The sequence below is a fragment of the Helianthus annuus genome, chromosome 14 (assembly GCF_002127325.2).
Source record: "Helianthus annuus cultivar XRQ/B chromosome 14, HanXRQr2.0-SUNRISE, whole genome shotgun sequence".
Lineage (NCBI taxonomy): Eukaryota > Viridiplantae > Streptophyta > Magnoliopsida > Asterales > Asteraceae > Helianthus > Helianthus annuus.
The window spans coordinates 77,157,466-77,229,554 of NC_035446.2; the positions used below are offsets into that span (position 1 = coordinate 77,157,466).

General features: G+C 39.3%; 2 protein-coding genes, 2 long non-coding RNA genes and 1 other non-coding gene across 14 annotated transcripts; all 5 read left to right on the forward strand.

Moving 5' to 3' along the window:
- The first annotated feature begins 3,510 nt into the window (after positions 1–3,510).
- Positions 3,511–9,455, forward strand: LOC110906769. Its single transcript, XM_022151846.1, has 3 exons — positions 3,511–3,944; positions 9,214–9,345; positions 9,443–9,455. The coding sequence occupies exons 1-3, from the start codon at positions 3,511–3,513 to the stop codon at positions 9,453–9,455; spliced, it is 579 nt and encodes a 192-aa protein (XP_022007538.1).
- Positions 9,456–18,325: 8,870 nt separating this feature from the next.
- LOC118486340 lies at positions 18,326–23,341 on the forward strand. Of its 10 annotated transcripts, none has more exons than XR_004878577.1 (9): positions 18,327–18,493; positions 19,546–19,627; positions 19,972–20,007; positions 20,117–20,226; positions 20,972–22,289; positions 22,354–22,429; positions 22,502–22,584; positions 22,951–23,025; positions 23,121–23,341. It is a non-coding gene; the product is annotated as an uncharacterized LOC118486340 (long non-coding RNA). The 10 variants fall into 10 exon arrangements; XR_004878580.1 differs by having other exon boundaries at positions 18,329–18,493; positions 20,972–21,148; XR_004878582.1 differs by lacking the exon at positions 19,546–19,627 and adding an exon at positions 18,850–18,979 and having other exon boundaries at positions 18,326–18,493; positions 20,972–22,429.
- A 608-nt stretch (positions 23,342–23,949) lies between these two features.
- Positions 23,950–24,872, forward strand: LOC110905481. Its single transcript, XR_002573161.2, has 2 exons — positions 23,950–24,142; positions 24,532–24,872. It is a non-coding gene; the product is annotated as an uncharacterized LOC110905481 (long non-coding RNA).
- Positions 24,873–33,453: 8,581 nt separating this feature from the next.
- LOC118486904 lies at positions 33,454–33,560 on the forward strand. The gene has a single exon (XR_004880070.1). It is a non-coding gene; the product is annotated as a small nucleolar RNA R71 (small nucleolar RNA).
- A 23,787-nt stretch (positions 33,561–57,347) lies between these two features.
- On the forward strand, positions 57,348–59,915 carry LOC110906771. Its single transcript, XM_022151847.1, has 3 exons — positions 57,348–57,516; positions 57,609–58,961; positions 59,077–59,915. Exons 1-3 carry the CDS (start codon positions 57,348–57,350, stop codon positions 59,913–59,915), a joined length of 2,361 nt encoding a protein of 786 aa, XP_022007539.1.
- Positions 59,916–72,089: the final 12,174 nt, after the last annotated feature.

Here is a 72,089-nt window from a genome sequence, read left to right on the forward strand (position 1 = left end):
TGGAAGGTTTCCTCGGTATCCACCCTGCCTGTGGCTACCTGACGACTGCTGGTTAGGGCTTTGATAGTTGCCAGTCTTTCGCTGCTGATTCTGGGACTGAACCGAAATTGATGCTTTGCCTGAATCCCCCTCCCATTTCCTCTTGTTGTCACTGAGGGTAACGGGAGTAGCTGAAGGAGTGACTGTAGCAGTAGCGCTGACGCGCTTAGGCAGTTTATTCTGATCCACTGCCTGATCAGTGATGCGATGAGCGAGACGCTGGATTTCCTGGATGTTGTTGAGGTTAGCCGAGGTAACGTGGCTCTGTATTTCTGGTGCCAAACCTTTGAGATACAACTCAATACGCTTGTATGGAGGGTCCACCATAGTTGGACATAACACAGCCAACTCATTTGATCTCTTGGTGTAAGCTTCGATTTCCGACCCAACCATTTTCAAGTTATACAACTCGTCCTCCAACTTGTGAATGTCTTCTCTAGTGCAGTATTCCCTCTTGATCAGTTCTTTGAAATCATTCCAGGGTGTGGCGTTAGCAGCTGCCAACCCTAAGATCTGCACTTGTGCGTTCCACCAAGTGAGCGCAATCCCTTCAAGTGTGCCAGTGGCGAACTTCACCCTGCGAGCCTCAGGGCATTCACACATCTCGAAAACTGACTCGAGCTTTTCAAACCAGTGGAGGAGTCCAACTGCTCCCTCCGTGCCACTGAACGAGCTAGGACGACAATCCATGAAATTCTTGAAGGTGCACCCAGGTTGTTGCTGAGCGGGTTGACCTATTGTGTACGAATAGGGCAAAGTTAAGTACGAGAATTAATGTAGGATCTAAAGATCCTAGTGTCTATACTGCAGGGTATACTACCTGCTTGGGCGGCTGCAACTGCCGCAGCAACGAGAGCCTCTAGCTGGGCTTGAGTCATGTTAATTCGTGCGGCCATTGATCTTCACATCAAAGGCAACATAAGTGAGAAAGGTTCGCGAATAGTGCGATGATAGAAGAGTGTAAGCACATAAGTATTCTCATGCAATGACAAGTTGTGAGCAAGGTAATGTAAGCATACTACGAGCAAAGTTCTATGCAAATTCTAGCATGTAGGCAATAAACATAAACCTTAGTACCTAGGAAGTTGAGTCTTGCACGTGGAGCGAAGCGTCGTTGTGGATCGTTGAGAGCACTGTTCTGGTTATAGTCTGGTTTTAATAAAAACGTTTTTCCATATTAAAACCAAGTTCTCTATAACCAATGGCTCTGATACCAATCTGTCACACCCCCAAAATCCACACGCGGAGTATCACCGCTTGGGAGCGTGACTGACCAGGATCAAGCCACCAATCATATTGAACATGTAATTAATATTAAGTAAAATAAATGTAAACCATCCATTCAATACGATAGGTGTTCAAAACATAACCATAGTTTCAAAGTGTAGCGGAAGCATAGTAAATAAACCAACAATAGTTAATAGTTTTAAATGTCATAATAGTTCAACGTAGAAACCACGATCCTTGCCCACAACGACCCGCTTCTCCAGTGCAAGCTCCAAGTACCTAACGATCTGCAAGGCATGTAACAGAATGATCAACAAACTAGTTGAGCGAGTTCACAGTAAGTAAATGCGTAACAGTAAGTAACGGGTGGCTCTACAGGGCCAATAGTAAGTTATACAGGTGGGGGCTTCCCATGTTATGTGACCACTAGACTATTCGTATTATCCCTGTTCTTCGTCCGAGAACAGTAGCGCGTATGGGGTGTGCGTAGGTTTTACGCACGTATCCTTCATAACCGAGGATAGAAGTAAGTAATGCGTACACGTAGGTTTTACGTGCGTGCCTGACATCCGAGGCAGTAATTGGCATGTGACCACGTAGGTGTTATCCCAACCTACGGAACCGTCCTGACATCCGAGGACCATGATAGGTGATAGTCTAGGAAAAGCATATACACGTTCTTAGTCAATGATAACCTTTAACCCATTCCCACGACCCGGGAATCCCATGCCTTAGTAGGAGTGTGAACTCACCTTGGTTTGCTCGGTATGCTAGGTTATGCACTCACAAGTAATTAATCACGTCCTATTGTATGCACGTATAACAAATCAGTTCATGTTCGCAATGATACGCATGCAATCTAATGTCACATAGTGCTTGATAGCCAATACCATGCATCAATCATGTATCACATAACAGTCAGTTTGCATATCGGCACAACACGTTTCATTTCACATTTAATCATCAGCTAGTGTACACGAATACAAATGTTAACATTCATCACCAAGCATGGCATGCCAAATAAATCAAGCATACATTCCAACATTCAAAGTATGTTTATAACCCCCCATTATCTTTCGACCCAACTGTTATCTTTCGACATATTAGTTATCACAGTTATCTTTCGGACCAATTGTTATGCTTCGAACCAAATGTCATCTTTCGACCACGCTGTTATCTTTCGGTCAACACTACTATGGTTCGGTCAATGCTATCCTTCGGTCAACACTACTATGGTTCGAAGGACAAGTATCTTTCGGTCACAACAACTATGTTTCGACTAACAAGTATCTTTCGATAAATATCAGTTACGTTTACTCAAAGTTTCCAAGTTTATCCGTGATTATCAATTAACACAAATTCAAGTATTCGGTTACCTCAGAATCGATCAAACAGGGAGTTTCATATTAAACCTCATGAACCCTAATTTAACCACATGAACAATAATAACACTTAATCATATTATGTTCCGGTTCCATGAACAATAAAAATTCCGAATTGCATAATATCACAGCCGATCCACAAAACATTATCATTAAACATCATCACAACAGATCCGATTAACATACACATCCGATTAACATCCATATCCGATTAACATACATATCCGATTAACATCCATATCCGATTAACATACATATCCGGTTAACATACAAACAACATATTGCAAGACGATTGATAAATCATGAAATCATATACACTCAAAGCATCATCTATTAACATAAACAACATCACACACTAACCGGAAAATCTGGATTACGGAACGAGATCTTCGAACAGAGAATGGGTCTGCTATGCCGTCACACACACACAATGGAACTAGGGTTTTTGAAATAACTGTCGACTTACATGCATTCACGTATATAAAACGTATCACAGGAATGGGCCAAGCCCATTAGAAAGACTGGGCCGAAAGATGTCGAAGGATCCTATCTTTGCTCGAAGGATATGTTTCGTGATCCTTCGAACCTAAGGTTATCTTTCGTGATCTTTTGTGATCCTTCGATCTGTATGTCATGTTTCGTGATCTAGACTAAGCGTTTTAATAATAATTCTAATATTATTTTCTACCACAGCAAGTAATCACATATAGGCAAAACGACAATACGTTTCATTAAAACACAACGCGTACAATTTCAAGTCCACAATCCAAACAACTAAACAGTCAAAGTCAACGCGCATCTAATGCGAAAGTGAGAGTCAGAAACTCGAGTTGTCACACTCCTACTTTATTCTAAAACAATAATGGGTTCCCCATCGGAAAATTCGTTCACCGATATTTACCGAAAAACTTTTTCACCCGAAGAAATCGCGGAGGAGGAAGAAGCGGTTACGAGTGCATGTATTCTCGTGATACAAGCAATGGAACCCGTTCGGCGTTCTCCTCCACGCTCCATTTTGAGGCGCACATTTATCTTACGAGATCGTGAAGCCACGAACGAGCGATTGATAAAAGACTATTTTGATCCCACACTGGTTCACAGACCCAATATTTTTAGACGGCGGTTTTGGATGAGCCAAATGTTATTTTTGCGCATTAATAATGATTTGGAAGTTAAGTATGGCTTCTTTAAGCAAAGAATGGACGCTAGAGGATATTTAGGGTTCACCTCAATTCAAAAGGTAACTTCCGCTTTACGCATACTAGCCTACGAAAACATGTACGACATCAACGACGAGTACTTGAAAATGGGGGAGAAAATAACTCGAGATAGCATGGAACAATTTTGCTATGGTATTTTTTTACTCACTTTTATATATTTATTTTTGTTTTTAAGTACATCACTAATAAAACTTTTATATATTTAATTATATTTTAGGTATATGCCAGTTATATGTAAAACGTTATTTGAGAAATCACACTTGGAACGACCTAAAACAAATATACGAGTTGCACCTAGAAAAGCATGGAATACCCGGCATGATTGGTAGCTTGGATTGTCGTCAATGGCGTTGGTATAATTGTCCAAACGCATGGCAAGGTCAACATACACGGGGTGACCAGAAATGACCAACTTTGGTTTTACAAGCGGTTGCGTCATACGACCTTTGGGTTTGGTCGGCTTACTTTGGTGTAGCCGGGTATATGAATGACATTAATACCTTCGAGTGTTCACCATTGTTACAAGCGATTCGCCCAATTTGACACGATGGTGACGTCGAAGAAGATTCATAGGAAGAAGAAGTTGAGGAATTTGAAGCCGGGAACTTTGAAAACATTGGTTTGGATGCTGGAGAAATGAAGAGGAAGAAGGAGAGAACGACGATGAAGACGAAGAATAAATGTATTGTTTTTTTTAGTGTAATGTTTTTTAATTTTATTGTAATGTTTTTTTTATTCAATGAAATGGTTTTTAATTTATAAAGTTAGAAATTAATTAAAAAATTGAAAATTAATTAACTAAGATGGGGTAGGGGCTTTATGACTACAGGCTCCAGTGATATAACGTCCCATAAAGCCTACGAAAACGTGTACGACATCAACGACGAGTACTTGAAAATGGGGGAGAAAACAACTCGAGATAGTGTGGAACAGTTTTGCTATGGTATTATTTTACTCACTTTTATATATTTATTTTTGTTTTTAAGTACATCACTAGTAAAACTTTTATATATTTAATTATATTTTAGGTATATGCCAGTTATATGGAAAACGTTATTTGAGAAATCACACTTGGAACAACCTTCAACAAATATACGAGTTGCACCTAGAAAAGAATGGAATACCCGGCATGATTGGTAGCTTGAATTTTCGTCAATGGCGTTGGTATAATTGTCCAAACGCATGGCGAGGTCAACATACACGGGGTGACCAGAAATGACCAACTTTGGTTTTACAAGCGGTTGCATCATACGACCTTTGGGTTTGGTCGGCTTTCTTTGGTGTAGCCGGGTATATGAAGGACATTAATACCTTCGAGTGTTCACCATTGTTACAAGCGATACGCCCAATTTGACACGATGGTGACGTCGAAGAAGATTCCTAGGAAGAAGAAGTTGAGGAATTCGAAGCCGGGAACTTTGAAAACATAGGTTTGGATGCTGGAGAAAACGAAGAGGAAGAAGGAGAGAATGACGATGAAGACGAAGAATAAATGTATCGTTTTTTTAGTGTAAAGTTTTTTTAATTTTATTGTAATGTTTTTTTATTTAATGAAATGGTTTTTAATTTTATAAAGTTAGAAATTAATTAAAAAAAATTGAAAATTAATTAATTAAGATGAGGTAGAGGCTTTATGACTACGGGCTCCGATGATATAACGTCCCATAAAGCCCCTCTATGAAGTGGCGCGTCACGTGTTGCATAACGCCCCCAAAGGAGCTTTATGACTACACATGGCCTAAGTAATAATAGGATGCCACATGGCCCCTTTCTAAGGTATCAACATCATATTTTCTACTTATCACCACCATATTCATTTTCTGTAAACATTATATATATATATATATATTGATTTCGAGAGACGATAAATAATAACTTTATTTTTATAATACTATATACTTTTTTATTATTTTAGTATTTAATAAATTATAATAGTTTATTATTATATTTACTTTTAATAACATATTTTTTTAAACATCTATTTCCTTTACCTTTTTTTAATAATTGTTTTTTTCTTTTTTTAACATATATTAATTTATCTATTAATTTGATACTTCTTTAATAAGTTACGTTTATAACTTTTTTTAAAAAAACTTATGTACGTAGTTGTACTTGATTTCTTTCTCTGACATTCCGTTATAAGTTTTGTTAAAACGAGGTTATACTCAAAATAAAGTCTTTATTTGGTATCAATAAACGGTACGAACGGTTCGATGATAAACTAAATCGTTCTAATGGTTTGACTTTCTAAATAACATGTTTTATTTTCTAATCACATTTGTTTTACATTATCATTTGTTTGGTTTCATCGCAACGCGCGATATAAAAGAAACTAATTATTAATTAAAGTTCAGTTATGTCAAACTTTCTATTTTTATAAAAAAACTAGTTGATTTTCCACCCGCGCGTTGCGGCGGGGACCCAATGGTTGTAAAACGCGTGTCAGCAACGGCAAGCAGATACCGAACATCAAAACATAAATAAAAATGACGTGGTAAGGATAGTCACTCCATCCTAAAAAGGTGATTTTAAATAACCTAATATATAATAATAGGACCCACACGTCCTACACGTTGGAAATTCGGTTGTTTTCAGTTCAGTTATTACGCTGCTAACACGTTAAAATATGGATGAGCTCGGTACCGGTAACGACACCGAAAGTACCAATCTGGGAAATCATCGAAATTAGGTACCGGCACCGAAAATGCTTGGTACAATATGGTATGGTATTTGAAGGTAAAAATTAATGAATACAGGTATGGTGCTAGACCGGTGTCGAGCCGAAAGTAACGATTCCGAAAACGCCAAAAGGTGGGTACCCAATTGGTACCGAAAATGATTTGGTATAGTAAATTTGGTACCGATACGATACCGGTTTGATTACAGGATTTGATACGATTTGCTCATCAATAATCTAAATATCCAAGTTAATTTTGTATGCTACAATTCATTCATTACAGAAAAAGATAAAAAATAAAGCAAAATAAGTTGTTGTGTATATAAAACCTCATTCAAACGAAATGCAGTTTACTTACTGTGTGTATGAAAAGTAATATAAACGGTGCAATTACTTGCATTGCTACGTTGCTATAGGATTTAATGATCACGGTACCAACCGGTACTGAAAATACCGTTACCGAAATCCCCAAAAGTGGGTACTGGTACCGAATTACCTGGTACGGTATGATTCGGTACCGGTCGGTACTGTTACGGCACTGATATTTAAGGGTAAAAACCGGAAATACCAGTGTCGAACCGGTATGAAAAATACACTCGATTTGATAAATTTGATTCCAGTACCAATACCCGATACCATTTACTAATCCCTTAGTGATCTTAGTATTCATTCAATTCTCTTTTTAATATATAGGTAATAATTTCAAAATTCAAATATTGCAAATCTCATATTCAAACGTGCATTCAATTCTAACTAATAAATACAATTTAATTATCATGATACACAATTGGAAACATTAAAGTATAAATTGAAAACATGTCAAATTAACAGAATTTAGAAATACTTTGGAGATTCAAAATCTAAAAACAAACAATTTCGCCAATGACTTTATAGCCTAGTAGCATTTTAAAGGTGGGATAAGGCTTTGAGACCAATAGATTTTGGGTTTGATTCCCACAAGGGGATTTTCCCATATTTATTGGGTTTCCTCCGGAATTGGTGTATAGACATTGTGCCTAGTGGAGATGGATATGATCGGGTGGTTCCTATAGTGACATGATGATACTCCAGTGGTCCGTTAGTGATCTAAATTTGGCGTTCAAAACAAGCAAACAAACAATTTTGGAATTATAACTACCAAATTTTAACTTACATAACTTATAAAACGTTAAAATTCCTTTTTAACGACATATTTTGATGATTGTATGTGTTAATAAATTACATTTATATTTTATTTAGCTTGTATAATACATGGATTGATTCAACACGTACAATACACAAGTTTTTAAAGACATAACATTGTTAATACTAAGTATATAACATTATATTTATTGAACTTTAGTAATACAAAACATTGTAACCTAGTCTAACTTCTAATAAATGATTTCAAATAATGTCACTTGGCAATCTCTTCTTCAGCCTCACAGTTTTTATTTGTATTTTATCTTAGTATATTTTTTAATAATTAATATATCGATATCACTTATTATAATTTTTGAAATAATTCTTTCTTGAATACCGAAATTTTAGTAAGTCAAATATTCAATGTCGTATATTATAATAATTGATATAATTTCAAATTTGAATTGATACCTAAATTATCTCCAAACTATTTTTGTTATTATCTTTAATTTTAATTTTTTGTTCTAAATCATCTTATATAATTCTTTTTTAACAAAAAGTTTACTATCAAATTTAATAACGTGTTTAGATTTAAAAAAAGAGTAAACTGCCATTTGGTTCCTAAGGTTTAGGCAGTTTTGCCATTTTAGTCCAAATCTCAAACTTTTTTATATCTGGGTCCCTATGGTTTCAATTTTATTGCCATTTTGGTCCAAAAACAAAGTCATCTCAGATTTCACAAAAAAACAGGTTTTTTTGTCCTTTTATGGAGGGCATTTTGGTCATTTTAAGCATTAATATATGTATATAAATAAAATTAAAAAAAGAGAGTAAATTACAAGTTTTGTCCTTTATCTTTACATCATATTTCAGGCGCTGTCCTTTAGGCAAAAAGTTGACAGGCGGTGTCCTTTACGTTTCAAAATCTTGCAAGTTTTGTCCTTTAGGCCAAACCAGTTAAAAATCTCAGTTAAAATACCTCATGTGCAAGGCATATGGGGATGGGGGTAAAATGGTCATTTTCCTCTCACCACTTTCAATTCCCTCTTTATATCCCACATCAACCCCTGAATTCAGATTCTAAACACACTCGCTGTCCCTCATCTTTCATAGTTAGGGTTTTTACCACAAATCAAAGGCGATCAGTTTCTTTCCGTTGTTTCAATCGTTCGTTTTTGGATCTTTTAATCTCAGTTTCTTTCTATTATTTTATCGATCTCGTAGTTTCGCTATTTCAATTATTCGTTTTAGATCCTTGATCTCAGTTTCTGTTGTTTCCATCTCTTCGTTTTTAGATTTTTAATCTAAGTTTTGTTAAACAGTCGTTCGTTTTTTGTTGAATCGTTCGTTTTTAGATCGTTTTTTTTGTTGGATCGTTCATTGTTAGATCATTTTATTGCTGAATTGTTCGTTTTCAGATCGATTTTTGTTGAGTCATTCGTTTTATATCTTTCATCACAAGACAATTATTATTATTAGATCTGGATTTTGTCATTTCAATTGTTGGTTTTTGATCGTTTTTATTACTTCAATTGTTGGCGTTTAGATCGTTGATTGTGATGGGGAAGGTGACGGTTGCAGTGGCGGTGATTGGAGGTGCAGCGGTGTGTGCTGCAACGGCGTTGGTTGTGCGACACCGGATGCAGATATCAAAACAATGTGTGAAATCCGCTGATTGGTAATTGATTAGTTTTTGTGGAGATTTGTTTGAAATTTGGTTATTTCTGGTGATTTAAAGCCTTTTGATTATGAATTATGGTTTTGTTTGTGATTAGTGGTGAAATCTGATTGATTTTGCTACAATGTGTGAATTATGTTTCTTTGTTTTGCTGGATCTGGGGCTCCGAGCAAGTTGGTGTGGGATATAAAGAGGGAATTGAAAGGGGTGAAAGGAAAATGACCATTTTACCCTCATGTGCCTTGCACATGAGGTATTTTAACTGAGATTTCTAACCTGGTTTGGCCTAAAGGACAAAACTTGCAAGATTTTGAATCGTAAAGGACACCGCCTGTCAACTTTTTGCCTAAAGGACAGCGCCTGAAATTTGATGTAAAGATAAAGGACAAAACTTGTAATTTACTAAAAAAAAAAGATTATAACAAAATCCCAAACACCCGTAAACTCCGCACTTTCTCTCTCTCTCTAAACACCCCTTTTCTCTTTCTTCTCTATCTCTAAACACCCCCTTTCTCTCGCTACTCTCTCTCCTCTCTCTCAAACACCACCGCCACCATGAACACCACCACCACCTCCTCCCCTTCTCACCACCGGCACCACTACCTTCTTCGCCGTCAATACAACCTTCTCCGTCGGAACCTGACACCGTCTCCTAGAGCTCAACTTCACATCCCGATTCAAATCCCATATCGCAATCCCCGATTCTTCATCATCGTCTTCAAAATCTAACTCTAACCCAAACCCACCGTCATAAGCGATCCCAAACACCCCCTTAAATGATATTTCAGTCCCCAAATTAACAGTGTAAACACTAAATTGTAACAACGTAACAAGAAAAATCCCACACAATCTCATTCCGTTGTTATGATTATTCAACGCAAAGAATGCCATAAAACTATAATCACAAACCTAACTTCTTGGAAATATGTAACTACAAGATAATTACCTCTTTGTATCTAGACAGATAAGCCTTGAGAGGTTCAATATAATCTTCAAAACCTAGCGTAGCCATTGCCCAGAGTAAATCGTCACCATTAATCGTCTTTATTTTCTCTTTCTGACACTTATCACTGGCCCTACTCCAAAATACATGTCACACCCCCAAAATCCACAAGCGGAGTATCACCGCAGGGAGCGTGACTGATCAGGATCAAGCCACCAATCATATTGAACAATATAAATAAATAAATAAAATCCAAACCAAACAATATAATTGGTGTCAAAACAATTTAACAAAGTCTATGTTATCAGCGGAAGCATTAAGTTCAAAACCGAAAATTATAAATTTAAAGTTCATAAGTTTATTATGAATATACAACGGTCCATGTTCAACAACGAATCCTTCCCTATGCAAGCTCCAGCTAAGTACCTAATGACCTGCAAACCATGTAGTAACGAATCAACAAAAATGTTGAGCGAGTTCACAGTTGGTTGTTTGTTTTAAAGTTGTTCCAAAAACCATAAGATGTTTTCAAAACCATAAGTTACCCAGTTCCTTGTTTCCCAAACCATATACCATAGGGGCTACCCCATGTTGTAAACCACTAGACCCGTTACCATATCGACTACTGACTGGAGTCATGTTTATGTGCCCTGCGTCAATGTCTATCATCATTGACTAAGTGCCCAAGTACATTAGTCCACTCCCGTCCTCTACGCCACGGTGTGAGGCTTGTCAGACCTAATAGCGCTATTTAACTAATGACGCGTTTGCCAATGGCCTGGCGATTAAGTCGATATAAAAATGAGGCACCTTCATGATAGAGTTTTGTTTTGTAAATGATATGTTGTCATCCTTCCCAAGGAGGATGGAGGTATGAATTCTACCCAAGGAGAATACGCAGGTTTCAATGTTGTCATCCTTCCCAAGGAGGATGGAGGTACGTATCCTACCCAAGGAGGACACGAAGGTTTCCATATTATTCCTTAACCCATTCCCAAACCACCGGGAATCCCATGCTTTGTAGAAAGTGTGAACTCACCTTAGATTAGCTCGGCAGATTAAGTTATGGAAAGAAATATGTGAGGTGGAACTGGTCAATCACGTCCTAACATGATTACCGTTTAAGGGTTAGTGGGTGTGCTCACGCGGAAACACGAATCCTACACGTATCTAGCACGTAGCACATTATATCATACAATACTAAATATCATGCATGCATTTATCACGACATAGCTTACCAACAACACAAGTGTCACGAAAGACTTAAAATACTCTTCAACAAAAATTTCAGCAATATAGTGCATTTTCGGCAGTTTTCGGATTGTTATCCGGAATAGTTCGTGTACAAAAAAATTCCCAAAAAATTACAGAATTTTTTAAATGCTCCAAATATTATTGTGTCAAAATCTTGGGATCCAATTCATCACCAATTATTTTATAAAGTTCATTTACCGGGCTGCAATCAGATTCGTCACATTCTAACTGCAGTCCACGAAAAAATTCATTTAAAATTCATCGTAAGTCCGATTAATGAAATTCCAGTTGGAGAATTACAACGACATCAGTGGCCATCTATAGTACAAATTTCCTGGCCTGAACCTATACAGATTTCAAGCTATGACAAAAAACATAACATACATTTTCTGCAGAAAAACGCAGCTTTTGGTGCTGTACAAAATGGACCTTTAAAAATAGCAAACGACCTCAAAAAATATGGATTTCAGTGCCATTTGAAGTGTATTTCGAAATAGTACGTTATAGACTCAAGAAAATCCAGTTTTCAACATGTTACGACCTAGTTACAGCCGATTAAAGTCGGCTGTAACTGTTGATCAGATTCTGATTTCACCACCCGACCTCCCCAACCGAATAATTAATGCGCCCAACAACCCATAACGTTTAATAACAGCAGATTATAGTCGCCCTACATCATGTAGGCCATTATATCAGTAAGGTTTAATCCGAAAACTAAACCCTAGTCATTAAACAAATGCCTATACGATTACATCACCAAAGAAACACGATTTCTACCATCCCTAGTTTACAAGTAACCATCAATAAATATCAAGAGCTCATGATAAGCAGGAAACGCAGTCGTGTATGAGCACTACAAACCGAAAAACAAAGAAGGAAAACATACTAACCAAGAGGAGATGCGAGAGAGAGTTCGAGTTAGAAAGAGTTAGCAATGAGAGAGAAGTAAATCGCAAGGGGAGGGGGTGCCTCTTTGCTGCCGTCGACCACCAAGAGGGAAGTAGGGTTTTGTTTCTTTAGAAGTTATGAAATTATGCAACAATGCCTAAATAAAGAAGATGATAAATTAGAATTACGGATTACAAGTGGGCTGAAACTAAAAAGTTTGGGCTGAGTTTGCTTGGGGTGACAGTTTGGAAATTGAATTGCAAGAATTCATATATTTGTTCTCCGTGATTATCCAAGTCAAAAGAAATAAATTAGTGACAAAAGGATTGTTTCCATGCTAAATTGATAATTCATATAATTTGATTTTTTTAATAGCAAACCGGACTTTATTCTAAAACCAAAACCAAATCGATGATTCCCAGCGAGGAACTGAGAACAAACCGATAGAGAGTACAAAACAGAATAAAAGGAAACAAATGAAACAGTTACAACATTATTGTTAAACAATCAAATTAAAATCCCACCATTGTTGCCTCGAGATTTCTCTAAATCTTGATCTTTGCATCACGTATTGGTATGATTCTTCCTTTATATCTTTCGTTATTTTATGGATTACACACCGTTTGCCTTTAAAAACCTTCTCGTTTCTGACCTTTCATATGCTCCAAAATGTTTGTATGACAATTGCATGAATGAGCTTTCTCCTGTTCCGATTCATATGTATATCATTTACCTCCTGTAATAGTTGTTTTATGGATCCTTCAGTACTAAGTTTCTGGCATCTAACCCAATCGAGTATAACTTTCCACACCTGCGATGCAAATCTGCAGTGCATCAGAACATGAACCGCTGATTCTTCCTCGTTTTCACGTACTTTGCAGATGTAGTTCGGTAGTATAAGGCCCTTTTCTCTCAAGGCTGTTGCAGACGGTATTTTGTTCTCCACAACATGCCACACAAACATATTGCTCTTTCTAGACGCCCATTTATTCCAAGCAAAGTCACCAATTTGTGAGTTCAAATCTATCTGTTTTGCCAATGATTGTCTGACTGATTTCACCGTAAAGCTTAGATTGTCATCTTCTTTCCAATACCATACATCGCTATCCTCCGAAATTGGATGTTGTAACAGTTGGGTTTTTAGTTCCGTCATCTCTAGTTTTTCTGTTACCGCTTCTGGTGTTCTCGACCACTCCCAATCCCATATTCGGCCCCCATTATTTTCCTTATAGCATTCCTATACACGTGCACCTTTTTTCACAGCTAACTGATACAATTCTTTATATCGATTCTTCAATGGTTCGTTACCCAACCAAGTATCTTCCCAAAATAGAGTTTTATCCCCAATACCGACTTTACTTATCAAGCACAACGATGTGTTGATGTTGTTTTTTGTAAACATAGAATCAATTTCTTCTATATTTTTCCATACACCTGTAAATTTTTTATTCACCGGCACTGATCTAGTCTTTCTTTTCATACCATGGATAGCTTTAACAACTCTTGCCCAAATTTGATCCGGTTCCATTTTCAGGCGCCACCACCACTTTAGTAGCAAAGCTAAGTTTAGATCCTTTATATTCCCAATTCCCAACCCTCCAAAATCTTTTGATGCAACTATTCTTTCCCATCTAACCCATCTTATTCTATTATTCGTATTATTCCCACCCCATAGGTACTTCCTTCTAATCCCTTCCAAAACCTTAACCACGGCTTTTGGGCATTTGTATAGTGACATGTAGTAATTTGGTAGGCTCCCTAATACTGTCTTGAGAAGTATTACCCTACCGGCAAAGGATAAGTTTTTTGCTTTCCAATTAGATAGCCTTTTGTTAAATGTATCAATCACGTCTTTCCAATTAGCTATCCTATTCATGTGTGCACCAACTCTTAGACCGAGATAAATGAACGGAAATTTACTTGCCTTACACTAAAGATTAAAGCCAAATTCTCCACTTCTGACTCTGATCGGCACACTCCAAATAGTTGACTCTTTCGTGGGTTAACTTTCAAGCCCGACACCATATTGAAAATTCTAAGAATTCTTTTTAGGTTCTTTATGTTTTCTTCTTCCCATTCACCTACAAAGATCGAATCGTCTGTGAATAGCATGTGGGTTATGTACGGTCCGTCACCCGGTAGTTTTACTCTTGAAAATAAATTTGCACTTTTTGCCCTTTCCATCATTACATGCAAACCTTCCATAGCTATTATGAATAGGAAAGGTGATAGCGGGTCACCTTGTCGTAAACCCCTTTTGTATTGGAACTCCCCGGTTGGGGATCCATTGACGAGTATCGAGCCCCTCCCTGCAAAGAGAATCCCCATGATCCAATTCCTCCACATCGATGGAAAGCCCATGTGTGTTAGAATAGAAATCAAAAACTTCCAATTTAGTGTATCATACGCCTTTTTGATGTCAGAGCTTTGAACACGAAAATACTTTTCTTGGTTCTTTTTGCCCATGCCACTATTTCATTAATAACCAAAGGTCCATCTACAATGTTTCTTTTCGAAACGAAAGCAGATTGTACGTTTGAAACCACACTTTTAATAACCCCTTTAATTATATTTGCAAGTATCTTAGAAATAATCTTATTCACCACACCTATTAGTGATATAGGTCTAAATTCGAATAAAGTCATCGGGTCTCTTACCTTGGGGATTAATGCAATGAATGACGCACGACAAGTATGGTGTACCGATCCATGTGTGTGGAATTGCTTCAACATATCCATTATCATTTCTTTGAATTCCTCCCAATATGACTTAATAAGTTTGAAGGTTATACCATCCGGGCCAGGGGCTTTGGAACTGCCACAATCCCAAACTGTTGTGCGAACTTCTTCATATGAAAACGGTAATACTAAACCTGCCGCTTGAGCTTGACTCAATTTATGAAAACCCTCAGGCCCGATACGAGGTCTCGATCTTACTGGTTCGTTGAACTTATCCTTGAAAGCCTTGTGAAAATGACCTTTAATTACAGCTGGATCCGAAACCCATTGTCCTTCAACCCAAAGCCCGCAAATCTTATTCTTTGCTATGTGATTATTTACTATTGCATGGAAGTAGCTTGTATTCTCATCTCCCAACCCTGCCCATTTCACCCTTGCCATTGTCCTTCAACCCAAAGCCCACAAATCTTATTCTTTGCTATGTGATTATTTACTATTGCATGCTATCGTGAAACAAATATGCCTCATGCAATTCATATAGTTTGCTAATGTGTTTTGGGAAAAGGGCCGTAAATAAAAGAGAAGGATTATGGGGTGCGGTTTGGGTAGGTACAACACGATATGGACTTGGTTTCAAATATTCGTTGACACATTATAATTTAGACAAATATATAATTAATTTGTAAAAGCAAAACGAACGGTTTATACCTCTAAGTTACGGGTTATCACAATACAACACAAAAAATTACAGAAAAAACTCAACTTCCATTAACTCATAGTCTATCCAACTCATAAATTTCATCAAAAACACTCATGATTCAGTTATATGTGCCAATCTAGTTATTGAAGGATATCACAACTAGATGTATAGTGACGCAGCGAATTCAACCAAAACAATCGAAAACAGAAGAGTTAAGTGTCGGTGGTGGGAATGGTTGTGGTGTTTTGTGGTTATGGTGGGTGGGCGGCGTTGGTTGGTGGGCTCTGATGGCGTTTTGATGGGTTTTTGGTTTTGTGTTTTAGAGAGAGAGAAAGACTCCTTGCTTGCTGCTCATTGTTTTGTTGGAGACAAAGGAAGAAGGAGGGGAGAGTTTTATTATTTATAATTAATAATCAGTCATAATAAATTGAAAATGACAAAATTACCCCTGTGGAAAAGGACAAAACTTGAGGGTTTAATTTGGAGAATCTGGCCTGATTTCACTTTTGGACTAAAATGACAACAAAAATGAAACCACAGGGACCCAAATACAAAAAGTTTGAGATTTGGACTAAAGTGGCAAAACTGTCCAAACGTCAGGGACCAAAATGGCAGTTTACTCTTAAAAAATGTACAACTTAAGAAAAATCAATTTAAAAAATTCAATAAATACGTACTCTTTTTCATTTCACATTGTATCATTTATTTAGCCCAATGTAACTCACGAGATCAAAGAAGATAGTTTTCTCTCATTGTATATCCGTGATAAAAATAAAAAAGTAAATCTCAAGAACAGTTGTTATCCAGAGAGTTGGTTTGTTTTAAAAATAACCGATATTTTCACATGGTATGTAAATGGTTTTTCCCAGAGAGTCAAGAATAGAAATAGAAAGAGATTTAAACTGTTATTAGTTAATAAAGATGGTAATCTTTCGAGTAGGACATCCAATGTTGCTACAAGAAGTTTTAGGGACTGTTTGGTAGCCTCTTAATGACCATTCAGATGGTACCTCTTAATGGTTTAAAACCTCTGAATGAATAACCGGTAACCTCAAGTCTGAATGGTTAAGACGTAACCTCTGAATGGTAAATCATCACATGTCACATTCTTCTACCTTCTCATTGGAAAAATTCTTAATGGTTCCATTAAGAGGTAGCCTCTTAATGACCATTCAGAGGCTACCAAACAGCCCCTTAGAGTTTTATAATTTGTGTTTTTTTCAATACATTTATAAATTTTAAATGTAACATTAATTTGTAAACTTTTATTATTACATATAATTATTCATTATAATTTTATAATTGCATCATTTTTGATACTCTACTAACGTAGCATATGGGTCTATAACCCAGTCTAATCATATACACAAACCTATTCTACTAATGTAGTATATGGGTCTATAACCTAGGGTGATGATATACACAAACCTATAATGATAAAGGAAATGCTTTCACAACATGGAAGGAAACTTGTAAGACGGCTGGATGTGGGATCGCGAAAGACGTCAGGGAGGTGACAGGGGGACCCCAATCCCCCCCCCCCATCGCGTCTTGTTTACGGTGCCATCTGGGAATTCTCTCTGTTCATCCCGAACTGCTTCTCTCTCTCTCTTAATATTGTTGGAAGAGATAGATGGGAAGACCATTTTTTCTTAACGGGGGAAGAGGAAGGAGAAGAAGAAGGTTCAAACGATAAATTGAAGTAAATTTGTGCTTGTTATCTGGCCTTCAAAAGGTTATTACAGAAAACTAGTTACCATTGTCCAACCCTTAAAGGTTAGATTTATTCCTTTCACCCTTTCATTAGTGATTCACTCATTCACATTTTTTCCACAATTCAACGTTTAGACATCCAGCTTACTTAGACCATGTGTAGTGGAAGACACAAATAATGCTCCTCTTGGGCGTTTTGCGTTATGTGGCAGTTCAGTCAGCAATGGGGCATTATGGGGCGTTTTCTAAAATGCGTGTAGTGGAGAGTGGGCGTTGTGGGGCATTATGTTAAAATGGGTGTAATAGAATTAAATAAAAAAAAACCATACAAAAAAGATATTGGCCAAACAAAAAGAAGAATACCTGTCATTGGCCAAACAATTGAACAACAGTCGTGGAAAAAAAGAACGTTCTAGACAATTTAAAAAAAAACGCACAGGGGGCGGGTGTGGGGCGTAGGGGGCGTTATTTTGGAAAAACCTCACTACGGGTGATCTTATGTTATAGCATTTAATAGGTGTATAGCACGGAAAAAAATAACATCTATAATATAAATATAAATAAACAAATAAAACGAAAAATCAATCCCAACTCAAAGAAGTGGTCGAAAAACACTTATCTATTATCTATTATATATAATAAACAAGAAGATTTGGGCTGATGTGGCACATTCTTAGGGCTTCTCAGGATTCATTTTGGCGGGAAAATGGATGAATGTTGGAAAAGCTCGCGGATCCTTTTTTTCATGGATCCAACTTGCTCCATACCCGTATGTTTGACCCGGTTATATAAATCTCCTAAAAACCTAAATCCCTCAATTGCCTCATGTTTTCCTTCACGAACCCTAATCTCGGTCACCGCTGATCAAGAAAACCCTAGCTGTGCTTACGCATCTTCTTCATCAAACATCAAATCCCCAGATCAAGCCGCTACAATTGTTTCTTCAATGATCCAGCCACTATAATCAATCTGGTATGTATTTTCCTTTTGTTGATTCATATTCTGATTGTTAATTTGATATATCTTAGATCGTTCTTTCTGATTTCAAACCACAAATCGCTTCATCACCTCTACACTCTCCAATGTTGATTCTTCGTTTTGGATTCTCATGTCGTCGGTTTGATTTCAAATTACTGATCTTTTTCTATCTTTTTAGGTATGATTTTCATCAATTATGTTTAGGCAGTGTTGCAAACCATAACTTTGCATCTTTTCTTCTGCGCTTCTTGATATCTCCTCTTAACCTTCTTCTCCTGTTATACCATCTACATTGACAAACGATTTTAGAAACTCCTGTGTCGTTAGAGATTTTGTTTGATTATACTTAGATGATCGATTGACTGGACTACAAGTTTTCAAACGGATTGGGAACGACACACATGATTTGGGGTTTTAGGTTTCAATCCAGTCCTTATAATTTCTTCTCAGAATCTCTTTAATCCTTGCATCATTTTTAAGGTAAAGTTCGTTAGTTACATCGCTTCAAAATGTTAATTTTGGGTTAGATTAATGCTTAGATCAAGGTTTCGCATTCGATGTGAATTTTTTTTGGCTGATCATTGTTTGTTCCTTCAAATTCACAAATTTTGGTACTGAGTCAAGTTATGTTTGTTCAATTTGTTGTCTGTGTATCGTTTTGCTGTGTGTGTGGAGAATTTGTTTGGAAAAAAAGATGTTTAAAATCATCAGCATTGAGGTTTCATGTGAGTTGCACACCAAGTGTTTGTGTAAATGCCTAAAAGAATTCTGATATTTCTTTGTGGCTGATGAAATCAGATTGGAATGTAGATAGGAAATGTATTAGTAACATCATGTCACTCAAAAGACGGATTCTTTTAATCGATGTCATATCTATACTGCTGGTCTTGGTCACCAGATTTGATCTATTACGAGTTTAACAAACAACCACCATCCATATACAAGGATCTTAAATCACCCAACCCTGTTCAAAAAGTAGTTCCACAGTTTGTGACCATAGAAAAAGATGAAAATAGGGCCATAACTTTTACTTAAAAATGTTGCAGGTCAATAACAATTGAGCTCCATTAATGGATCAATAATTACAATCAATCCACCCATACCGCAGTTTGATACCATTGCTGCCAGGTAAACTTCTAAAGTTTGACCCGTTTGGTATCAAACATAATGTTAACTGGTCCGGAAGTCTTACCTCTACTATCGTGATTTGTCAAGTTTATATTTCCTAATTCATGTTTTTATGTGACCTCATATTCTGATATGTGTTCTTCTGCAAATAAAAAATTACAGCCTACACGAGTAGTTGTAAATCAGTGTACCCTAGCTTATAATGCTCATGCGATTGAAGAAGAATGTCTATTTGTAGTTTTGATTATTCCCCTTTTTTGTCTGGGGTTGTTTGTTTTCGATGATGCAATCAAGTTTTAGCTTGGCCTTATCTTCAAATTGAATCCAATATTTGTTTTGTGTAGTATTCATATGCTTGCCTGTTACTTGCGAGGAGAAAGGTTTGAGCTTTTATATTTCTTGATTATATTGTAAATTCAATAAATAGTTCCTTATAGAAACACAAAAGATAAAACAAATGTGTTACTTTTTCTTTTGTTTTAAGTGCAGGTTGATGTAGATATTGTGCAAATTAAGTCCGGCATATAAGAACAAGAATCGGGCCAAGCATACATATGTCCTCGCTTTCGAGCGAGTCCGGAATCTTATCAGCACACAATGTATGATCTATTTGCCTTTTCTACCTTATATACTTTAAAAAATATTCATATACAAGTCGATGTATATTGCAAAATTTGTTGTGTTCTACTTTAAATGACTGATTGGTTAGGGAACACATGTAAATCATTTCCATAGCTCGCTTCAATATCGCTTAAACGAGCCAAAGCTGGCTCGAGTTCGGCTCACTAATGTTATCATCATCATTATTACATTTTAGCTAAAAGAATCCGGAACCAATAGTGTTTTTGAAGTTGTCTATTATAATATTTAGCTTGGGGCGACAAATGGCCAGGAAGGATAATGGGTCAAAAATGCAATTTTTTGTATGGATAGAAATAGGCTTTTTATTCTACTTTGTGATCTTTATCAATAAATAATATGTTTAAATGATTGCAAAAACTATGTAATTACAATAACGATCATAGCTTCTTTTAGTAAAGTAATTTCAGGAAATTTATGCTTCTAAATACATTTTCCATGGCTTTTTATCCATCCGACCATTTGACATGTCACCTTTTTAGTTGATTTTTAGGCTGTAGATGTCTCGTTATCTTTATGCATGAATGTTTCCTAGAATTACTAAGTTTCACTAGCTCAGTCATATGCCAAATTTGACTTCACTTCTTTTAAAAAAAGTTATGTTATTATACACTTCTTGTATATGGCATGAGTGTTGATATACATGAATGTGCTTTTGTAGACATGGTACCAAAGTCAAATCCATGATCAAGCTTATTGAAATAGATGCAGGTTCCTTTGCAAAAAGAGTTTAAATGTACTATAAGAAATTCCCCGGAGCTCATGAAACTGGTTGAGGAGTTCTATCGCGCATACCGTGCATTAGCTGAAAGGTATGATTTTGCCACCAATGAGCTCTACCATGCTTAGAAAACTTTACAAGCAGCTTTCCCGGATCATGAGGTATTTGAGTTTTTCGAGTCTTCAAACCAAGCACTGTATTTTCGGATTTTTCGTCATGAATTATGTAAGTATCTATGTTTGCAAACAAGTAGTTTAGCTGTAATTAGAAATCGGTGTAACTTTCCAAATAAATGTGTCAGACAACGGGTCAAAACAGAATCTTTTTGTGCGGGTTGTTCTTAACTTTTTTTTTAATAAATAATGGGTGTGTAAAATAGGATTACCAAATATTTGGTTTTAAAATAATAGTTTTGAGTCTATATTAGTATTATTTTAAAGTATGTTTTCATCGAGTTAAGATTACCAATCGCTATGACTATGACTAAATACCAGATCAAATCTCATGCAAAACATTCAATATTAGTACAGGGAATAACTCTAAGGCCAAGTCTTATTAGAGTTTTCTCTTCTAAGTACATGATTTATGGTTCATTGGCTTGACAAAGTAATTGCAAGGTATGTTCTTTTTAAAAATAGATTATTGAAATCTTAATTTTATTTAGTGGTTAATTGAGATTACTGTTATTGGAATAATGATTCACATTATTTTTACCTAAGGGAGTTGGAATAATGAACCACATTATCATGGTTTTGGTTCCCGTCGTGTCTACGGGCGGGTGGGTTACCGGGTTTTTCCCGGAATTGGTGGTGGACTCGGATTACTATAGGAGTACTCCGTTTGGTCTAGTGGGTGCCCTGACAGTGCTCGGGATTAATTGTGTTAGCCGTTCAAAAAAAATCCTTGACTTTTAAACCATTTGACCCATTTACACTTTTCATGTAAATAAATGGGTTGAAAATTTCCGCAACTTAATTATTATATACGTTATTATATCTTTTGGTTTGTATTTGTCTTTATATCTTTTTTATTAGCATCATGCCTTCATTAATGCCTATATATTTTTTTTTCTTACACTATTTGACAAAGCTTGGTGAATCAATCTCTAATGAAGGAAGATTTCATTATGGTTCACTGCAGCACGCATGCAGTCATTCTTGTGATATGTGGAAATAAATTTAGCATGCTTATTGTGATTACGGCTTTCATAGAAGGTGTTATAAATTTTAACAAAGAGTTGAGGACAGGGAAAGACATCATGTCAATCACAGGGAAAAACATCATTAGTTTCTCATAATTCAGGTTTCCATTCCAATGATCATAATCAGATCATGATTGTGTTTTAAAATAATAACAAAATTTGCAGGTTGAAATCATAGATTTACCGGTACATATAAAAGATAAAGACGATATTCTGGAAAGCGTGAGCAAGGTGATATGAGGTATGTGTCCTTCATATAAGATAAGCAATAATAAATTGAAATCATAAATGTAAATGGTTGTGGCATTTGCAGCTCTTATTCCATCTTCAATGAAGATTTTAGAGAACTCCCTTGGACTTTCAATGCAAAGCGAGTCGATAGAGATATCCGAGCAGGTCAGTTTTGATTTGTTGACTAAAAAGCTATAACTTTTATATTTTTTTCTACCATAACTGATGTACAAAAAACGGGCTGAGCCGTTCGCGAGACTGGCTTGTGAAAAGTCATCTATTATATTATTATTATTATATATAATAAATGAATAGATTTGGGCTGAGGTGTCATTCCCTTAGAGCCTCTTAGATGCCTTTTTGGCGGGAAAATACGATGGATCCTTTTCTTGCTCACGGATCCCATTTTTAGCTACCCGACCAATTAGTTCGGATCCTACTTAACGCACAAAAGTTGTACGATTGCGGTTGGTTTTGGTATTTTCCAAGTTTTTAGATTGATAGTTAAATACAACTTTTTAATGTATGTAGGCTGGTTTTGAGGATATTAAGGACACAAACTTAGATGAAGTAGAGGCGCATGATCTTGTCTTGGAATCCAGTAAGGTTTGTTTTTTTATTGATTATAGGAATGTAGTCATAACGCCACTTCTTATTGTTTAAATAAACAATTTAAATCGAGTCTTTTATGCAATGTGCAGGGGAAGATGAACGTTCGTTCATGGACGAATTATGAAGATGATTATGATGACTACGATGAAGACAAGGATCTTGAAGATGAGGATGAATGATTCTGAATTTTTGATTGTTAGTCATGAGGTTTTCCACCCCGTGTTAGTCATGTGAATTATCACTGTTATCAAACCCGTCTTTAATCCAAGAAATTTCATGGCTATTTCAAATATACACACCCTTTATTCCATAGCAGTTGGGTCTCTACATTTAAAGAATCGATTCTCCAAAATTAATTGATTTAAAACCCTTACCGTCAAGTTTATGCATTAACAAAAAATAATAATCATATAAGTAACTTTCTCTAGCCCGGGAAGCAATCCCGGGTGATAAATTTGCTAAAATCATGTGTTGATAGGTTTTGAGAAGACCAAGAATTGGGATGACGAAAACTGTTAGGTAAACCACTTATTTTTAGTGTTTTTTTTATTAATCATAGGTGGTTTGCTGAAAAATGGGCCGAAATGGTTGGGTTGAATAACGGGTAGAAATATGTCAGGCCATGTCAGCTTGAGCCTCAGACATAAACCACCTGTACTATTTTAGGTTGTTTGGATTAGTTGAATAGCGGGTCAAACACTTACATGTTTATTGATTTTCTAAATGCTTAATGGATCAACTATGCTTATAACAAAAGATTTCGGAGGTTGTATGCCTATATACGTTAAAAATAGTTTTTTATTAACTTTCAACCTACGCATTTAAACTATTTTCCTTTCTTAAATCTTAGGTTTTGATATTTATAATTGTTTTGAGATAAAACGCAACCTGAATTGACCCATTCATAACTAAATAAATGTGTACTTGACAAACCACGGAAATGAGATTTTTGATGACGAGTGTATGAATTCATTAGAAGAAGCTAAGAAGCTGGCCATATCCGGCGTATTGGCAGAGTTGTTCTCGAAGCAAATGGTATATTCAGAAACCCTACATTAGTAAGAGAGATTAAAGAATCAAATATTTCCCTCCTTACTTATGGCAAATTAAAGTAAGCTTTCAATTTACTTCCTTTTATTATATCGAAGTCGTCGGCAGCGGCGTCGGTAAATCCCACCAATAGCAAAGCTAAGGTAGGTTCTGAGGAGGGTAAGATGTAGACAGCCTTATCTCTACTCCGTAGAAATAGAGAGGCTGCTTCCAGTAAAACCCCCGGCTCGATCTTCATCTTAGCTAGGCAAGAGAGGCTGTAATATTTAGATTAAAATAATATGTTTTTTACTGTCTAATTAAAATAGTAGATTTCAGAATAACTTTTCAGTTATACAAAATGATGCTCCAAATTTTGGCACGCTCGGCAAGAATCCAAAATATTTTTAAAATACTGAAATTACCTTGAAACACTAATTAAACGGGTCACCACGTTTATACTTTTAACAGCAGTGTCCCCGAAGCGATACATGCTCAATATCTTATGGGCGTAATCGTTGATTTAGTACAAGAAATCACAAGTGCAGTTGCGTGTTTCAATAACGGAGATGAAGGAGCGGAGGTGAAAGAGAACACAAACAAGATTGAACTTTCTTCTTTGCTGAATTTGGTATAACAAGTGATGCAGCATTGAAGTTCGGTACATTCGAGTTGGGTCGGGTCGGGTCCGGTCATTTGTTTATTAAATGTATCCCGTGTGTGAATTGAGTTTGATTAGGATGATAAGTAGTGGAGTTCTGTTTTTCTTTAATTTCTTGATCACTCAAATGAAGCTGGTTAAATTTTTCGCATTTTTATGGCATTGAATGACACTATTTACTTAAGTTGTTATTGTTAAGATCTATGAAGACATTTTTTAATTTATTATTGTACTAGAATTATCACCCGCCACAATGCGGCAGGGATTCATTAGTTATATATCATGTTAGATGAAAGGAAAATGTTTCTTGCATGACCATGAGCCTGTGTGTAAAACCGAGAAAAAAATAACTAAGTCGATCTCTGACTCGCACGCTGCGACAGGCCTATCAAACGGGGAAAAATAGACGCACTGCGATGGACATGTCAAACAGGAAAAAAATAGATGAAAAAACATTGAACCCCACATGCACGTTGCGGCGTGTTAAGTCGGAAATTTAGAACGACACGTTAAACGGAGAAATTATGAAAGACGAAAAATATATAAGAGACTAAGGTTGAAAGTAAAAAAAGTGTTAGAGATTAAATTGCAAAAGATGAAAAGCTTTGGGTTGAAAGTAAAAAAATTAAAGGGGTTAAATTGCAAAAGATGAAAACTTTTGAATTAGAAGTGAAAAATCAAATTAATCAAAGGGGTTAAAATACCAAAGATTAAAACTTTAGATTTAAATTGCCAAAGATTGAAATTTTAGAGTTAAAAAAGAAATCAATTAAAAAAAGAGATGAATAGATTTAGTTAAATTGATGTCTAATATTATTATTATTATTATTATTATTATTATTATTATTATTATTTAATAAAAGAGATAAATAAAAAATAAGGGTGAGAAATTACCAGAGAATGACACATGTACAAAAAGGATTTTTGTTTATTAGTACAGAAAGATTAACAATTAATCAACGTCGAGTAAAAGTTTAATGAAATAATATGTTACATTTTAATAAAAAAAAACATGTTTACTAACTAATAAAAATAAACAACCCGGGAAGCATTCCCGGGTGATAATCTAGTAATAAATATAAACAAAAAATCAATCCCAACTCAAAGAAGTGATCGAAAACACTTATAATATTTTTATAACAAAACCAGGCTTCAATACATCAGTTTTGTAAAAACTCAACAAATCCATATATAGTTTATGGCCATGCTTTCTTTTTCACCCAACCATATGGAAACGGTTGGTTCGATGCAGAAAGATAGAACCCATCAGTCCTCACCAACCAATAACAATACTCATTTCCAGCAAAATGCTTGCGACATTTTCTAATAATCTCCGCATCCATCAAAGCTAAACTTTGGTAACCCCACCAAAAGTAGCCATGAAAATGTGTACCCACAACTTTTTGACAGAAGGTCAATGTATGAACCTGTGTAGGTGCAATAGTATGGTTCCCCAAATCATGATCTGTTGACTTGATATGAACCACAATATTATCAGGAACTTGATTTGTAATATAGACAGTCCAGTTTGTTTTGTAAAAGGGACAAGCAAAAGTTGTTGTAACCAAACAACAAGCTGAAATGAAGAGAGCAAAGAAGAATGCCCTATGATTCATCATGAGCTAATATATTTTGTAATCTCTAAATGAATGTTTTAATGTTTGAATCTTGTATAAATAAAGGCTGAAAGTTGATCAGTTAATGCATAATAAATGTGTGTGTGAGAGAGAATAATAAACATTTCCCCGTAAAGAAATGTTGGTATCTTACCTCATAGGTCTATATGATTCTTATTTAAGTATTTGTTATACATGTTATACAAACAAATATTTAAATAAGAATTATATAAACCTATGAGTGTTATGTGCATTGATAGCCGAAAGACAGACTGGACGATCTATATTACAAATCAAGTCAACCTATGAATTGTTATGTGCGTTTGATGTGTGTTGGTGTGTATATATTTTAGATATATATTTTAAGCCCTTTTTACACTTTTTAGTCAAGTTTTAAATTTATAAAACACGATATTTACTAACACTAAACACACATATGGGCAAGTGCACCCATCGTGGACGTAGTATAGTGCTGGTAAGATACCGAGGTCGTCCAAGGACACAAGAGCTTTTAGTACCGGTTTATCCTCAACGTCTAATCAAATCAAAATGTTAGAAAAATATTTTTAAACTAAGAAAATAAAACTAAAAATAACTAAATGCTGAAAAATAAAATAAAATTAAAAACAGATAGACAAGATGAATCAATTGGGTCCGACTCGTGTGTTAGTATAACCTTTGATTATTTTTGCACTTTTGCACTTGTTTAATAGATTATCTTAGTTATTGTAGTAGGCCCCTCTTTTGAAGGCGACGTTACCCTCAACCCAGTAGTTTGAGTCAGTAAGGATACAATCCTAAAGGGTTGGATTATTGAAAGATAATTAATTAAGTTATTAATGCAAATTATGGTAGGCCCCTCTTTTGGAGGTGACGTTACCCTCGACTAAGTAGTCTGAGTTAGCAGAGATACAGTTCTAAATAGCCGGGTTATAGTATTAATAGTAGTTAACTTATGAGGGGATCAAAGAGTTTGGACCCCCGCCATCCAATACCTTTGGGTATTGAAGGAGGTCCTACTAAATTTGACCCAGGTCCCTTGCAGAACCTCTAAACGCAGAACAAGGGCAAGACCCTTACCAAACCGTTCCCTTAACCCCCGACCAGGTAGCCAACATACCTCCATATAGACCGTGGAGATATGAATGGTGAAAATCTTTTATTTTATATAGACAGTAAAATAATGCCAAAACACCACGGACAAACGATAAGGAAGAATCACCTTCAACATAAGCAACTAGTTATTAAAGTCATTAATACAAAACCAATTAAGTGCAAAAGATTAAAAATAAAAAGTATTATACTAAACACTTGTCTTCACCAAGTGATGTAAGAGACTTAGGCAAACATGGCCTTGATTGTCAAGAACTCTTACGATCAATCTTGGATCCCGAGACGACTCACACACTCTATGATGGACAATGGATGATGGTGGTGGATGATGGTGTTGTGATGGTGGTGAGTGGTGGATGAAGTGTGAGAGAGGTGGTGTGCCAAGGGATGAGTTGCAATGAATCCAAGCACTCCTATTTATAGGCTGAACAGAGGCCTTGGCACTGCCCCGTGTCCGCTGGGCACGACCCCGTGCCTGTCTAACATTATCTCTCTTCATTAATTGTAATTCGCAATTACAATTAACGCGCCTGCAGTACTTTGGGCACGCCCCCGTGTTCACTGGGCACGGCCCCGTGGTGAGCAATAGAACTTCTACAGGTTTGTCTTTTCTGCTGCTTCTTGGGCACGGCCCCGTGCTCGCTGAGCACGGGGCGTGTTCAGCCTTCTGTCTTCCTTGTTTTGCTTGGAAGGATGCTGTCGCGGGGTCGGGCAGTCCACTTATGTTCCTTTTCTTGTATTTATGTTTGATTTAGCTGTCTTTTTGCTTCTTTTGTTAATTTGAGCTCATTTAATCCTGAAAATACAAAAGGAAGACAAAAACACACATTTTCCAACATTAGTACTTAAAAGGGTTAGTTTTATGCCCCATTTGATGTAATTTATATGTTGCATTTTACACACATCAAATATCCCCACACTTGAATTTTTGCTTGTCCTCAAGCAAAACTCTTTAATATGTGGCTTACACTCCCAAATAGAATGGGTAGAAGAGAAGGTTTTGGGCTTGTCATAGAGTGTCGGGACTTTCGAAGATTGTTTAGGTTTTATTTTTTTCTTATTTACAATCCTATTCGTCATGATTTATTAAAAACTTTTCATAAGATAACTTATTTATTAAGGCATAACATACATTTCTAAAATTCCATTTATATACAAGTTCACATACCTCACGGGAGAAATCACTCACACTCGGCCGAAGGTGTATTTTTAGTGAATCACTCGAGAGCGGCATGGAACTTATTCCTACTATAAGCTTGCCAAGCAATCAATCCTCCTCCTTTTTAACTTTATACCTTTGTAAATATCAAGAGGACTTTTTTGGTGAAGGGTTAGGCTTGGGCTAAAGGTGGGTGGTTGGGTTAGTGGTTAGTAGAAAAGGCGAAAGTCGTAAAAAGCGTCGGTTTTCGTAAAACATTTTGTTTTTGTGACTTTTTACTTAATGAAGTATTTATTCAAACAAGCTTTTGTTTGAGGAGTTTTGTTTGTTAATTTCTAACTTCATTGTAAAATATATATATATATATATATATATATATATATATATATATATATATTTTCACACGAAGACCGAGCTTGTTACTAAAATAAAAGATAAAAATAAAAAGGGTTTTTAGTGGGTAAAAAGGGTTTTGGGTTAAGAAATGAAAAGGTTTAGGCTCAAAGGGGCTAACTAGGGGGAATTTTTTTCGGGTAGGTGAAAAGAAAAATAAAAATTATGGTGTTGAAAGAAAAAGGGTTAGTCCTAATGCCTCCATCATTTACTTACTTGGTTTTAACTTGGTAAGGACCGGGAATGAATTGTCGTGGCAAGTTCTAGAGTCGTAAGAACCAAGGGGCTATTCACACAAGAAACGAAAAATGAGCATTTAGTGTAAAGATGTATATTTGTATGCTCAATAAAGGCTCAAAACTCACTTTTGTGGGAATGGGTTTTTATGTGATCAAGTATATATAATCGAATTTTAACTAAGCTTGTTATGCCGTTTTATAATTTTCTTATGTTGGTTCTTTTTATCACGACGTTATCGGTTGTAAACTTATAAAAATATAACCTTGTTAGTCTTAGAATTCCCAACTTAAACTTAGACAAGTAAAAAAAGAGTTAATTGCCAAAATCGCCCCTGAGGTTTGAGCACATTTGTCATTTTCGTCCAAAATGATACTTTTGTACCATTTTGCCCCTCACGTTTGTAACTTTTTGCCATTTTCATCCAAACCACTAACTTAGTTTATTTTTTCTGTTAAGTTGAAGGATATTTGGATGAAAATGGCAACTATAAACCACAGGGACGAAAATGGCAAATGTGCTCAAACTCTTTTTAATTTCTTTTTTTACTTAATTTTGTCACATATATAAAAAAAAGAATATACATGCAATTTTTATATGAAAAAAAAATAATAGTTTTGTCACATATTTTTTATAAATTTTCATCCAACCACTAACTAAGTTAATTTTTTTCTATAGGCGAAGGATGTTTTAAATTTTATAAATTAATACAGAAATTAATTTCCAATTGTTTATATAGATAAGTTTTATTAAAATAAATCTACTTAAACCTCTAATTTTTATAAAACTAAAATGCTTCTGATCTTATAGAAAAATGTCAAATAAACAAATATTATCATATGTACCAAGTTTGTAATTCATCTTCTACTCTTTTAAATTCGCTCCTAACGAAAAACAAAAGCCAGTGCCCCCCATCAAACAACGTACCGTTACCAAACCTTAAAATTACCTACCAAATAGTAAGTATAATGCCATCTAATATTTTGTGATAAACACTTTTCACGACGGGCTATTTTCTTGTTAAACTCTCAAAAACAGAATCGAAATATTAATGTTACTTAGAGAATGAAAACAAAGTTCTATTGAACAAAAGACTACATATAATAACCTTGATACAAATAATAAATAACTTTTTAAAAAATCAACTTAAAACTCAAACTTATTTTTATCCAGCATATGAAGTAGGATGGCTCGGAAGATGCAAGCATTTTAAATTGGTTTATTATAAAACCCTTTAGACGGGGTTTGGTTGTTTCTTAAACAAATTTTGAACAGTATTTATCTCACTTTTGGATGACGGGTTTTTTTTACCGTTGTCTAAAAAAACGTTGATCGCGTCTGATGTTTCATTCTGTAGTAGTGGTAACCATAACATGTAAAATGAGAACTGGTACCGATATGGTGCAGTTTGGTACCAATACCAAAGAAGTATGGTATCGGTGCTCGTTAAAAAGAATATTATTCCTAATTTACAATACAAAAATATTCATAATTGTATTTAGATTTCTTTTGAAATTTAATAAATAAAAGATCCTGTATTAATTTATAAAATTAATAGAAAAAAATTAATTTATAAAATTTAAAACATCTTTCGCCTCAATAGAAAAAAATTAACTTAGTTAGTGGATGGATGGAAGTTTATAAAAATATGTGACAAAACTATTATATATGTATATTCTTTTTTAGTATATATGTGACAAAATTAACTAAATAAAATAAATTAAAAGAGTTTGAGCACATTTGCCATTTTCGTCCCTGTGGTTTATATTTGCCATTTTCATCCAAATATCCTTCAACTTAACAGAAAAAATAAACTAAGTTAGTGGTTTGGATGAAAATGGCAAAAAAAAATTACAAATGTGGGGGGCAAAATGGTACAAAAGTGTCATTTTGGACGAAAATGGAAAATGTGCCCAAACCTCAGGGGCGATTTTAGCAATCAACTCTAAAAAAATGAAAGATTTTTTTGAAAAAATTTTGGGGTGATTAGCGGTTCTAATAGAGTTTTGTGTAAGGCTTGTTATTAGGACTTGCAAAATTCAAGGTTTTAGTATCCCCCCCCCCCACACTTAAATTACACATTGTCCTCAATGTGTCCCCAAAATAATTTTTTAGGTTGCTTGAATGTGCAAAATGGTGTTAAAAGCAAAATTTTTATGTTACTGGCAGTCTGGGCATGGCCCCGTGGTGACCGGGCACGGCCCCGTGTTCAGGTGCCAGTAACAATAATTAAAGAAAAGAAACAGAAGCCTGGACACGGGGGCATGTTCAGTGAACACGGCCCGTGTCCAGTTACCTGAACTGGGCATTTGTCTGCAGGATGTTCAGCACGGGGCCGTGTTGGCTGGGCACGGCCCGTGCTGAACTTACTGTAATGGAGAAATTGTTGTCGGATGCCCTGTTTTCGTGCACGGGGTTATGTTTCTCGTTTCCCTTGTCATCCTTGACCACCATGAGTGTGTTTTATTTCTGCAAATTAAAACTAAAAGATTAGATTTAAACTAAGGATAGTTCCGCGGATTGCCTCCATGGTGCGCCACGTTTATAAGGGTCCTTGGCTAGACCCAAGGCAAGGTTATATATTTTCTGAGCGGGATGTTTTGCATCCCATGTTGCACCGTCGGAGAGCATCATCCAAACTCGAATCAATAACCTTCATGTAATTGACCGGGTCATCCTCCTCTATTCTCTTCCCAACCCCGAACTTTACTTCATCATCCCCATATTTCAAAGTGAGTGTTCCGTCATTCATGTCTACCACTGCTTGTGCGGTGGCGAGAAATGGTCTCCCTAGTATGAGGGGGACTTCGGTGTCTTCTTCCATATCAAGTATGACAAAGTCGGCCGGGTAGACGAAATTGTCGACCTTGACTAGGAGATTTTCAACGACCCCTTGCGGGAATTTGACGGATCAATCAGCAAGTTGGATGCTTATTTTTGTAGGACTCGTTTTTCCTAGGCCGAGTCTTTTGAACATTGATGATGGTATGAGGTTAATGCTAGCCCCAAGGTCGGCTAGTGCATTACGAACGGGGGAGTTCCCGATCGAGCAAGGAATTGTGAAGCTTTCGGGATCGATTTTCTTTTGGGGGAGTTTGTTGAGTATGAGGGCAGAGCATTCTTCGCCTAAGTTAACTAATTGCAATGTTTCAATTTTCCTTTTATGAGTGAGGAAGTCCCTCATGAACTTAGAGTATTTAGGCATTTGGGTTACGACGTCAATGAAAGGAATGTTGACATGCAATTGTTTTAGTAGACTTTCGAATTTTGCGAATTGCTCATTGGTCTTTTGATGGATTAACCTACCGGGGTACGGAACTCGAGGAGCCTTGGTAAGCTCTGATGAGGGAGGGGAACCCTTCTCTTGTGAAGGCGGTGTTACGGTCTCCTCTGTAGGCGGCGGGCCTTCCGTAGGACCCACGGTGCGGTTCCGTAGTGTTATGAGATGAACTTGCGCCTTTGGGTTTGTTTTGGTATTGCTTGGTAACGCGCCTTGTGGTCTTTCGGAGAAATTTTGTGCTAGTTGACTTATTTGTTTTTCAATGTTTTGAATACTAGCTTGTTGATTTCTAAAATTTGATTCTAATTGTAGAAACCTATCCAAGTTCTTCTTTTCAGTGTCGGAGATGAGGCGAGATATAGTATCCTCAAGCCTTTCTCGTCCACCTTGTTGTTGAGGGAAATTTTGTGACTCATTTCTTGGTTGTTGAAAGTTTGTTCGTTGGTTTACACTTTGTTGGTTACTACCATTGTCGGGTTCTCTCCAACCAAGGTTAGGGTGATTTCGCCATCCTTGGTTGTAGGTGCCCGTTGGAGGACTCGACGGCCTAGGTCTATTATCAATGTAGTTTACCGATTCTTGTTGATCGTCTGTTTCTTTCATACAACTCCAATTTTCATGTGGCCCACCACACCCTTCACAAGCCATAACCGAGACCGTTTTTGTCATTTCCAATTTTTTTATTTTTGAAGAAAGGGCCTCGATTTGGGCTTGTAAAGAAGTGCTTTCATCAACCTTATGGGCGCCCGGGGCAATGGATTTATTGCCTCCGGGAGTGTGCCACTGAAAATTGGTTTGAGCAATTTCCTCAATTTGATTATATATTTCATGTGGGCGGCGATTACCTAAAAGTCCCCCGGAGCTAGAGTCAAGTGTTTGCCTTGTGTGTGGCAACAACCCATTATAGAAAGTGGATACTTGTTGCCATATCGCAAGGCCGTGATGTGGACACTTTCTCAATAGCTCCTTGAACCTTTCCCAAGTTTCATATAAGGATTCCCCGTCCTCTTGTGAATAAGTATTAATTTCAGTCATTAATTTAGCCGTTTTAGCGGGAGGGAAATACTTATATAGAAATTTTGGGCTAGTTCATCCCAGGTGTTTACCGATCCAGCTGGGAGGGCGTTAAGCCAAGCTTTTGCTCGGTCTTTTAGTGAAAAAGGTAACATTCGGAGGCGGATATCGTCATTTGATGCTCCATTGATCCGAAAGGTATCACATATTTCTAAGAAATTAGTAATATGTAGATGGGGATCCTCGTCCGCAAGCCCATGGAAGGTTGCAGAGTTTTGAAGCATCTGTATCAAATGCGGCCGAAGTTCGAAGTTATTGGCTTCAACATTCGGTGCATTGATAGCAGCGCCGAGATTACCTACGGTGGGTCGTAGATAATCCATGAGGGTACGTTGGTCCGCCATTGGAAGTGGGTTCCTCGAAACCTTCTCTTGGCTTTTAGCTTTTAGTCTTTTTCTGAGAAAGCGTTCGGGTTCCTCTAGAGGTTCTTTTATGTCTTTATTAGAACTGGAGCTCATACACTACGTAGAGGCGGCGTCTGGTTCCAAGTCCTGCAACAAAAACAAAAAAGACTGTTGGTCAGAAGGTTCACCACGGCCCCGTGCTCAGTGAACACGGCCCGTGGTCGGAGTTACAGTGATTGTTTTCCAGATCCCAGTTACTGGATAGTTGGACACGGCCCCGTGTTGCACCGACACGGCCCCGTGGTCAGCCTTCTGTAACTTGGAAAACTAAAAACTGTCAGTAACAATGCTGGGCACGGCCCGTGTCCGATCAGGCACGGCCCGTGCTGAGCTCTGCAGAAGCTGAAAAACTAAGAAAAATCCTAAAAAATTAAAAGAAAATCAAAAAATGATTAGGCCGTTGATTCCTAACTTTCTTAAAATCCTTGTGTCCCCGGCAGCGGCGCCAAAAAACTTGATGTGTGTTGGTGTATATATATTTTAGATATATATTTTAAGCCCTTTTTACACTTTTTAGTCAACTTTTAAATTTATAAAACACGATATTTACTAACACTAAACACACATATGGGCAAGTGCACCCATCGTGGACGTAGTATTGTGGTGGTAAGATACCGAGGTCGTCCAAGGACACAAGAGCTTTTAGTACCGGTTTATCCTCAACGTCTAATCAAATCAAAATGTTAGAAAAATATTTTTAAACTAAGAAAATAAAACTAAAAATAACTAAATGCTGAAAAATAAAATAAAATTAAAAACAGATAGACAAGATGAATCACTTGGATCCGACTCGTGTGTAGTATAACCTTTGATTATTTTCGCACTTTTGCACTTGTTTAAGAGATTATCTTAGTTATTGTAGGAGGCCCCTCTTTTGAAGGCGACGTTACCCTCAACCCAGTAGTTTGAGTCAGCAAGGATACAATCCTAAAGGGTTGGATTATTGAAAGATAATTAATTAAGTTATTAATTCAAATTATGGTAGGCCCCTCTTTTGGAGGTGACGTTACCCTCGACTAAGTAGTCTGAGTCAGCAGGGATACAGTCCTAAATAGCCGGGTTATAGTATTAATAGTAGTTAACTTATGAGGGGATCAAAGAGTTTGGACCCCCGCCATCCAATACCTTTGGGTATTGAAGGAGGTCCTACTAAATTTGACCCAGGTCCCTTGCAGGATTTCTAAACGCTGAACAAGGGCAAGACCCTTACCAAACCGTTCCCTTAACCCCCGACCAGGTAGCCAACATACCTCCATATAGACCGTGGAGATATGAATGGTGAAAATCTTTTATTTTATATAGACAGTAAAATAATGCCAAGACACCACGGACAAACGATAAGGAAGAATCACCTTCAACATAAGCAACTAGTTATTAAAGTCATTAATACAAAACCAATTAAGAAGTGCAAAAGATTAAAAATAAAAAGTATTATACTAAACACTTGTCTTCACTAAGTGATGTAAGAGACTTAGGCAAACATGGCCTTGATTGTCAAGAACTCTTACGATTAATCTTGGATCCCGAGACGACTCACACACTCTATGATGGACAATGGATGATGGTGGTGGATGATGGTGTTGTGATGGTGGTGGTGGTGGGTGGTGGATGAAGTGTGAGAGAGGTGGTGTGCCAAGGGATGAGTTGCAATGAATCCAAGCACTCCTATTTATAGGCTGAACAGAGGCCTGGGCACGGCCCCGTGTCCGCTGGGCACAGCCCCGTGCATGTCTAACACTATCTCTCTTCATTAATTGTAATTCACAATTACAATTAATGCGCCTGCAGTACTTTGGGCACGCCCCCGTGTTCACTGGGCACGACCCCGTGGTGAGCAATAGAAGCTTCTACAGGTTTGTCTTTTCTGCTGCTTCTTGGGCACGGCCCCGTGCTCGCTGAGCACGGGGCATGTTCAGCCTTCTGTCTTCCTTGTTTTTCTTGGGAAGATGCTGTCACGGGGTCGGGCAGTCCACTTATGTTCCTTTTCTTGTATTTATGTTAGATTTAGCTGTCGTTTTGCTTCTTTTGTTAATTTGAGCTCATTTAATTCTGAAAATACAAAAGGAAGACAAAAACACACTTTTTCCAACATTAGTACTTAAAAAGGGTTAGTTTTATGCCCCATTTGATGTAACTAATATGTTGCATTTTACACACTTCAGCGTTGTTTGTGTACACGCTATTAATCATGCATCATGTGGTGGCGTTGATAGCCGAAAGATAAGGGCTACATGCACTAATTGGCTTTTGTTTCAATTGCTGAGTGTTACGTGCCTTATGTCCAAGGCTTGATACAAAACTACTATCGAGTCAGAGGTCTTACTAGAAGCAACCTCTTTATTCATACGGGGTAGATGTAAGATTGTCTACATCTTATTCTCCTTGGACCCTACCTTAGCTTTGCTATTGGTGGGATTTACTGAGTATGATGCTTGCGTACATGCTATGAACATGTGTAGTAAAGGTATTGAGGGTTAAAGGCCATAATGGACGATTGTGTAAATTTAGGAATATGTTTAGAAACTATGTATGTTCTAAAAAGAAAAAAATGGAATCAAAGGTAATAATCATGTCGGATTGACACGTTGAAGTGTTCAACTCAAATACGACACATATTTCTGTTTAATTTATAAACATCATCCCTAACTAATATGTACTAAAATCGAATAACATAAACATGCATGACCAGTTGTACTTATATATCTAAACGTGTTAAATGTGTTGATGGGTCATAATCAAACTTTAAACATGTTATCTGGATTATTAAATTATGGGTTAGCGGGTCAACCTCATCCGGAATACAACCTGACTATTAAATGTTCATTATTAATTACCATGTTTTTAGTGATGTACGGTTAAAATGTTGCTAACCGGCTTAGTAGTTAGTATGTTAGTATCATCAAGTTAGTATTAAAATCCCCCTTACCTAGATTTGAACCTAGTACCTCCAATTTTGTCGCCATAGCCACCACACCAGGTTTGAGTCCCCATCCAGTCAGGCCGATGTTGTCGAGATTACCTTATCTCTGAATAGTGCAATCTTGTCGCCTTCCAAATTACCCCGTCGTATCCTAAGTCGCATATTCCCCTTCCCTTTAGTCAAAATTTCTTTCATGACTATATCAGTGACCAGTAAACGGTGTTGAGCCACAATTGCCTCCCCTGGTATAACCTTGCAATCCTTGCACCATCTTAGATCACATCGCCTCATCAAAAGATAGTCAATCTGTGTGTTACGTCCTCCACTACTATAAGTAATCAAATGTGAATCTCTCTTCTTAAAAAAAGAGTTTATGATACCTAGGTCGTGAACTACTGCAAAGTCTAGAAGATCCCTACCGGGGTCGTTCCTATCACCAAACCCGAAACCCTCATGCATTGACTGGAAGCCATCATTACCTTTACCTATGTGACCATTAAAATCGCCTCCTATACATAAACTTTCATCCCTTGGTATGGCCCTCACAACTGCAACTAAACAATCCCAAAAGTCCCTCTTCTCCTAGTCCCCGAGTCCAACTTGTGGTTCGTAAGCACAAACCACTGCCACCACTTCTCCTCCTAGTACTAACCTCACCACCATAATCCTATCATTATGTCGTATCACCTCAACCACATTTTTGTACTGTTCCAAAGCCACTAGAAAACCTACCCCATTCTTTGCCCCATTCGTCCCCGAGTACAATAACTTGTACCCGTTACGCACCTCCCCTTTGTGCCCCTTCTACCTACTTTCCTAAAGGTATGCTATCCCTATCCTACGTCTTTTATGTGCATCTACCACCTCCAACAGTATTCTACTAAGAGTTCCTACATTTCAAGAGATAACATGCAAAACATAACCCATATCCTTTCCCTTGCTTGCACCTCTCATCCTTGGACACGATCTCAAGGAAAAGTCATGACTCCTATCGTCTATGATTGTAACAGCTCACCTAAAAGAGAAATGCAACACACAAGCCCTAAAACGTGGCTAACACGTAATCACAATCCAACACGTACAAAGATTAACAAGAAGCACACAGTTATATATATATATATATTATATATATATAGGGAGAGGATCATGAGAAAACTACATATAAATGAGAAAACTATAAAACTAATTAAAAAAACCTAATAAACATATCAAAAAAAATTAACAATTTTTTTTATAACGAGGGTCCCAGTACCACACTCAACCTTACAACATCCCAGCCTCCGGTTACTCAAGGAATAAGCCTGGGTGGAGCAAATCAACATATACAACCTATCAACGTGGAAGATGACGACTTCACTAGACCTTACAAACCTGCAGATGCTACATTCAAATCCAAATTCACAAGAAGGATCGCTGAAGCCCAGATCAAGGAGAAACCTAAGACGCCCCAGGCAGTGGGTAAATACGATGGCTTGAGCGACCCTGACGACCATCTAAATTTGTTCAAGAGTACCGGGGAGGTATCCTGCTGGCCCATGCCTCTCTGGTGCAAGATGTTTGTCCAAACGCTGGTCGGGGCAGCACGAGTATGGTGGGACAGCCTACCTGTGGGGGAAATTGACAGTTTCAAAGATCTGGTATCCAAATTTCAGCTACAATTCAGTCAACAAAGGCGACATACAAAAGATCGAAACGAACTCCTCCACATTCGTCGGCGAGATAATGAGACGGTGGGTAAATGATTTGGCATAACAAATGATTTGGCTTGCGATGCTTTCCTACAGGGGGTAAATGACGACGAATTACTAAGGACATTGTATGGAAGGGATGGCGTACCCTTAACCATAAATGAAATCCTAAGAATAGCCAAACTGTACGTAACACAAGAAAAAACGGTGGCAGCCACCCACGCCGCTAACAGGAAAAAGGAAGCACAAAAAAGCCAAGACGATAGGGAGCAGCGGAACTCCAAAGGCAAAAATAGAGGAGATAGGTTCCAGAAAAGTGATCGGTCAGACTCACGATATGACAGGTCCAAGGGCTCTTATTCAAGAAACGAATCATCCTCTAGATCAAGGTCTGAATATCCTAATCTCAGAAAAAATCCTTGCTTCTGAGAACTTAAAACTCAATCCTCCCAAACCATTGAAAGATGGCCCAATAAAGACACCAGCAAATACTGTGAATACCACAAGGGTAATGGCCAGTATTATGTGAAGACTGGGAAGCTGGCTCACCTGGTTCGTGACAAAAAGCAGGGCCCGCCCCCTAGCAAGGAAGATGTGGATAAAGGGGCGGGCAAGAGATAACGGGAATTAAACATGGTATACGCCGACAAGAGAAAAGGAATGAAACAGAGTTTCTCCAGACTCGAACCTTGGATGTTGGCAACCATGACGGTCGAACCACGTGTTAAGGATTTACACCTCACCACTGACCCCCTCATCATATCCGCTGCTATAGGCGACTACAACATTAGTGTTGATGCATGAAATGTCTGTTGACTACGTCTACATGAAGTCTAAGGTTTAGATAGGTCAACAGGGGGTCTGGAAAGTCAAAATATGTATTTTAGGATGTAGGTTCGCTTTTTTGGTTATTTGTATAGAGGTCCGCTCATAGGGTTTTAATGTGGTTCGCTTATGAGTTAGTGTAACAGATCCGCTTATATGTCAGGTCGTATAAGCGAACTAGTGTGGCCTATATATAGACTGTGTCATTTGAGCGGATCAGGAACAGTGATTGTGCTCTGGAGCGAAACTCTGTCAAAATTTACTCAGGAAGCTAATAAAAGCAGTGGAATTAATAGGACAAGCTGTTGTAATCTTGCATATTCTGTTTCCGCCTTTATATGTGAGGATGAGCTACCTTGACTAACTTTTCGGGTCAAACAACGGTCCAACAAGTGGTATCAGAGCTCAGGACGAGGAGTTCATACTACTACAACTTATATCTGCAGAAATCTCTCTCTTCTACTCATTTTCTCGCATACTTTTTCGATTTTCAGTGGTTCCTACGGTTAAAATTGTCTGAAAATGAAACATAACGTGTAAAACATACTAATAACAAACCCTAGAAAGTTTCAGACTAAAATTCAGACTAAAACATGATGAAAATTGGTTAAAACTGAGATTCGGTTTTTCGAACAAGTGGTCCGCTTTTTCAGACAACAATTGTTCAGATTCGCCCAAAATTATAAGCAGGTTCGCTCGAAACAACCTGTTTGGTTCGCTTTTCAGACAGTTTTCACTGATAGTTTCGCTCGAACGGACACATTTAGGTTCGCTCGAACTTACATTACTGGTCCGCTTGAAAGAACAATACCTGGTTCGCTCGAATTGATATTTGATTGGTCCGCTCAAACGGACATATTTGGGTTCGCTTTTTAGTACACTGTCTGGTTCGCTTATCTGGTTCTCTCGAATAGTGATTCGCTTATCTGGTTCGCTTATTTGAACCATACAGATTCGCTTATCTGTCACCTATACAGATAGATCCGCTTTTGTGTCCTGTTTTTCAAAAGTTTCGAAAAATTTTTCTAAGTGTCGGTTGATTTTGCAGGTACAATCAAAATGGATGATATTTTCTTGAATCCCTTCAGCGACATGTATGCATTCACGGGAAGTTCTGAAAATAATGATACGTCTTCGAACAATACGAACGAGGATCCACCGAAAGAGAAAAAGAAAGAAGCTTGGGAGTCGGAGACCGCATTTGGTACATTCAACAAACCTCCGAAGCTGATGGCTATAGAAGACTATAGTAGGTGGTCTACAAAGTTTCAAGACTGGCTGATGGCATTCGCATTTGCAAGTTGGAAAAGTATGAAAAACGGATATGCAAATGGAAAGAAGAATGGTGAAGCATTGAGATCAGCTAAAGAAATTGAAGGATTTGTAGCCGAGCAAAAGTGTGTGGCTTTACTGTTTCAGTCAGTGCGGGAAGACATCATTTCGTTGATAGACTACTCTAATGCAAAAGATTTATGGGAAAAACTCAAAAAGAAGTGCCTAGGAAGTAAAGAGATTGTAAAAAATAAAACGAAACTTCTTAGAAAAGAGTTCGACATGTTTGGTTGTCTTAAAAATGAATCGGTTTGCAAAATGATTGAAAGGTTCGGTCATCTGAAGCTGGAACTTGCACGGCATAAAATCACGTATTCTGATGAAGAACTTGTTGACAAACTGTTCGATTCATTACCAGATGAAGTGGATTGGAGATATTACGCATTGATGTTGAAGAACACTATTGCTCCTGAAAATTTGACTCCAGATTTGGTGATTGAGAGACTTGAAAGTCATGAGCTAGAACTGAAGAAAACACACAAAGTCAATCACTCATCTTATCAGCAAAACCTGGATCTGTACTATCCGAAAAGCTTGATGCCGAAAGCTGCTTCTCCTAAAACTGCATTTACTGCTGAGAATGCTTCTTCAGCAAGTAAAGAAAGTCAAAGCATTCCAAGCAGCGGAAGCCACAGTGGGTATCACAGTGGATCTACGTCTTCTGCAAATTGTTCTGATGCGAAGTTTTCCTGCAACATCGCGATAGATTTGAAGAACGCACAGAATTTTGATGAGGAGTCGGCTAAGCAACATATGGTTTTCTTGGCATCTGTGTTGGAATCATATGAAGGGTTGGTGGCTGGTAAGATCGGGAATACAAATCTGACAAAAGAAGATTACGATCAGATAGACCCCGAAGAAATGGAACTGATCGACATTCGTTGGGCGATGGCAAGTGCAGTTCGACGTGCACAACGCTTCATGGAAATTACTGGGAGAAAAACGATTGGTGGTCCGTCTACAAAGTTGGGGTTCGACAAATCCAAGGTGACGTGCTTTAAGTGTAAGAAGAAGGGTCACTTCAAGCGTGAATGTAGAAACGCGTATGCAGATGAGTCAGAGAATCCATTTCGAGATGATTATTACAAAAAGGCAATCTATCATCAGAATAAATCCGAGCCGCCGAGATTGAAGCAAACTGAAGATAACAGAGACAAATCAAGGGCTCTCGCTGTGATTTACGATGATGAGGGGTACGATTGGAGTAAGGAAGTGTTACCGGAAGAAGATGCGGTTGGTTACGCATTCATGGCGAATGATGATGAACCGATTCCGTGGTTAGATGATCGTACTGACGAGCAGAAGTACTGTTATCGAAAAATGATTGCTGAAAACAGAATCTTGAGGATCTCTCACATTTATCTAGAAGCAAGAAGAGCAAATAGATGGGATCCAGACAGAGAATGCTATCTTGATCAGTATTGAAATATTGCAATTGATGACAGCACACTCGATATGGAAGCCATTGTCACACCCCCAAAATCCACCTGCGGATAACACCCGCTTCGAGGGCGTGACTGACCAGGATCCAGCCACCAATTATACCGAATACTTAAGTTGATAACAAAAGTAATACTTACTAATCATAAGCTTAGCAAATATTAAGTTCAGAGTTTAAAGTGTTAAGTTCAAAACAGTAATAAATAGCGGAAGCATAAGTAAGGTAGTTTAAAACAAAGTTCATGTTTCAAAATAAGGTAACACCCAACACAAGGGTGAACAGACACTACACGTTCCCAAGCTGCAAGCTCCATCGTCACTGGTTACCTGCAAAGCATGCAGTAAGGGGTCAACAATAATGCTGAGTGAGTTCACTAGTTGTCCAGTTTTAATTACCAAAAACTTTGTTTCGCCGGTTAATTTATCCGTTTATACATGCCCTGGGGAGCTACCCCAAAAGTTAGCGACTAAACTGTTTTTCCAATACCGAACACTAGGTAACCGTTGCGTATCCGCAGGATGCCCCGATGTCAATGTTCTATCATCATTGACGGATTTCTGAGTACATTAGTTCACGCCCGTCCCAAACCAGGGCACGGTGTGAGGCTGGTAAACACCTAAATAGCGCTATCAACTAATAACCCGCTCGCCTAACCCGGCGACTAATCGGTATTTGTAGTAGGGACTTGAGTGATAGAGTTTCGTTTAGTGCCGTTAGTTGCAATCCGTATAAACAGTAATTAACCAAAAGATTTCCCAATACCCGGGAAGGAAAAGTAAGTTTTGTTCCCAATGACTAGGGAAGGTATGTAAATGGTATCCCCTTTTACCAGGGGATAGGGTTGTTAGTCTCGTGTCCCAAACCACCGGGACGCATGCTTTTAAGTTGTGAACTCACCTTGGGTTGCTCGGTAGGTTAAGGTTACTTGTCAATCACGTTGGTCACCACGTCCTAACATGGTTACCGGTATAGGTCAGGTTCGGAGTACAAGCATTCACGTAAAACACATATAGGCACGTAACTAACACGTATCAAGCATATAAGTAAACAGTGGGTTACTGGGCCGGCCTAAGTAATTAAGCAGTCAACAGCAACACATAATCCAGTCAACAGATAGTCCAAGTTAAACACATATGGGCCCAGTAACCAAGATGAACAGCCCACTCGCAACCAGCTGGTCTCGAGTCGCAACCAGGTGGTTTCGGCTTGTCACGTTGTGGTTGCGAGTCGTAACCGTGGTCTCGAGTCATCATGCTGTGGTTGCGAGTCGCAACCGACGTAGTCTCGAGTCGCAATTACGTGGTTTCGACTTGTCATGCTTTGGTTGCGAGTCGCAACGGTGCGGTTTCGAGTCGGAAGGCTGTCGTTGCGAGTCGTAACCTGTCACTTTCATGTACACGTGATGATGCAGGTGCATCAGTCCCTTTTGTACCAAGAATTCAGGCCCATTTTAGGAAACTACCAATAAGGTTTCACTAACACTTTGCCAAAGCTGAATACTAGTAAAGATAGATCAAACTTTGCCATTTTTACATCTTCAAGTCATATTCAAACAAGTTCATCCTATCTTCATATTTTTCTAGGGTTTTCATGCCAATATAAACACATATTTATGAACCGAAAATCACACATTTAACAAGATCTTGATGCTAAACAAGAAAACATACATTATAGCCGAAAATCTTATGCTAAACATCATCATTCTTGCAAGAAACAAAGAAGCATAGTGTAGTTGGCTATGAACACTTGTAAACTACCAATATCATGTCATTTTTAGTCATGTTAACACATATTCACAAACTTTACAAAACATCCTAATAATCATGCATAAACTACTAACCAACCATTTCTTAGTTCATACAACATACATACATCTTATACACAAAAGATAACCCACAAGATAGCACTAACCGGTTATGAGAGGAGGAGCCGAAAACAAAGAAAAGAGAACCAAGAAGATGGAATGTCCGAGTGATAGTCTTGACCGAGTTTCTTGTCCGGGATCTTTGCTTGAACCGAAAATAGGAAGGGATTGGGGTGTGTTGTTGAGGGTTTCTAGTTGAGAGAGTTTGAGGAGTGTTTGTGTGTGTAAAATGGAAGAAGTGGGGGAAAGGTGGGATATATATACAAGGGGATGTTTCGGGTTGGGCTTGGGGGTTTCGGCCCAAACCGGTTTCGGCTCAACGGCCCACTCGAGACCGAGTGGCCCACTCGCAACCGCCCGGTTGCGAGTCATGGTCTCGGGTCGTGGTCTCGGCTCTATTATATATCTATACTACATATATAATACATACAACACATAAAATGCACAAAGGATCACGTTTTCATTTAATAATAATCATATACACAAAATATTACAAGGTGATCGTTCGGAAAAACCTCGAGTGTCACATTATCCCCAAGTTTTAAGAACTTTCGTCCCGAAAGTTGAAGCAGCCACTGCCAAGCTAGCGTGTTTCAACGGGGTGTCACATCATCCCCCCGTTAGTTTGGAATTTCGTCCCGAAATTCGGTTGTAGCTTCAGTGCTGGGGTTTTCGTTTGGGAATAACTGGGGATACTTGGACTTCATCTGGTCCTCCCGCTCCCAGGTAAACTCTGGGCCGCGCCGTGAGTTCCAACGAACTCGCACAAGGGGTATCTGGCTACGTTTGAGGGTTTTGATTTCTCGATCCGTGATCTCAATCGGTTCCTCAGTAAAGTGTAGCTGTTCATCAATCGTCAGTTCCTTAAAAGGAATTACAAGTGTCTCATCCGACAAACACTTCTTCAGGTTAGATACGTGAAAAACGTTGTGCACTGCACTCAGCTCTGCAGGCAGGTTCAATCTATAAGCAACCTTACCGATTTTCTCGGTAATTTCGAACGGTCCAACATACCGTGGATTCAGCTTGCCTCGTTTACCAAAACGAACCACACCCTTCCAGGGTGAGACTTTAAGTAGAACCCGGTCCCCGACCTGGAATTCTAATGGTCTCTTACGCTTGTCAGCGTAGCTTTTCTGACGGTCACGAGCTGCCGCCATGCGTTGCCTGATCTGGGAAATCTTTTCCGTTGTATCTACCACTAGTTCTGGGCCTGTGAGTTGACTGTCACCTACTTCCGCCCAGCAGAGAGGTGATCGGCATTTACGACCGTACAATGCCTCAAAAGGTGCCGCCTGAATACTAGTGTGGTAGCTGTTGTTGTAGGAGAATTCCACCAACGGTAGATGCTTCTCCCAGTTCTTGCCAAAATCGATCACACATGCTCTAAGCATGTCTTCCAGGGTTTGGATGGTGCGTTCAGACTGCCCATCCGTTTGCGGATGATAAGCGGTGCTCATGTCCAAACGTGAGCCAAAGGATTTGTGCATAGCTTGCCACAATTCGGAAGTAAAACGAGCGTCTCGATCGGAAATAATAGAAGTTGGCACCCCGTGCCTGGAGACTACTTCCTTTAAATAGATTTCTGCCAAGGTAGAAAACTTGTCTGTTTCCTTAATGGCCAGAAAGTGTGCAGACTTAGTCAAACGATCTACTATCACCCAAATAGTATCATTCCCGCGTTGAGATCTAGGTAGCCCTGTAACAAAATCCATGGAAATCTGTTCCCATTTCCATTTCGGGATTTCGGGTTGCTGTAGTAGGCCTGCTGGTTTCTGATACTCGATCTTGACTCTTGCACAGGTCAAACATTTGCCAACATAGGTTGCTATGTGGGCTTTCATGCCAGGCCACCAGTATGTGGTTTTCAAGTCGTGGTACATCTTATCTGCACCAGGATGTACTGAATAACGGGACTTATGGGCTTCGTCCATCACAAGCTCTCGTAGGTCTCCGTAAAGTGGGACCCAAATGCGCCCTGCCACATAGTAGGCGCCGTCCTCTTTCTGTTCTAGCTGTTGTCTTGATCCTCGCAGGGACTCAGCCCTGATGTTTTCCGGCTTCAGAGCTTCAACCTGAGCATTTCGGATCTGGGTAGGGAGACTAGACTGGATGGTAAGTTGTAATGCTCGCACGCGCCGTGGTATAGTGTCCTTTCGGCTGAGGGCGTCTGCCACGACATTGGCCTTGCCCGGATGATACTTGATGGCGCACTCGTAGTCATTCAGAAGTTCAACCCATCGACGTTGACGCATGTTTAACTCCTTCTGCTTGAAGATATGCTCGAGACTCCTATGATCGGTGTAAATGGTGCACTTGGTACCGTACAAGTAATGTCTCCATATCTTAAGCGCAAATATCACTGCTCCCAGTTCCAAGTCGTGTGTTGTGTAGTTCCTTTCATGTGTCTTAAGTTGTCGAGAGGCGTAAGCAATAACTTTCTCGCGTTGCATCAACACACAACCGAGTCCATGAATAGACGCATCGCAGTAGACCACAAAGTCGTCAGTGCCTTCAGGTAACGAGAGAATAGGAGCACTGCAGAGGTTATCCTTAAGCCTCTGAAAAGCAGATTCCTGTGCTTCATTCCACTTGTAGGTGACGCCTTTCTGAGTGAGTGTAGTGAGGGGTTGAGCAATCTTTGAGAATCCCTGAATAAATCTGCGGTAGTAGCCTGCCAATCCCAAGAATTGGCGAACTTCGGTCGGAGTCTTAGGGGTAGGCCAATTCTTTATAGAGTCGATCTTAGCTGGGTCGACGTGGATTCCATCCTTGTTAACCACGTGCCCAAGGAAATGAACTTCTCGAAGCCAGAAGTCGCATTTCGAGAACTTGGCATACAGTTGCTCATTGCGAAGGAGTTCGAGGATAAGGCGTAGGTGTTGTTCATGCTCTTCCTGACTTTTCGAGTAGATCAAGATGTCGTCTATAAACACAATCACGAATTTGTCGAGGTAGGGTTTGCATACTCGGTTCATAAGATCCATGAACACTGCAGGGGCGTTGGTCATTCCAAAGGGCATAACGAGGAATTCATAATGACCATAACGAGTTCTGAATGCAGTTTTGGAGATGTCTTCGTTACGGACCCTTAACTGATGGTAGCCGGATCGCAGGTCAATCTTAGAGTAGTAGCTCGATCCTTGCAGTTGATCAAACAAATCGTCGATTCGAGGGAGAGGGTAACGATTCTTGATGGTAACCTTGTTCAACTCACGATAGTCAATGCACATTCGGAACGTGCCATCCTTCTTCTTAACAAAGAGTACCGGTGCTCCCCAGGGTGATGAACTAGGGCGGATAAATCCTTTATCCAATAGTTCTTGTAGTTGCGTCGAGAGTTCCTTCAATTCTGCGGGGGCTAGTCGATAAGGCGCACGAGCTATAGGCGCTGCTCCGGGAGCTAGCTCGATTTGGAATTCGACCTGACGATGGGGAGGGAGTCCAGGTAATTCCTCAGGAAATACCTCGGGATAGTCGCGCACTACTGGAAAGTCTTCAATCCTCTTTTCCTTTTCCTGCGTGTTGGTAACAAGTGCCAAGATAGCGGTGTGCCCTTTCCGTAAACACTTCTGGGCCTTCAAGAACGAGATAACGCCTGAGACTTCTCCGCCTTTGCCACCTTGTACAATGAGGGGTTTGCCAGAACGGCGAGGAATACGAACTGCTTTCTCTTGACAAAGGATCTCAGCGCGATGCTTGGATAACCAATCCATACCAATAACGACGTCGAAGCTTCCAAGAGTAACAGGGAAAAGGTCGATACTAAATGTCTGACCAGACAACTCTAGTTTGCAACCCTTGACAACGTGTGAGGCCTCGATGTTTCTACCATTAGCTAACTCGACGACATGAGGAGAACTTAGTAACGAAAGCGGACGCTTAAGCTTCTTACTAATACGTAGGGATACATAACTAGCATCGGCACCGGAATCAAATAACACAGAAACATAACGATCATCGAGTAGGAACTTACCCGCCACGACATTGGGGTCATTCCTTGCTTCACCAGCTCCAATCACGAAAGCTCTTCCTCTAGCACCATTCCCAGCATTGTTGTTCTGATTGTTGTTCCCAGCTCCCTGATTATTGTTGCGGTTCTGATTCAGTTCAGGGCAATCCTTCTTAAAGTGCCCCTCAGCTCCACACTTAAAACATGCCCGGTTGTTTCCCTGCTGCTGTTGCTGTTGGGGCTGTTGCTGGTTCTGTCTAGCTGGGAACTGACTTCTACAATCCTTGGCCTCATGCCCCATTTTGTTACATCGCTGACACTGGCCCTTCACACACTGCCCGCTGTGATGTCGATTGCACTTGTTGCACTTGGGGTGGTTTCCACGATAGCCACCCTGTTGTTGAGCGCCCTTGTTGTTTTCGGTTTTCCTTTGCTGTGCTGGGGCCTGAGTGGGGTTAGCATCCTTGCTTTGACTTCCTTCCCACTTACGCTTGCTGTCACTAGAAGTTCCAACAGTGGCACTAATCCTTTTGGGCAACCGGCCCTCTTCTACGGCCTGATCTGTAAGTTTGTGAGCAAGTCGAACAATCGGCTGAATGGTAGTGTGGTTGGCTGAAGTTACATGGCTTCGAATCTCTGGAGCCAAACCCTTGATGTACAGTTCGATCCTTCGGTACATTGGTCGAGACATGTTCGGGCAAAGAGCAGCATAGTCATTTGACAGCTTGGTGTATGTTTCAATTTCCGACCCAACCATCTTGAGTTCATAGTACTCATTCTCAAGCTTGTGGATGTCATCCCGGTGACAGTATTCGTCCTTAATCATATCCTTGAAATCCTCCCATGCCGTAGCATTTGCAGTTTCCAAACCAAACATATGAATCTGCGCCTTCCACCAAGAAAGCGCGCTTCCTTCAAGCGTAGCAGTAGCAAATTTCACCCAATTTGCAGGCGGACACTCGCAAACAGCAAAAACAGCTTCAATTTTCTCAATCCAATGCAGAAGACCTATGGCACCCTCAGTGCCGTTGAAAGGGAGAGGCTTGCAATCCATGAAAGTTTTGAAAGTACACACTGGTGGTTGCGCAGGTGCATGCTGACCTATAGGGTGAGAAGCGAAACGTATAGGTTTAGAGGCGAAAAGTCGATGTGGCGGTAGGACCTAAACATCCTAAAACAACGAGCTTACCTATAGGGTGAGCTGCAAAAGCCGCAGCCACTGTGTTGAGCAGGTTAGTGAACTGAGCCTGCGTCATGTTAATGTTTCCTCTTCCGCGTCCACTCATTGTCTTCATAACCAGAAAACATAGTATGAGTGTGATGTCGTAGTGTAGCGAGAATGAGATAGAAGAGAGAGGTGTATCTATCTAGTTTAGGCACACTAGTACGTATAGCATAACAGGAAACATAAAGCAAACAAGTAAACACTGGTCCGAGCTATGAGGTCAAATGTGTCGAGCCTTGCACTTGGAGTGTAGTGTCGTTACGAGTCACGGGTTATAGTCTGGTTTTCTCCAAAAAGATTTTTCCCTTTTTTTTTAAAACCAAGTTCACTATAACCAATGGCTCTGATACCAATCTGTCACACCCCCAAAATCCACCTGCGGATAACACCCGCTTCGAGGGCGTGACTGACCAGGATCCAGCCACCAATTATACCGAATACTTAAGTTGATAACAAAAGTAATACTTACTAATCATAAGCTTAGCAAATATTAAGTTCAGAGTTTAAAGTGTTAAGTTCAAAACAGTAATAAATAGCGGAAGCATAAGTAAGGTAGTTTAAAACAAAGTTCATGTTTCAAAATAAGGTAACACCCAACACAAGGGTGAACAGACACTACACGTTCCCAAGCTGCAAGCTCCATCGTCACTGGTTACCTGCAAAGCATGCAGTAAGGGGTCAACAATAATGCTGAGTGAGTTCACTAGTTGTCCAGTTTTAATTACCAAAAACTTTGTTTCGCCGGTTAATTTATCCGTTTATACATGCCCTGGGGAGCTACCCCAAAAGTTAGCGACTAAACTGTTTTTCCAATACCGAACACTAGGTAACCGTTGCGTATCCGCAGGATGCCCCGATGTCAATGTTCTATCATCATTGACGGATTTCTGAGTACATTAGTTCACGCCCGTCCCAAACCAGGGCACGGTGTGAGGCTGGTAAACACCTAAATAGCGCTATCAACTAATAACCCGCTCGCCTAACCCGGCGACTAATCGGTATTTGTAGTAGGGACTTGAGTGATAGAGTTTCGTTTAGTGCCGTTAGTTGCAATCCGTATAAACAGTAATTAACCAAAAGATTTCCCAATACCCGGGAAGGAAAAGTAAGTTTTGTTCCCAATGACTAGGGAAGGTATGTAAATGGTATCCCCTTTTACCAGGGGATAGGGTTGTTAGTCTCGTGTCCCAAACCACCGGGACGCATGCTTTTAAGTTGTGAACTCACCTTGGGTTGCTCGGTAGGTTAAGGTTACTTGTCAATCACGTTGGTCACCACGTCCTAACATGGTTACCGGTATAGGTCAGGTTCGGAGTACAAGCATTCACGTAAAACACATATAGGCACGTAACTAACACGTATCAAGCATATAAGTAAACAGTGGGTTACTGGGCCGGCCTAAGTAATTAAGCAGTCAACAGCAACACATAATCCAGTCAACAGATAGTCCAAGTTAAACACATATGGGCCCAGTAACCAAGATGAACAGCCCACTCGCAACCAGCTGGTCTCGAGTCGCAACCAGGTGGTTTCGGCTTGTCACGTTGTGGTTGCGAGTCGTAACCGTGGTCTCGAGTCATCATGCTGTGGTTGCGAGTCGCAACCGACGTAGTCTCGAGTCGCAATTACGTGGTTTCGACTTGTCATGCTTTGGTTGCGAGTCGCAACGGTGCGGTTTCGAGTCGGAAGGCTGTCGTTGCGAGTCGTAACCTGTCACTTTCATGTACACGTGATGATGCAGGTGCATCAGTCCCTTTTGTACCAAGAATTCAGGCCCATTTTAGGAAACTACCAATAAGGTTTCACTAACACTTTGCCAAAGCTGAATACTAGTAAAGATAGATCAAACTTTGCCATTTTTACATCTTCAAGTCATATTCAAACAAGTTCATCCTATCTTCATATTTTTCTAGGGTTTTCATGCCAATATAAACACATATTTATGAACCGAAAATCACACATTTAACAAGATCTTGATGCTAAACAAGAAAACATACATTATAGCCGAAAATCTTATGCTAAACATCATCATTCTTGCAAGAAACAAAGAAGCATAGTGTAGTTGGCTATGAACACTTGTAAACTACCAATATCATGTCATTTTTAGTCATGTTAACACATATTCACAAACTTTACAAAACATCCTAATAATCATGCATAAACTACTAACCAACCATTTCTTAGTTCATACAACATACATACATCTTATACACAAAAGATAACCCACAAGATAGCACTAACCGGTTATGAGAGGAGGAGCCGAAAACAAAGAAAAGAGAACCAAGAAGATGGAATGTCCGAGTGATAGTCTTGACCGAGTTTCTTGTCCGGGATCTTTGCTTGAACCGAAAATAGGAAGGGATTGGGGTGTGTTGTTGAGGGTTTCTAGTTGAGAGAGTTTGAGGAGTGTTTGTGTGTGTAAAATGGAAGAAGTGGGGGAAAGGTGGGATATATATACAAGGGGATGTTTCGGGTTGGGCTTGGGGGTTTCGGCCCAAACCGGTTTCGGCTCAACGGCCCACTCGAGACCGAGTGGCCCACTCGCAACCGCCCGGTTGCGAGTCATGGTCTCGGGTCGTGGTCTCGGCTCTATTATATATCTATACTACATATATAATACATACAACACATAAAATGCACAAAGGATCACGTTTTCATTTAATAATAATCATATACACAAAATATTACAAGGTGATCGTTCGGAAAAACCTCGAGTGTCACAGCCATCATCAAGGAGATAAAAGAGGATGATGAGTACTGGCAGCACAAGTGGTGGGGAACGCCAACAGAGAAGATGATTGAAGAAGAAAAAGAAAAAGAGAGAAATGAGAAAGAAGAGAAAGAGAAGAAAGAAAAAGAAGAGTTCGAGAAAGCAAAGCAGGTTGATACGGGCTTGATTGATACTACGCAGGAGTTGATGGATGAGAACCTGGGAAAGATGGCTGACAAGGTGCTGGCTGCGAAAGCGCTTGAGGTAGACCCTAATTCTGTTACTAAGTCAAAGGGGCTGGTCAGTCAAATTGTGTCAACAAATGCGTCAGGTAACAAGATTGATGGAAATGCTGACTGCAAAAATTGCACCAAACAATGCAATTTTTGTAGCACTGTCACGTACCTTAACAATGAGAAAATCAAGAATCTGACAACAAAAGTTAAAAGTGTTGAGGATCAGATTCTCGGTCGTGACAAAACTGTAAAAGCTTCAACCGAACGGATCAAAGAATTAACGGCTCAAATTGAACATGATAAAACTGAACGTGAGAAAATAAAATGTGAAAATGAAAAGTTAATTCTTGAAAACCGTCAGATTTCAGAAAAGTTTGAAAAACTTAAAACCATTGTGAAAGACAGTGATGATCGAAATGGCAAAACATTTAAAGAAAATGAACATCTAAGAGCTGTGGTGAGAATAAAAGAAGAATTAATTAACAACCAACTGGATGAAATTGCTAAATTGAAACTTAAAGTTCAAGAAGCTGAAATTGAAAAGGAAAGAATCCAGTTGAAGTTAAACAGCTATAGCTCAACAAGCTTTGTTTTGCAGCATATTATTCCTAAACCCATAGGGAAAAACAAAGCTGGCGAGGATGTGTTTTCTGATGGAACGGGTGTAGGGTTTCACAAAGTTCCACCGCCAATTTTAGACAATTACACGAAAAAGCAGTCTAGTTTGTTGGAAATTGAGGAAGAAAGTAATATTAAACTTCCTGAGAACATTGATGTCACGTTCACGTCTTCCAATGACGAGGGTGTCCAAAATGATGTGGTGAAAAGTGTAGTAGACAAAGTGCTTAAACCGGATTATGACACTTCTGAAGAGGATGGGTGTTTCTTGGATAAATACATTCCGAAACAAAAGTCTAAGAACAACTTAGATGAAGAATCAAACCTTGTCATGTACAAGATGATGGGTTCGGATAAGTTGTTTTCGGATTCTGAGTTTCCGATAGAGAATGTTAATTTGAACAAATTGACAAATGTTTTTAAACTGGTCGAAGTGGAGTTGTCAGCTGTGAACAATCTGAGTCGAAAGAAAGACAGGGTTTACAACACGAAAACTGGTTATCCACCACGTCTTTACAATAACAACAGAAACAATTGATCGGGTGGTTATCAGGGGGGTAAACCATATCAGAGAAGAAATGTTCCAAACAAGAGGTTTGTCGAGAAGAAAAAGTTTGTGAATAGTTCGAGTTCATTGGCTGATGAAGAGAAAGAATTTTTTTTTCAAAATCGAACAAAGAATTTTTTGAGAAGAGAGCTTCACAGGCTCAGTCTGAAGGCACTAGTCGAGTAGCTGATACTCGTACTTGTTTTAGGTGTGATAAGGTTGGTCACATTGCACGAAAGTGTACTTATGTGAAGCCTAAGACTGAAGCTGTGAAAGTTCAACAAAAGAAGGTTGATGTGAAAGGTAAAGCACCGATGTTTGTTGAGAAAAAGGTTGTTGAGAAGAAAAATGTTAAAATTGACAACTTAAAAGTGAAAAATGAACCCGTAAAGAAGTCGGTAACTAAAAATGACACATTTTACAACAGGGTTGCAGTAATTCAATAGGTGTGGAAACCTAAAAGTGAATCAAAAGTTGAGAAGAAAGTTTCAACTTCTGAGGTGAAAAAAGCTGACGAATCAATTACGGTTGATTATGATGCAAATTTTCCACCTCTCAAGGCTAAAAATTTCAAAATTCAAATTGCGAGAGTCAAGGTTACACCTAAGGCTGATGAGGCCTGGGTGGACACCATGTTTGACTAAACAGTTTGAATTGCCGGAGCTTCCTGGTTAGCGAAGCATGAATCGACATCTTTCTTGAAGTTGTTTAAATGATGATATGTTATGTGCAGGATCTTCCAAAACTTGTATCCAGGTGGATCATGGATAGTGGAGCATCTAGACATATGACAGGGAAGACCGCGTTGCTGTATGATGTGAATAACATTAATGGTGGTTATGTGGGTTTTGCGGGTAATCAAGGAGGAAGGATCATAGGTGAAGGAACGTTATCGAATGGCATCGTGACATTTGAGAGAGTTAACTACATCGCTGAGCTGGAGAACAACTTGCTGAGTATCTCCCACATCTGTGACAGGATGTATACTACTCATTTCACCGACAAAGAATGTTTGATCTTGAAACCGGGATTTGTGATACCTGAGGAATGGATCATTATGAGGGCACCAAGGGTCAATGATCTGTACGTGTTGGACATGAGCGTCGCTACTACAACCATGGGTCAGGCTCATTGTTTTGTGTCTAGAGCAACAGAAAAAGAGTCAAGATTATGGCACCGAAAGATGGGGCATATTCACCTAAGGAAAATGAATCATTTGGTGCAAAACGATTTGGTTACAGGAGTGCATGTCAAGGGTTTTCATCTGGAAGGGGAGTGCATAAGTTGTGTCAAAGGCAAACAGAAGAAAAAGTCACACCCTACAAAGCAAGTTAATTCAGTTTCAAGACCATTGGAAAGACTTCACATGGATTTGTTTGGTCCAGTGAATGTCAAGAGTATAACAGGAGATTCCTACTGTTTGGTCGTGACTGATGATTATTCCAGATTTTCTTGGGTCATGTTTTTGAAATCGAAAGACGAAACGTTTGACAGCCTGATGGCGTTGTTTAAAAGAATTGAGAATTTGTACCAGAGGCCTATCTGTAGAATTCGCAGTGATAATGGTACTGAGTTCAAAAACAGTAAGATGGAAGAATTTTGTGACGAAAGAGGTATACTGCATGAGTTTAGTGCTCCGTACACTCCGCAGCAGAATGGAGTTGCAGAATGATGGAGAGTGTGAGACATGGATGTTTAAGTGTCTATCTTGCGTGTTTTGTCTAGTTTTAAGTAATTATATGCATTGAATAAGTTAACTACGAGAAATTGTGGCTTTGCAGGTTAAATTGCTTAATTCGAGGAAGTGAACGGACTTAGAGACGAAGTGGAATAATATCGTCATTTGGTTGAAAGTTCAAATTAATTCCATGTGACTTTTAGGAAGGTGTTGTTTTGAGAAATCAAAACATCTTAATTGGCTTGTGGAATGACATGGGGAAGAGAGCACAAGTGAAGGATTATTTATATAATCATCAACATCACATGGAGAGATTGTTTATTGTGGAACATCACATCATCGATCATCATCAGTAGATATCATCTATTTACAACATGCATATTTGGTGAAAAAAATGAGTGCATGTGACTGTTGTGCATGGCAGATCAAAAAGGTAACAGTAACATGCACATGCAGCTTACGGAACCGAATACGTGACTTACGGTTTCTTATAAACCTCACAAAAAGTAACAGCAGGTTCAACATGGGGTTTACGGAAGTGACATGGGATTTACGGTTTCGAGTGGAGGGTTGCACGTGATGATTGGATTGATTTAAAAGGTTTTAAATACCTTACTTAGTGGGCTTCTTCTTGGGCTCCGAAAGTCAGCAGCAAAATCACGAATTTTGGGAGGAAAATAATGATAACTTTTGGGCCCTCATAATTAAGGAATTATCAATAAACACAGAGGAGGATTATCGATTTTGGGGCGCAGCCACTATCACGGTATCACATGGTGTGGCTCTCATGAAGTCATAATTAACATCACATTGGCAGCCATCATTAATATTACTTTTAGTTCTTGATCCACGAAAGTTTTGGGCTCTGGAATCACATGATCACCATCGATTGGGCTGGACTCCTTCACACAGAAAAATTTGGCAGCCGTATTACACCATTTTGGGGAACCTCTAAAAAATCATCCAACATCATCGATAACTGGAGGCAGCCGCACACAACCTTCAGCTCCCAAAATCATCGCATCAACATCATCATTCCACATCACTTGCAAGATCGATCATGAATTCAATTCTTTTTCAAGCTATTGAAGGTTGTTCGAACGTCATGAGCGGCTAGGTTTCCTGTGACCGTCTCCGGGACTAGGGTTTATGTTTGAACATTGGGTTTGCTTTTTGTTACAACTTTTTGGATTAGGATTCGATTAAACTTTTGGTTAGTCGTTCCTATTGTTTTTGTTTTGATTAAACATTATTTGATTATCGTATTCATTCGTGTTCATCAATTATTTGGTTTGTTCATCAACAACCGGGATTAAATTCTAGGATGTCATTGTTTTAAACCTTTAATCATTGAACTCGATTATGTTTATGAAATCTAAGATTGGTAATTAATTGGATTACTATTCATTTGCATCAATCTTTCGGTTTCGATCGTGGATCATTGCAATCAAATATATTATCCGTTAATTATTTATCAAAACAAGTTTTACAAATCATGTCTATGTGATTTCCAATTGGTCGTAACTAAGTAACCTGATTTTCTGCATAACCTGAAAACCCGGAGATTGGTCCTCTTCTCACAACTGTTTACAACTTTAATTTATTTTTGTTTTCACAATCGTTCTCAAGACTGCAAAAAGCAATTAGTTTAGACATAGATGATAATTGAAACAACGAACTTTTACACTTTCCACTGATTCCTCGTGGATTCGACACCCTACTTGCCTTTTACTAGTAAAAGGTGAATAGGACACTTTTTAATTATATTTTTGACCGACCTTACGACATCGATCAAAATGGCGCCGTTGCCGGGGAATCCGTGCGCTTAGTTTAGTTTGTTGTTTTTCGTAAAAATTCAAAAAAAAATCCAAAAATATTTCCTTTTGTTTGTTTCTCTTGTTTCGTTCCATATTACGCTTGGTTTCTTGTTTATCTGTGTGCCGGTGATTCTCGTGTTGCATGCATACCAGGTTTTCCAAGAAATCATCACCGCTTTTGTTTGATTCAGAGATAGAAAAGACTGCTCGACAGAATCGCGTTCTTCTACATTCAGCAGTGAAAGCTAAAGCTCAGTCGTCAACAGTTGCTCAAGACCTTGAACAAGCAGCTAACGAGATGGCTGACCAAGAGCCACAGAACCAAGCACAAAATGAACCAATTCCACCCATTCCAGATCCACCAATCCCTCAAAACCAAAACCAACATGAAAATCAAAACCAGCCAAATAACCAAAACCAGAATCAACCACCACCACAACCATTTCCACAATTCAACCTAGGCCCACAAAACCAACCTGCAAATCTTAATCTCTGACATGGGGACATCATTCGTCTTAACCAACCACAACCACAACATCAACACGGGTATGATGAGGGTTTCCAACACAGAGAAGGCAGCGTGCATACATGGGAATCCGGTTGGGAAGATGATGATTATCAAAATCAGTATGACGGGAGATACGCAGATTACAGATACGATGAGGGGTACAATGTGAATCAAGGCTACCCAGTACAACAGGTCAATCAAAGACATCACATCCCGCAACCGATTCCACAAAATTAAGTTCATAATGGAGTCCCGCAGTTTAATGCGGGAAGAGCTAATAATCGGTTTAGGGGCGATCAGATACAGTTTGTGGATGGTGTCCCACAAGTCGTTCAAGGGGCACCAATTCAAGGCGTTGAAGGTCACTGTCGACCAGTTGTAGTGCCTAACTCGTCGGCTATAGTCACACCGGTTGGAAACAATAACAGACCTTTCGAGATGAGGCCTCAATACTTAGGCCATTTGCCGGAGTTTTATGGAAAAAGGACCGAAGAACCATACTTGCATATTGCGAGTTTTGATTCGATTTGCCATACAATTGGGGTTTCGGGGTTTACAAAGGATGAAGTTAAGTTGATGTTGTTCCAGTTCACCTTGAAAGACAAAGCTCGACAGTGGTTCGCGACATTACCTCCAGGTAGTATATACACTTGGCAAGAGATGCAGCTGGTGTTTTTGGAGGAATACTACACCATGAATAGAACTAGTGAAGCTCGGGATGCAATCAGAGCATTCCAGCAACATTCAGGGGAAGCATTCCATGAGGCGTTCACAAGGTTTAAGGAGTTGCTTAGGAAATGCCCCCATCATAGCATTCAGACATGGGAATTGATTAAAGCGTTCTATGATGGGCTACTTCCTGATGATGTAAGAGATCTCATAGCCATCAGCAATGGTACGTTTCTCACAAATACAGAAGCTGCGGATTGGGCATATTTGGATAGACAAAGTGCCACTTCGAAGAGACAGGCACAATCTAGCAGGAGGGCAAGATCGAGTTCAGCAAAGTCGGTTGATTATGAAGCTGAGGAGCGGGTCGAGAAGTTGAGGCACCAAAACTTATTGCTTGAACGACAAGTGGCTCAGATGAAGTTGGGAAAGGGAGCCGAAGTTAAAACCACCAATACGTTTTCGGTGTGTACTGAGTGTGGAGAGTTAGGGCATCAAGTTGGAGAATGTGTTGTACTGGGTGGTCAGACTGATGAAGTGAATCAAATCTATGGTGAACGAAAGCAATATGAGATGAAATCGAATACATATCATCCAGGTTTGCGAAACCACCCCAATTTTAATTACGGTAATTTTGCTAATCAAATGAACCCTAATTTTCAGGTACCTATGCAAGGAGGCCAGCAGTATCAGAGTCGTCAAGGTAATTACTCGCAAGGTAATTACCAAAATCAGGGCCCATATAATCCGGGTACTCAGCAAGGGAACTCCTCAAGTGCTAGTGGTGGAACGAGTGATGACAAATTGGATGCTATTATGAAGTTCATGAAGGACGTCCAGAAAGAGAATGAAGTTCGGGACAAAACGTCTGAAGCAATGCAGAAGCAGTTGGGGCAGCTAGCAGAAGATCTAGCTCAACTGGGAAGAGATCCAGGTAAGTTGCCAAGCACTACCACAGTTAACCCAGCACATCAGTCATCTAGCTTGAAAAATGGAAGAAATGTGCACATCAACGCGGTAAGTATTCTTCCAACTTCTGAATTTGGTAGTGTCAAAAATTACTCCACCATCACAATTAGTTGAGGAGGTGATGGAGGATGTTGGTAATAGATCGGACTCTCAACATGATCGGGACCCACCAAGGGATGAAAGGTGGGAAAGCTTTAAACAAGCTAAAATTAATCTACCCTTACTCGATGCGATTAAAGAGAATCCTGATCAGGTTGAGTGTTTGAAAGAGTTAAGTACCCAAAAACGGCTTCACAAGTTTCCTAAAAAACTTGATTTGACTGCAAATGTGAATGCCGTTTTGTTGGGTACCCTTCCCCCAAAACTCCAAGATCCAGGAGCACCCATTATTTCAGTGCAAGTGGGTGAATTTAAAATAGACAGGGCACTGTTGGATCTTGGAGCGTGTGTTAGTATCTTACCAGGGAGTCTGTATGACCAATATGATTTTGGTCCGCTACAAAAGGTCAACACCATCGTGGTGTTGGCTGATCAAACTCCCATGTGTCCGAGGGGGATCGTAAGGGATGTAATTGTGAAGGTAGAAGATTGTTACTACCCAGTTGACTTCTTAGTGCTTGATTGTGCTACAAGTTCAAAGAACACGCAACCTCCAGTCATTCTGGGTAGACCGTTCTTAGCGACTGCTCATGCAATTATAAACTGCGTTGATGGAACGGTAAGTATGAAGTTTGGTGACCGCGAATTGCTGTTAAATGTGTTTTCAAATGCTACTGATCCTCTTGTTACATGTGAATACTCAAAAGCTAAAAGTGGTGATGAAAATGTCTCTCCTGCAAAGGAGATTCAAACCAAACAGGAGTGTTTTATGATTGACAGGTTTGAAGTGGCAGGAAGCAAAGCGGTGAGGAAAAAGTAAAGTGTGGCTCATGAGGAGTTCAAGACAGAAAAAGGGAAGCCACGAGGGAAGAAGAAAAAGAAACCGCCCGAATGTGATAATGCAAAAAGGAGGTTAGAGTTATTCAATCCAATGTGGAAAACAACGGATGACTTACTAGAGCATTGGCGGGGTACATACTTAGAGACCATGGGATGCAAGCATCCCACTCGACCACCATAAGGGAACATCAGGTACGGTCTGGCTGAAGACCTATAAACTTAGCGCTCTCGGGAGGCAGCCCGAGGATGTAGAGTAGTGTATATTTGTTTTGTTTTCGCATGAGTATTTTTTTGCAGGTTACCAGGTATTTAATCTCTACGGATGCAATGGTCCAAGTGTGGGGATGTTTGGTGAAACCCAATACGTTCTAGTTGTAGTGGCGGACATGCACAGATTAGAGTTCAGTCAAAACCGTCCATACTCAATCTCCATTTGGACGGGGATGATTTGCACGCTAATCGTAGAGATTGGCCCGAGTACTTGTTTGACACGGCCGCGAATGAAATGCTATACGGTCGTGGTGGAACAGCACGCACGAGGAGTCTACGTTTTAAACCAGGGGAGTCTGTTCCACTTTTATTACTGCATTTTTATTCGTGTTCTTGGTGGTGTTAAAATTTATGTGCTAGGGAATGTATTTTTGCTTATTGTGTTAGAAACGGTCGCTCATGATGTTTGTTGGTTGGTATTCCCGGGTTTGCTCTAAAAGCACTATACATTGGGGACAATGTCGCCCAAGTGTGGGGATATGGAAACCCGGAAAGGAAAGGCTTGGGATAAGAGTTTGAAGAGGTTGAAAGTGATTGAAAACGATGAAAACTAAAAAAATTGAAAATTTTTAAAATTTTAAAAAAATTTCATCGCCTTAAGTGAACTAAATGGATATGAAAACCGAAGTTTCAATCACTAATGAGTCCCTTGCCGGTAGTAAACTAACATAGTCCCTTGTCATGGTCGTTCCTTTAAGTTTCATGAGAGTAGGTCCGACAGGTGTTTTTAGGATAAAAGAATTGAAAAGAGATGTCTATTTAGGGGTAACATGCTTTAGATTGCATATGCTACATGTCGACAGCCTTTTTACTCTTCTTTGGTGAGAATTTTGAGCCTATAGAATGATAGAATGATTTACATATTGAATTCATTTGTTGAGAGCAGGCCACGTGTTATTCTGTGTTAGAACTTGTGTGATTTGATGCATGCTGAGACTGTGGTTTGATATGTGCACGTAAATGATAAAGGCATTAGGATATACCTTACACCCGTCGTGTTTGTTTCATGTTTAGCTAATTATCACCCTTAGTGGCCCTGTTGAGCCTATTTACCCTTTCGTTTGTCCACCTAATGTGAATTGTCTGATCCGACCGTGAACGACAAGCTATGAAAGAAAAAAGAAAAAAAAAGTGACATATATAAATAAAAAAAAGAAAAAAAATAGAAAAAAAAAACAAAAAAGAAAGTTTTGTGAAGATTGTTTATGTCTTGGGTAGAAACCAACCCAAAAGTTCTAGTCGTTATGTGTTTTGCAAATAAAGTTGTCACGGTTTGGTCGTTTGTTTGTTCGCTATGAAAAAGAAAAAAATATAAGCCAAAAATTTTCCTACCCTTAGCCTAAGCCCAAAACCAAAAGTTCTTTTGATGCGTGCCGTGTTATATGATACAGTGGAGGTATGATTGTTATACAAGCCTATGATTACAGAATTTCATGTTTGGTTTTGAGTAATATAAATACTAGCATATTACACGCTAGTTCATAACTTTAAACCGAGAGGAGAGTTGATTGTGAGGGGCGTGTAGCATGTGTATAATCCTAAGCATGTTAGTTGTGAATAGATAAGTCTTAAATTTTATAAATTGCATCAATGGCTTGTCGGACTGTCAATCTTGATTGTGTCAGTCTATGGAACGGGTATGACTTGGGACTTAAATTGTTGCATCGGTTAGGGGTTCAGATGTATTGTTACTAGGGCGAGCAGTTCCGTATCGGTTTGCTTGAGGACAATCAAAGATAAGTGTGGGGATGTGATGGAGAGTGTGAGACATGGATGTTTAAGTGTCTATCTTGCGTGTTTTGTCTAGTTTTAAGTAATTATATGCATTGAATAAGTTAACTACGAGAAATTGTGGCTTTGCAGGTTAAATTGCTTAATTCGAGGAAGTGAACGGACTTAGAGACGAAGTGGAATAATATCGTCATTTGGTTGAAAGTTCAAATTAATTCCATGTGACTTTTAGGAAGGTGTTGTTTTGAGAAATCAAAACATCTTAATTGGCTTGTGGAATGACATGGGGAAGAGAGCACAAGTGAAGGATTATTTATATAATCATCAACATCACATGGAGAGATTGTTTATTGTGGAACATCACATCATCGATCATCATCAGTAGATATCATCTATTTACAACATGCATATTTGGTGAAAAAAAATGAGTGCATGTGACTTTTGTGCATGGCAGATCAAAAAGGTAACAGTAACATGCACATGCAGCTTACGGAACCGAATACGTGACTTATGGTTTCTTATAAACCTCACAAAAAGTAACAGCAGGTTCAACATGGGGTTTACGGAAGTGACATGGGATTTACGGTTTCGAGTGGAGGGTTGCACGTGATGATTGGATTGATTTAAAAGGTTTTAAATACCTTACTTAGTGGGCTTCTTCTTGGGCTCCGAGAGTCAGCAGCAAAATCACGAATTTTGGGAGGAAAATAATGATAACTTTTGGGCCCTCATAATTAAGGAATTATCAATAAACACAGAGGAGGATTATCGATTTTGGGGCGCAGCCACTATCACGGTATCACATGGTGTAGCTCTCATGAAGTCATAATTAACATCACATTGGCAGCCATCATTAATATTACTTTTAGTTCTTGATCCACAAAAGTTTTGGGCCCTGGAGTCACATGATCACCATCGATTGGGCTGGACTCCTTCACACAAAAAAATTTGGCAGCCGTATTACACCATTTTGGGGAGCCTCTAAAAAATCATCCAACATCATCGATAACTGGAGGCAGCCGCACACAACCTTCAGCTCCCAAAATCATCGCATCAACATCATCATTCCACATCACTTGCAAGATCGATCATGAATTCAATTCTTTTTCAAGCTATTGAAGGATGTTCGAACGTCATGAGCGGCTAGGTTTCCTGTGACCGTCTCCGGGACTAGGGTTTATGTTTGAACATTGGGTTTGCTTTTTGTTACAACTTTTTGGATTAGGATTCGATTAAACTTTCGGTTAGTCGTTCCTATTGTTTTTGTTTTGATTAAACATTATTTGATTATCGTATTCATTCGTGTTCATCAATTATTTGGTTTGTTCATCAACAACCGGGATTAAATTCTAGGATGTCATTGTTTTAAACCTTTAATCATTGAACTCGATTATGTTTATGAAATCTAAGATTGGTAATTAATTGGATTACTATTCATTTGCATCAATCTTTTGGTTTCGATCGTGGATCATTGCAATCAAATATATTATCCGTTAATTATTTATCAAAACAAGTTTTACAAATCATGTCTATGTGATTTCCAGTTGGTCGTAACTAAGTAACCTGATTTTCTGCATAACCTGAAAACCCGGAGATTGGTCCTCTTCTCACAACTGTTTACAACTTTAATTTATTTTTGTTTTCACAATCGTTCTCAAGACTGCAAAAAGCAATTAGTTTAGACATATATGATAATTGAAACAACGAACTTTTACACTTTCCACTGATTCCCCGTGGATTCGACACCCTACTTGCCCTTTACTAGTAAAAGGTGAATAGGACACTTTTTAATTATATTTTTGACCGACCTTACGACATCGATCACAGAACGCAAAAACTGGACGCTAATCGAGACAGCCAGAACGATGCTTGCAGACTCTAAGTTACCAATTAATTTCTGGGCTGAAGCTGTTTCTGCTGCATGCTATACTCTCAACAGAGTTCTTACTGTTAAGAAGTTCAACAAGACGTATTTTGAGCTAATTAATAACCGCAAGCAGAATTTGAAGTATCTAGAACCGTTTGGATCTCCCTGTACGGTGATAGAGCCTAATGGAAAGTTTGGTCCGAAGAGCATTGAGGGAATCTTTGTTGGCTATTCAAGTCCTACACGACGTGTCTTCGTTCCAAGTGAAAAGCGGATTATTGAAGCAGCGAATGTTGAATGTCAAGGTTACACTATGCCGCCACAGAATCCCGGTGATTCATGGCGTTATCATTATGACAAACTTTGGGATTCGTTTGACATGAGAGAAGAATCAGAGGAAGAAGAGGATTTCTTTGATGAGCTGGATATTTTGCGAGAGTATGAGTCGCAGCTCAGGTTCCCAGCGGAGTATTCTAGAAGACCTCGGGAAACTTCAAATGATGATGAAGCAGGTCCTAGTAATGCTGGTGAACATGATGAAGAAGTTGCTCCTGCTAATCAGTCGGAGGTGAATGATGATCAAGAAGCTGATAACATGCTAGTATTTGACCATGGTGATTCAGATCTTGAGGGGGAGCAGATCCAGTTATCAAGTCAAACAAACCAAGTTGGTGAACAAGATGCAAAGCAGAATGTTACTAATCTGGAGGGAAATGTAGAAGTTCCAAGCGAAGTGATGCCGCGAACTCTGTCTTATCATCCAGAAGAGTTGATCATAGGAGAATTGCAATCGGGCGTTCGCACGAGACGTCAAATTGACCAGGGCTTAACATGTTTTTATTCTACGGTAGCACCTTTACAAACTGAATTTTCATTAAGTTGTTTTATCTCGCAGGTCGAACCGAGAACTTACAAAGAGGCGCTTACTGAAGACTCTTGGGTCATAGCGATGCAAGAAGAGTTAAGTCAGTTTGAAAAGTTGGGGGTGTGGAAGTTAGTTGATTTGCCGGATGGTCAAAGAAAAATCAATACAAAATGGGTTTTCAAATGTAAAAGGGACGACAGAGGAGTGGTTGTAAGGAACAAAGCTCGACTCGTTGTTCAGGGCTTTAGTCAACAGGAGGGGATTGATTTTACCGAAGTCTATGCTCCTGTCGCACGACTAGAGGCTATCAGAATTTTCCTAGCATTTGCGTCTTGGAAGAATTTCAAAGTATATCAGTTGGATGTAAAATCAGCGTTTCTTTATGGGAAGGTCAAAGAGGAGGTTTATGTTGGTCAGCCGCCGGGCTTTACTGACCCAATCCACAAGAACAAAGTTTATCTGCTGGACAAAGCGTTGTATGGTCTACATCAGGCGCCGAGAGCCTGGTACGAGACTTTGTCTCAACACCTACTCGCTAACCAGTTCATACGAGGAAAAGTGGATGCCACTCTCTTCACTAAAGTCGTTGATGGTCATCTTCTGATAGTACAAATTTATATGGACGATATAATTTTTGGGTCAACGAATGAGAAATTGTGCAAAGATTTCAAACAGGTGATGAAGCAGAAATTCGAAATGTCATCAATGGGGGAGATGAAGTTCTTTCTGGGTCTACAAGTTGAACAACTTCCTGAGGGTATTTTCATTCATCAAACGAAGTACGTGCATGGTATTCTAGAGAAATTTGGAATGTCAAGTTCTACTCCAGCTGCTACCCCACTTGCGACTAATCATGGGATTCACCCAGATCTCACCGGAGACAGGGCTGATGAAACATTCTACCGTTCCATGATAGGTTCTTTGATGTATCTGACTGCTTCATGTCCTGACATCATGTACCCAACGTGCCTCGCAGCAAGATTTCAGTCTAACCCGAGAGCATCGCATATGATTATTGTCAAGAGGATATTACGTTACCTGAAAGGTACTTCGTCATTGGGGTTATGGTATCCTAGGAAAGGCGACTTTACGCTCGAAGGGTATTCCGATTCGGATTTCGGATGCTGCAAAGTCAACGCGAAATCAACAACTGCAGGATGCCAGTTCTTTGGACCTAGATTGGTTACCTGGCAGTGTAAGAAACAAACGTCTGTGGCGTTATCTACATGTGAAGCGGAGTATGTTTCTGCTAGCAGTTGCTGCTCTCAGATCCTGTGGATACAGCAACAGATGCGCGACTACGGTTTGCAGTTTCTTAACACACTTCTGTTTGTTGATAATGAGGCCGCAATTAATATAACTAAAAATCCAGTACATCATGCTAAAACTAAACATATAGAAATTCGTCATCACTTTATTCGCGATTGCTTCGAGAAAAAGTTGATACGAATTGCAAAAATCCACACTGAGGAACAAAAAGCTGATTTGCATACCAAAGCTTTTGATAAAAATCGGTTTCAATATTTGTTAAAAATTAATGGTATGAAATTGCTTTCGGTGTCGGATGGTATTGTGAGCGTTGATGAGAGTACTGTTGCGGATGAAGACGAGAGACAATCTGCGATGGTTTGTCGATTTTTTACGTGTTTTGGTATTTAGGGGGAGATAGATAGTTGTACATAGTTTATTTTCAGAAAAATACAAAAACAGTAAAAAATGAAAAATACAAAAACATGATAAAATTGAAAAAGAGCTTGTGTATATAGGGAAAATGATTGTACATCAGCTAGACAATTACAGTATGCTAAAGATTTGGAAAGTTTACATGAGTTAAACAGTCTCACTATTGATGTGTCGATAGGTTTTCATACATTTAGTAAATTTATTTGGGATATAAACCTAAAATTTCAAACTTGTGAAATTCGTGGGGAACACTACTTGGATATATAGGTAACCCCTGAAATCTCGTTTGAAAGGTCCCATATTCTGAGATACTAGGTCTTTATACTCAGTGATATCTGGGGTATTATTCCGGGACTTCTGCTGTATGGAAGTACTGACCTACTCCCCGAATAATACTTTCTGCAAATGCTTGAAATATAGCATCGCCCTCAGCAAGCTGATGAAACAATAAAATTGATAGTCGCTGCTGTTGTAATGCTAAAAGATCCTCTAAAGGGGACACACCAAAAGTCGAGCCGTCATCTCTCTACTGAACGGAAGTTCTGACCTGAGCTCTCACGGTTTCGCACCTAACCCCTTACAGATATCATCTCATCTGTAAGACTGAATATCTGGGATTCTGGATACGGGAGTATATTCAAGAGGTGGGACACATGAATTGAACTAAGTTCTTAAGACACTTAAACTGTATCCTGAATAGATTGAAATTTGTATGAAAATTTAAGATGGATCAGTATATCGACAATCGAGGTGAATTGTTTAAGTCTGAGTATGTAATGTAGCTTAACGGTACTTGTAATCTGTCTGAAAAGCTGATATGATTCCCTGACACGCTCGCCAAAAATAAATGTGTAAATAGTTTACTTTCTGCAATTTAAGTTTTTTGTTATTTCATTTCTTAGTTTAGATCACCTTAAAATCCAAAAAGATTTTATTTCTGCTTTATTTTAGACAAACCAGAGTGGAAAGTTGATTGTTGGATTCTAGAAAGATGAAGCAGATGCAAGAAATTCTGAGCTAAAGATCGAGGAGAGCTAACATTGTTGGAAGTTTGATTGTTTTCTAAGTCACAAACAAGTTCATTAACTTGATACTTGTTATTTTCAGAAAAAGTTGAAAATGATTTTACTAAATCAGTTTGTTTCGTCAAAAAGATCAACCAAGGTCATTAAATTGAACTTGGTAGATTAATCAAGTGATCAGGGTCATTAACTTGAACCTGAATACTTGAGTGGATGTTTATAACTGATTGAGTATGAGTTTTATTGATTGAAAAGATAAATTGTGACGTTATTGGTTGAGTAACAGGTTTGGAGACTTCATTATTCCCAACGGAGGCAAATTGTCAAAACTTGAATCAGATATCTCAAGATCCCAGCATACTGAAAGGGGGAGTCTGTGAAAGGGGGAGTCTAGATCAAATGCTAAAGGGAAGATGAAAGTTAGAGCCAGGTGTTAATTCTGAAACCTGTAAAGAATGCTTATGAAGAGAAGACAGAGTTGAAGAAAAGACCAAGACCGAAGACTCTGGATCTGAAGACTGATAAAGACTTCGTCAACATCCAAGGGGGAGTCTGTTGATGCATGAAATGTCTGTTGACTACGTCTACATGAAGCCTAAGGTTTAGATAGGTCAACAGGGGGTCTGGAAAGTCAAAATATGTATTTTAGGATGTAGGTTCGCTTTTATGGTTATTTGTATAGAGGTCCGCTCATAGGGTTTTAATGTGGTTCGCTTATGAGTTAGTGTAACAGGTCCGCTTATATGTCAGGTCGTATAAGCGAACCAGTGTGGCCTATATATAGGCTGTATCATTTGAGCGGATCAGGAACAGTGATTGTGCTCTGGAGCGAAACTCTGTCAGAATTTACTCAGGAAGCTTATAAAAGCAGTGGAATTAATAGGACAAGCTGTTGTAATCTTGCATATTTTGTTTCCGCCTTTATATGTGAGGATGAGCTACCTTGACTGACTTTTCGGGTCAAACAACGGTCCAACAATTAGAAGGATACTAGTTGACACTGGGAGCTCCGAAGATATAATATATGAACACTGCTTCAATAGGATGCAACCGGAAGAGAAAACGCTACTCGAATCAGTACACGCCCCTATAAAGCGCTTCACTGGAGAGAAGGTTGACCCAATCGGCCAAATCACCTTCCCGGTAACATTCAGACTTGCCCCTCGCGAAAGGACCATACTCCTCACATTACTTGTTGTGCGTGCTGAATCCTACCATAACGTAATAATTGGAAGGTTTACTCTAGGGAAACTAGACGCTGTTGTATTCACAGCACGAGGGTTCATGAAGTTCCACACGCCGAGAGGAATTGCAACAGTCTACAGGGACAAGGTGGGTGAAGTTTTGGATACCAAAAGATGTCGTCAAGGACCTACCGGAGCAAACGGTCCAAAAAGATGGGTTTTGAGCACACGCCACCCTGAGCAAACAGTTACAATAGGAGACATAAGCCTCTCTCCTGAAATTAAAACATTCTGAAACAATTGCTAAGAAGGAACGCCGACATTTTTTCCTTTGAGCATTCTGACATGACCGGGATACCCCGAGATAAGGCAAAACACAGGTTAGCTACACTCCCAAGCATCAAACCGGTGGCCCAGGGAAAACGTAGCATGACCCCTTATTGAAGAGAAGCAGTAGTAAAAGAAGTACGAAAGTTGGTTGAAGCTGGAATCCTTCGGGAAACGAATACATGGGTATCAAACCCCAAAAGACGCCTATCCACTGCCCGAAATGGATTTCAAAATCGACTCCTTGGTCCCTTTTAGGTACAAGTGTTTCTTAGACGCCTACAAGGGTTACCACCAGATCAAGATGTCGAGAGAGGACGAAGAAAAAACTGCGTTTCACACCGATATAGGCATTTTCTGCTACACCAAAATGCATGTCTACGTAATGCTGGGGCCACCTATCAGCGACTCATGGATAAAGCTTTTGAGAAGCAATTCGGTCGAAACCTAGAGGTATACGTCGATGATTTAGTAATTAAAAGCATGGAAGAAAAACAAATGCTAGAAGACATCAAAGAAACCTTCTGAAAGCTGAGAGAATATATCATAAAGCTAAACCCCAAGAAGTGTTCATTTGGGGTAGAAGAAGGCAAGTTCCTGGGGGTAGTGGTCACCTAGGATGGCTTTAGAGCCAACCCGGAGAAGATAGCCGCAATAACGCGAATGCCATCGCCTAGAACTTTAAAAGAATCACAGACATTGAATGGGCGATTGGTCGCTATAAACAGGTTCCTGGCAAGACATGCCGAAAGGTCTTTGCCATTCATAAAAATGTTAAAAGACTGCCTCAACAGGAAAAATTTCAAATGGACCAGTGAAGCAGAAGAAGCTTTCCAAGACACGAAATAGTTCATTGAACAGTCACCGACTTTGACAGCACCATACCCAAAGGAACTCTTAAAGATGTATCTGGCAGCAGCACACAACGCCGTAAGCGCGGTACTTATGGTAGAGAGAAACGGCAAGCAAACGCCTATATACTACATTGGCCGGGTACTGGCAGGCCCTAAAACGCGGTATCCAACGCTAGAAAAACCGGTGCTTGCACTGGTCCACGCCACCCGGCATCTCCGAAGATACTTCCAGGGCCATCGCATGCAGGTCCTGACAAACTATCCTCTGCAGCAAGTCCTCCATAAACCAGAGATTTCTTGGAGATTAGCTAAGTGGGCAATCGAGCTGGGAGCCCTAGATATTGAATACCAAAAATGAACAGCAATCAAAGGGCAGGTAATCGCCGATTTCTTAGCAGAAATTCTTGACGGAGAAGTGATTCAAGACCCAGTGGTTAATGATATACCAGAATCTAGCACGTCCAAGCAAACCCGGAAGTTATACACAGATGGATCTTTCAGTGGAAAGGGGGCAGGTGCGGGCCTCATGCTAATAAGCCCGGATGAAATAAAGTTGATGTACGCTTTGCGATTTGACTTTGAATGCTCCAACAACGAGTCAGAATATGAAGCAATGTTAGCGGGTTTGAGGATGGCCCAATCCATGGGAGCAACAAGGGTCGATGCATACGCTGACTCTTTGCTGGTCAATAACCAAGTGAATGAAACCTATGAGGCCAAAGATGAGACAATGGCAAAATACTTAGCTAAAACAAAGAGCTCATAGCTTCCTTTGACAGCGTTACACTCAATCACGTGCACCGCAAAAGAAATCAAGTAGCAGATACCCTAAGTAAGCTAGCTACATCTGGCATGGAAAAGGAGGTGAAGGTGGAAATGCTCCTGTCACCTTCAATAGAGCACCGAGAAGCATCCGCGTTCACAGCGGAAGAACCTTGTCGGTACACTCCCATCCTGAAATTCCTCACAAAAGGGGAACTGCCCTCCGCCAGAGGCGACGCCAAGAAGATGCAAACAAAAGCTTTACAACATGAAGTACAAAATGGCATCTTGTATAGGAAGTCGTACCTGGGACCACTGTTACGGTGCGTATCCCCATCGGAAGCTACATACTTGATTCAAGAGATACACGCCGGCATATGTGGCACGCCGGACCCCGGGCAATCGTTGCTAAAATTCAAAACGCTGGGTACTACTGGCCAGGGATGCATGGAGACGCGGTGGTTGAACTTAGAAAATGCCAAGCTATCAGAAGTATGCTCCACAGACACTCCGCTCTAAGAACAACTTGATTCCCGTAACGGCAGCCTGGCCTTTTCAAAAATGGGCGATTGATATCGTGGGACCATTCCCACTGGCCCCAAGGAAACTAAAATACTTAATCGTGGCAATCGATTATTTTAGTAAGTGGGTCGAAGCAAAACCGTTGGCCAAGATAACTGCCCAAAATGCCAAGAAATTCGTATGGGAGCACATCGTCTGCTAATTTGGACTGCCGCTATATCTTGTAAGTGACAATGGAACGCAATTCACAGACAAGGTCCTACAAGATTAGTGTGCAGAACTACAGATTCAACAAATTTTTACATCGGTTGCACACCCCCAAGGAAACGGTCAAGTGGAAAGGGCAAATAGAAGTCTGCTGGATGGAATCAAAAGAAGGTTAGGCTACGAAGGAAGCTCCTGGGTGGAAGAATTGCCAAACGTCCTCTGGGCACACCGTACTATGCCTAAGACAAGCAACAACGAGACCCCCTTCAGCCTAACTTATAGCACAGAAGGAATGATACTGGCAGAGGTAGGGCTACCTTCACTAAGGCGCCTAACAACTGATGATGACAATGACAGGCTCTTACGCGAAGGCCTGGATCTCGTGGAAGAACGGCGCGAAGCGGCCGCCATTAGTGAGGCAAAATACAAGAAAACCTTAGAGAAGTATTATAATCAACGCGTGGCTCAGCAAACCTTCAAGGAGGGTGATTATGTCATGCAGGATAATGAGGCTAGTAGGGCGGAACCCACAGGTAAGCTGGGACCCAACTGAGAAGGCCCTTACATAGTCCAAGAAGATCTAGGCAAGAGGGCTTACCGCCTACCAGACTTGATGGCACAGCGGTTCCACGTAGCTGGAACGCGGCTCAATTGAAAAAATGTTACATGTAGACTTCCGCCCCTAACGGCGGAATAGACAGTTTTCCTTTTTAACAAGTGTAATTCATCATGAACGATGTCTCTTTCTCTTTTCAGTTATTAAGTTAATAAAAATTGCTTTTTTATTCTCTTTTGTCATCTGCATGCACACTAAAAATTACCATCGCATTTATACTGCATATTACGGTACAAAAAATTAC

Excerpts from the sequence above, each read along its gene's own strand:
- LOC110906769 (XM_022151846.1), top strand. The coding sequence starts at position 3,511 with ATGGGTTCCCCATCGGAAAATTCGTTCACCGATATTTACCGAAAAACT. Across the intron at positions 3,945-9,213 it reads ATGTACGACATCAACGACGA|ATCGTTGATTGTGATGGGGA; the intron begins GTACTTGAAAAT and ends GTTGGCGTTTAG.
- LOC110906771 (XM_022151847.1), top strand. The coding sequence starts at position 57,348 with ATGGGGACATCATTCGTCTTAACCAACCACAACCACAACATCAACACG. Across the intron at positions 57,517-57,608 it reads GATTACAGATACGATGAGGG|TCCCGCAGTTTAATGCGGGA; the intron begins GTACAATGTGAA and ends TTCATAATGGAG. Across the intron at positions 58,962-59,076 it reads TCAACTGGGAAGAGATCCAG|TGTCAAAAATTACTCCACCA; the intron begins GTAAGTTGCCAA and ends TGAATTTGGTAG.